At 41.6% G+C, this 60948-nt stretch overlaps 4 protein-coding genes across 5 annotated transcripts in view; 1 reads left to right on the top strand and 3 right to left on the bottom strand.

Annotated features, from left to right (window-relative positions):
• lats2 (large tumor suppressor kinase 2) overlaps positions 1-3868 on the bottom strand; it is a 63906-nt gene extending 60038 nt beyond the window's left edge. The window contains 1 exon segment of the mRNA XM_034185951.1: positions 3639-3868. The gene's annotated coding sequence lies outside the window, so the exon portion shown is untranslated.
• Positions 3869-17852: 13984 nt separating this feature from the next.
• On the bottom strand, positions 17853-23313 carry LOC117525241. Its single transcript, XM_034187074.1, has 2 exons — positions 23087-23313; positions 17853-19934 (listed from the first exon to the last, which is right to left on the bottom strand). Exons 1-2 carry the CDS (start codon positions 23262-23264, stop codon positions 18589-18591), a joined length of 1524 nt encoding a protein of 507 aa, XP_034042965.1. The 5' UTR covers positions 23265-23313; the 3' UTR covers positions 17853-18588.
• A 1443-nt stretch (positions 23314-24756) lies between these two features.
• LOC117524986 lies at positions 24757-59709 on the top strand. 2 transcript variants are annotated; one of them, XM_034186794.1, is made up of 6 exons: positions 24757-24768; positions 43205-43261; positions 43375-43456; positions 43624-43813; positions 50327-50530; positions 58812-59709. In XM_034186794.1, exons 3-6 carry the CDS (start codon positions 43404-43406, stop codon positions 59553-59555), a joined length of 1191 nt encoding a protein of 396 aa, XP_034042685.1. In that variant the 5' UTR covers positions 24757-24768; positions 43205-43261; positions 43375-43403; the 3' UTR covers positions 59556-59709. The 2 variants fall into 2 exon arrangements, with proteins under 2 accessions (XP_034042685.1, XP_034042684.1); XM_034186793.1 differs by lacking the exon at positions 24757-24768 and adding an exon at positions 30695-30749 and having other exon boundaries at positions 43122-43261.
• Positions 26039-37470, bottom strand: ska3 (spindle and kinetochore associated complex subunit 3). The gene is made up of 11 exons (XM_034186792.1): positions 37304-37470; positions 37155-37216; positions 36639-36810; positions 34766-35210; positions 34590-34642; positions 33079-33266; positions 32241-32426; positions 30881-31072; positions 29327-29403; positions 28910-29034; positions 26039-26531 (listed from the first exon to the last, which is right to left on the bottom strand). The coding sequence occupies exons 1-11, from the start codon at positions 37410-37412 to the stop codon at positions 26374-26376; spliced, it is 1767 nt and encodes a 588-aa protein (XP_034042683.1). The 5' UTR covers positions 37413-37470; the 3' UTR covers positions 26039-26373.
• Positions 59710-60948: the final 1239 nt, after the last annotated feature.

Consider the following 60948-nt stretch of genomic DNA (forward strand, 5'->3'; position numbering starts at 1 on the left):
AAGTTACTATTTGAACCAATGGTGGACTGCCATACATATATATACACACATATATATATATATATATATATATATATATATATATAATCATGATCATCTAAAATTCCTGTTATGACATTGGACCCTGATGAAATGATCCCTTGTTTTCCAGTAACAGGCCAACATAATCAATCCATTGAAGACGAAAACTTGAATACATAACTTTCCATTTATGATTATATAATAGAGCCTGGAAATGGTTATATTGAGAAATAATTCCATACCAAACCTGGAGACTTAAAACTGTACAGCCTTTCAAATTTCACAAAACTAACAAAATGTAGTTTTGACTGAAATCCAAGCATTATAATGTCAGTTTATTTTTCTACTTACAACTCATTTTAAAGAACAGAATATATTTATCAGGGGGGAATTCAATAATGAACATTTTATTTTAATTTTAACACCGTCTGCAGGAGAAAGTGCGGGTGCACATGCATGAGGTTTGGAAATGACCCCTGACTTTATGTGATGCGCGTATACAGGGTGTGCACACGAAGGTATTAGCTGGTTTCAGTAACACTGCTTAGAAGTGTTTATTTCTTGCCAGCTTTTACAAAATATAGGAGCAACAGATTTATGCAGAAATAAGCTGTTTCTGAGCATTTTTCCACCATCTTGGTTTATTATGTTCGGACGAGCAGTCAGCTGATGTCACCGTGCATGTCCACTCTGATTGGTTGTCAATGTGTGCCTCCCAGCATCCCTTGCACAACATCACTATGGTTTACATTCAACTCTACCTAGCAGCACACCAACTTGTAGCACCTGCTTGGTCAATTCTTGGTGTGCAGTGCTAATGCGTTAGCTGGCAGCTCTGGTAAATGACCCCAGCTGTGGGCAGTTCTTGTTTACAGATATGTGGAATACGTTACGCTGTGCTGAAAAAGAGTCTGTGATTTACTGCTCGTTACTCAGTCAGCAAGGGCAACCAAAACACTTTTTTCTGTGCTGGATAACGCCACGCTAATCAAGCATTGGCCAGCTATTATGCTAACTGACATAAAATAAGTTACCAGCAGATATCAACGTCAATCAGACAAATAAATCTAGTAGCTGTAACACAAAGAGTCCGCTTGCCGATTTGAAAAGCGCTACGACTTGACAAAGGTGCTATGAGTTGGTAGGTGATATTATATAACACTTGAATAGATCCTTGTCATTTGATTGGAGGTTTGTATGTCATGTGACATGACATGGATTATTCGTGCCATTTGCCATTGTGTTCCATTTACCGTGCAATATGTTTTGTGCTATTGCACGCTGAGATCACCAGGCACACTCACGCTAGCAGCGACGGCGCTTAGCTTAAAAACAAACATGGCAGGGTTTGTTTTGGTGACAGACGACAATTTGACCGAGCCTATTAATATTATTATCAGTACGCCGTAAACCCTCTAGAGGCATTTGTGGTATTTGCTGGAACATCTGTCGCTGAAGTACAAATGCTGTCGGATGAGAAGCTCGACAAATTTCTGTCTTGATTTTTCTTTGGAATAAGGAAAGCAGACGGCTGTCTATACATGAAGAAGTCAGTGCACAGCATCAGATATGGACTACATCATCAGGACTGTTTTTGGACTGACAGTTTTTGCAAGTTGACTGAGAACAAGTCCCTTTTCATTTGTTTATAAATTAATAAAATAGCAAATGACAAGGATCTATTTTAGGTGTTATATAAAACAAATCTTTCACCAAATAAAATATCATTGTACTCGTAAACATTGATTATATATATACAAGTTGACCCGATACGTCACTATGATCACTACCATAAGCTACTGAATGTACTTCAAGGCCGTCTGCTTGTTTGAATTTTTTCCCTTCAGGGGAACTATTTATATTTTTTTCCAAACAATGCAAATTTTTATCATGTTGGAAATGTCATATTAAGAAACCCCTATTTAAAGGTTAATAATATACAAATAGACAGACTGGTGTCCTGTCTTGGGTGTACCCCACCTCACGCTCTATGACTGCTGGGATAGGCTTCAGCCCCCTGTGACCCTTAATTGGACCAAGCGGTTGAAGATGGGTGTGTGTATGTAATATATGAATAATAAATGTTTATGAGTTCAATGGTAAGAATAATTCACCGAAATAAATATTTGTTCCATTGAAAGAATGCAAAGACATTCATTATTTGTTTTATATAATGGCTAAAAGATTCTTGTCATTTGATATTTTATTAATTTATAAACAACAGAAAAGGGACTTACATTTTGGTCCACTAGTGTTCAACTGTCCAAAATCGCAACAATGTAGTGTGTGATACTGTGCACTGACTGTGTACTTCCGAAAAAAATGACTTCATGCAGTTCCTCAGTCCAGCAAAAAAAAAAAAAAAAACATCACATCAGAAATTTGTCCAGCGTTTCATCTTAACAGCTCTTCATGCCTCTAGATGGCTTACAGCGTAGCGGATTTGGGGGTTTTTTTTGTGTGTGTGTTCGTTCAAAGAATTAGCAGTGTCAGTTAGCTACTTCAAATTGTTTTCCACCAGCAAAACAAACTCCGCTACTTTCAGCTAAACGCTGCCCCCGGTGGTCCAAGTGTGCAATCGCACATTTCATATAGCACCAAAACTGCACACTAAAAAAAACTATTGCACAGTCAATGAAACACATGGGCAAATGGTATGAATAATCCATGTTACATGACATACAAGCCATCAATCAAATGACAAGGATCAACTCAGGTGTTATATAAATAAAATTATATTGGTGTCAACGAACATTCTTTTTATGGCTTAACTCTGGAAAAACCCCAAAAGGCTGTACAACTTTAAGAGTTTAAAATTAATCTAATCAGAGCCTGCTTTCAGTCTGGACTATACCTGGATTATAATTTAAAAGAGGTGAAAGCAGATTGACATAACCTGGTTTTCCAACATGAGGGTTGGGGCCCCACATAGGGCCTGCTGGTACCCAACAAAACACACAACTTCAACACAACTGCCAAGTACAAGATGAAATCAACACCAGGCAGAAAGTTAATGGGAATAAGTAGTCCAAAGTGTTGAGAACCGTTAGATAAACGGTGTGTGTGTGTGTGTGTGTGTGTGTGTGTGTGTGTGTGTGTGTGTGTGTGTGTGTGTGTGTGTGTGTGTGTGTGTGTGTGTGTGTGTGTGTGTGTGTGTGTGTGTGTGTGTGTGTGTGTGTGTGTGTGTGTGTGTGTGTGTGTGTGTGTGTGTGTGTGTGTGTGTGTGTGTGTGTGTGTGTGTGTGTGTGTGTGTGTGTGTGTGTGTGTGTGTGTGTGTGTGTGTGTGTGTGTGTGTGTGTGTGTGTGTGTGTGTGTGTGTGTGTGTGTGTGTGTGTGTGTGTGTGTGTGTGTGTGTGTGTGTGTGTGTGTTGGACCTGAGTGTTTTGTGGCCTTCACAGCTGTGGGTCGGTTCTGGCTTTTGGAGTTAATAAAGTCCAACAAACGAGGAGTGCGGCCTGAAAAAGTTCAGCCTGGGCCCACAAACATTCCGTTTGTCTTCATTTCATCCGCTACTGTAGTTCAGAAACACGTCTGTGGAAAGTAGCTGCAGCAGCACCACCACTCCCCTCCCCAAAAAAGACGGGGAGAAAGCAAAGAAAAACACCAAGTTAACTCACCATGTGAGAGAAGAGGAGTCGGGAGAGTAAAGTCCGTCGGTGGCGGAGCTCAGCACAGACGGAGGGACGGAGAAATCCTGATGAAACCAGCCTCCATTTTCTCCCTCAGACTGCAGCGGGATCAGAAACACAGCACAAAGTTGGACACTCGCTGCATTGTTAACATTCCACAGGTCACGTGGGGGACCGACGCACGTCAGCACTCCTCCAAAGATCGTCTGCTGGAGAGATGGTTCACGCGAAGTGAAGTCACCCCCCAGCAAACTCGCCCCGGGTTAAGTCACCCCACTCTAGTAACACAATATTTCAATTCTGATATGCTTTATACGCACTAGTGGCATAATACAATGTTCTTGCTCAAGTGGTGTAAGTGAAAAGATACTCTAAGGTAGAGGAATGTAATTGTCAGGTTAAAAGCCCATTGATGGGAGAAGCAGGGAGCACTGCCCAGTTCGCTACATCACACTGGCAGGTCTCTAACTGTTAACTAGGCGTTAAGCATGGATAGCTGGAGTGGGGTGACTTCACTCGCTGCCATGCCGCAAATGTTCCAGCTAAACAATATCCAATGGTCAAACTGAGGGGGGTGGGTTGCTGCGGACTTTACCCCAGCGCCCTCTGGTGGCCATTTTTGGCAGACGAAAACATCGCCGAACTCAGTACAGACTCATCAACAAAGTCAATGTAATGTACAATGATTCGTTTCAGGTCAGCTTGATGTATAAATCTCATTGTTCCAGGCAATGACAGATATCAGCTGGCTGTTAGAAGAAAGTTAGAGACAAAACTAAACCAGATGATTTCTACACACAATCAATACAGACCAAAAGCATGTTTTCATTTGGCGACGGTCAGTCATGGAAGTACGAATTCTCGCCTTCGGATTCACCACTTTGCCGGAAGTGACGTGTACTCGCACCATCCCATAGCTAAAGTGACAGGCGTGTCAGTGAAATAGACTGCATAGATAAGTCAGTATATGGGTTTCCATTCAAGATATGTGTAAAAATTAAACAACACTTTCATAATGTCAACAAAAAACAATTATCAAGTGACAGCTTATCCATTCGTGACTGAATGCTACTGCTTTTGTCATCACGCGAAAACATTTTGGAGAGGCTCTCACAAGAACTGAAGTTCCAAACATCATGGCCACAGATCAGAAAGTCCCACTAAAGAGTGACATGTTGATTTTTAAATTCAATATTGCCGTTACATCATCTGTCCATCTCTTCTCATCTTACTCCGTCCACATGTACTGCACCATGTATTCTAGAATGTCATGTGACCTGTCATAGCAGAAAAAGTGTTTTGATTATACTTTATGATATAAAGCTTTTTCAAATTGCCTGGCAAACCGTCTTATGCAAGCACTAAAATGTTTTGTTTTTTTTTTTGCAACATTTGAGGGTTTTTTTTTTTTTTTTTTTTCGAAATACAGGTGTTTCCTCAGTGTATTTTCAATTCTCTACTTGAAAGTGCACAATTTGGGGTGATGAAAACACACCGAGTGATTGTATTGAGGCCGATATATCAAAGGATTAAAATGTAAATAAAAAAGTTATTTTCTCTTTTACTTTTCCTTTATCCCTATTGCTTTTCATTCAGTCACTCATTTCCTGCCACTTATCTGGTACGGGCCGCGGTGGCACTAGATCAAGCAGCTCCTCCTACACTTCCCTATCCTCAAGCCAAGTCCTCTAACTCTTTCTGGGGGATTCCGAGGCGTTCTATCTGAGGAAATGGATGGTGTCTGGAAGACCTCCCTTGGGGATCAACCGGGGAGCATCCTCCCCAGATGTCCAAAGAAGCAGCGGCTCTACTCAGAGTCCCTCCCAGATAGCCAAGCTTCTCACCCTGTCCCGGAGTGTAAGCCCAGATACCCAACAAAGGAATTTCATGTTCACTACTTGTATTCCCGACTGTTCTTTTGGTCATTGCCCAAAGCTCATGACCAGCATAGGTGAGGATAGGAGTCTCACCTTCTGACTCAGCTCTTTCATTACCACAATGGTCTGGTACACCATCTGTAAAATGTCAAATGCGCCGCAATCCATCTATTGATCTCACACTCCAACTTTCCCCCCACTCGTGAACAAGACCCTGAGACTCTTAAACTCTCCGCTTGGGCCAATAACTCTCCCCTGACCCGGCAGGGACAATCCACCTTTTCCCAACGCAGGAAGACGGTCTCAGATTTGGAGCCTATTGCTTTTGCTTTTACTTTTTGGTGTTTCCCTTAGATTCCATCACTTTCATTTTCCTATTGCTTTGCTATTTCTTGAAGGGCCAAGCTGTCAAACCTGTGGCTTTGGGTGGGGCTGCTAACGGCTGATATTACACTCTGTGAATCCAGCATAGCCATTCCACATACAGTTGTAAAATTTTATAAAATTCTGTAGCACCAAAGCATGAACTGTTATGTGTTAAGCATCACTGATTTTTTTTTAAACATATCAAAGCATGTGGGCGCATGTGTGATTATTATTTATATTTTACAACACAATGACCAGTAAATTAGAGCGAATAAATGCATAAATAAATAAATAAAATCTTGTCTCACTTTCAGCTTTAAAAACAGAGCCATAACCACTCAGAAAAAGACTAAACCCACTCCAAACAGGTGACTATATTACTGTCAAAAAACATTTGGTGCGGTCTTTCTGAGTGACTGCACAGGTATTATTATACATATGTGACATGAGCTGGTAAATGCCACAGCAAAAAGTTCCAAATTGTTAAATGTTAACCTGAACTGTGTTAAAATTTGTGAACATGCTCAGTGATTGTAGGACAGTAACTGTGCTGAAGGTGAATAAGAAGCAAAGAAAGTGTCAGAATTGACATAGAGTATACAGCAAAAGTTAACCACCAATGAAAACTTTTAATATGTGACATGAGTGTAACTAATGTAATTAGCTGATGCTAACAAGGGGCGACTATATCTCAGTTTCTTAGAGTTGGTTGTCCATTAACCAAAGCTCGTTTCATGCCAGATTGTTACTCGGTGTCAAAATGTCCTTGGACAAGACATTGAATTCCAAAACTACTCAAGATGGGGCACACTGACATAGTCAAGATGGAATCCATGACAAAATCTCAGCAGACAAAATCCCAACAGACAGTATCCCAATGGACAGAATCCCAACCCCTTATTGTTCGCTGGGATTCTGTCCTGTCACCAAGTCAAGGTGAGCTCAGGCTTCCTCCATTGACCCCACCCAGGAACGGGAACTAAAATAACCATGAACTAATGCGAATGTTCATCTTGATACTGCTAGTATGTCACCAAAGGTACTTCTGGAATGGAAAATATTTGTGTGGACCAGTAAAGAAGGTAAGAGCTGGTGGTGTCTGTTTCCCTCAAGCTTGGGTCCTCTACCAGAGGTGTGAGAGTTTTTCAGGGTCATGTGCAGAATCTTAACTGTTCCAAGGATTGCACTCATCTCAGATGATGCTCCTGGAATCTGATGGAGTCATGCTCTCAGTTTGGGGGTTACGGCTACAAGAGCTCCCATTACTACACAGTAAATTTTCCTGAGTAAAATATACTCTGCCAGGATAACATTTGGTCCCAGTCTAAATAGAGCAAAATACACTCCATTATAGAGTGAAATCAGAGGTACAATCTTGTCAAATCAGGTGTTTCTACTCCAGTGAGAGTTGATTTAGCACTGTGATAGAGTATATTTAACTCTGTTTCGACTGGGACCAAATGTTATCCCAGCAGAGTAAATTTTACTCTGCAAAATTTACTGTGTACTGTGGTCTTTACCTTCCACATCTTTTCTAGCACTTGCTTCAGACCCTGGTCTAGATCTTCTCCAGTGCTTCCTTCAGATGCTGGTACTTCTAGATCTTCTCATGCTCTTTGTTTCTGGTGTTTCTATCATTTGGAATTGCCACATCTACCACAAGTCTCCTTAATGCAGGAACAATGGCAGAAAAAACAACAACATTGGGTTATGGCCCAACACCCAAGCACAATCACTTCCAAAGATGTTAAAAGTGGAATTTGTGCAATATGTGTTTTAACACATTTCAAAACAACCTTGTCAACCACCACTATGTCTGGTCAACTGGCAGTATCAATACCTGTTTGTCTGTGTGGAACTTGAAGTCCCACAACACTTTCGTTCTACTGTTTTCAACCACCTGGTGGTGTTCACCACTTGGACTTTGGTACTTCCAGTCCATATTGGACACAGATGTCCCCGTACACTACCCCAACTACAGTTATGCCTATGCTGTCCTAGCTTGCATCCTGCCACTATGTGCTGGACTGTCTCAGGGGCAGCCATACCCTTCAGGTACTGTCGTCTATGGTTGAAACCTGCATCTGTGGACCAACCAGGTGTTCCCCCTCAAGCCCTGTCCTTGTGCTCCCATGATCAGAGAGAGAGAGAGAGAGAGAGAGAGAGAGAGAGAGAGAGAGAGAGAGAGAGAGAGAGAGAGAGAGAAGCGCATGATATTAATTTTTACAGTATTTCAGAGCCTGAAATTGAAAAATTTCCAACATGGACATTGCTGTTGACATTCATTCTGGACATGCACGGCATGTTTAAATAAGGGAGTGAGACACTTTACTTTTTAAAATCTCTGTATGCACTTAGTCTAGGAGGGGCTTCCTCCACTGCATTTTTCACTTTGATAAATAAATAAAAAAAATAACAGTACATTACTCAGTCACTCCTCTGTTCTTGGAAGGAACGTTTTCCAATGAGCCAAAAACCATGAATCAGTGTGAAAACAAATGAAGGTCTGTACTCTGTCATGAATTTAGTGTGACAAAAAAAAAAAAAAAGAAGAAAAAGAAGCAATGAACAGTTTGTGAATTGTCAAAATATATTATTTTTCTGTCTTGTGCTTAATGTTTAATATGCCTCAGAGGTGAAAACTTCCATTTTATATTGTTAAAGTTACAGACAGAAAATCTATTCATAGATTCACAGCTTAATTTTCATAAAATGACACCTTGAAACAAAACATCATAGTAGTTTCACAGATTTTGTTTGTTTTATTGACATATTGTTCACAACATGGTACAAATGCGTACATAAACCACTACTTGTTTCAAAATTACATTGAACAAAAGTATTTCCACATTTCACTGTCAAACTGTCAAATTTGCTCACAAACAACAAGCCAACTTGTTCTTTCAGTTGCTCCCGTTAGGGGTCACTACAGTAGGTCAACTGTTTCCATCTCACCCTGTCCTCTGTATCTGTATGTCCTCCTTCAGCACATCCATAAATCTCCTCTTTAGCCTCCCTTTTCTCCTCCTGCCTGATGGCTCCATCCTCAGCATCCTTCTCCCTATATACCCTGGGTCCCTCCACTGCACGTTCAAACCATCTCAATCTCGCCTCTCTGACTTTGTCTCCAAACTGTCCTAATTGTGCTGTCCCTAATCCGGTCCATCCTTATCACTTCCAAAGAAAATCATAGTATCTCCAGCTCAGCCTCCTGTCTTTTTCTTAGTGAAACCATCTCTAAGCTGTACAACATAGCTGGTCTCACTGCTGGCTTGCAAATGTTCCTTTTCCCTCTTGTAATTATTCTTCAGTCACAAATCACTCCTGCTACCTTTCTCCGCTGATTCCACCCTGCCTAAAATCTCTTCCTGTCCTATCTACCACACTCTCTATTATTTTGGACAGTTGACCCCAAGTTTTTAAACGCATCTACTTTCACCACTTCTCCTTTTAACTGCACTATTCCACTGGGCTCCCTCTCATTCACACACAGGTACTCAGGTTTAATGCATCTGTCAGCCCTACTCCCATTTCACTGCTCATACACCTCTTACACTGTCCTTGTACATGTCCTGCACCACCCTTACATACTTCTCTGCCACTCCAGCCTTCCTCATACAATACCACAGCTTTTCTCTTGAGACCTTGTCATAAGATTTCTCTAAATCCACAAACACACAAAGCAACTCCTTCTGGCCTTTTCTATACATGTCCACCAGAACTGTCAGAGCACATCTGTACTGTTCTTTCTTGGCATGAAACCATATTGCTATTCACAGATCTTCACCTCTTTTCTAAGCCTAGCTTCAACTACTCTTTCCTATAACCATGCTGTGGTTGATCAACTTCATGCTTCTGTAGTTACTGTAAATCTGCACATCACTCTTGTTCTTAAAAATTAGAAATAGCACACTTCTTCTCCACCCCTCAGACATCTTCTCACTTCCCAAGATTTTATTAAACAATATGGTTCAAAACTCAGCTCCCATTTCATTTCCATGTCTCCACTGGAATGGCACCTGGACTAACTGTCTATCCACTCTCCATCCTCTTTATACCTGTCCTCACTTGATCCTTACTAATTCCTTGCACTTTCTGATGTACTCTCTCCACATTATCTAGCCTTCTCTATCATTTTCTTCATTCATCAGATCCTCAAAATACTCCCTCCACCTTCTCAAAATGCTGTCTGCGTTTGTCAGCAAATGTCTCCATCCTTTATCACTCTTACTGCAAATCCTTTCTGACTCAGCCAATTTGTCTGGCCAGTAAGTGTAAGTCCTTTTCTCTTTCCTTAGTGTTTACCTTCATGTAAATCTCACTATAGGACTTTTTCTTAGCTTTTGCCACTCCTCTTTGTTTGCCATAAGCATATCCTTGTATGCCTGTATACTTTTTTCATCTCTTTATCTCAAATTCTTTTTTGCCATCCTCTTTCTTCTTATACTTTCTTGAACATCTTCATGCCACAGTCTCGTCTTCCTTCCACTGTCCAAATGTCACATCCAGCACCTTTCTGTCTCCCTCACCACATCCGCAGTACTTTTCAAGTTGTCCAAAATCACTTCACCTCCATCCAATGCCTCTCACTTGCTCCCTAAATTTCACACACACAAGTCTTCCTCTTTCAGCTTCCACCATCAGATCCTTTGTTGAGTTCTCACTCTCTCTGTTCATTTCTCTAAAGTCATCCTATGCTGTCTAGCTACACATTTCCCTGCCATCAGCTAAATTTCCCTTAACATCTCCTCCAAAGATAGTCCACCTGTGAGCACCAAGTCACAACATAAGTCACCTCAATGCTACACATTAATTTTGAATTTGAGTATGATCGAGGTTTCATCAAGACCCTTTAAGTACTGCCCACTTTACTGAACAGTGTAATGATTGCTGTAATTTATTATCCACGGGCAAGCAAAGTTTTTTTTTTTGTTCCTTTTCTCAGTATCAGCTGGATCTTTTTCATATCCCTACTGTAACCAACAATAACCAACCACAATAAATCAATAGATGAATGAATAAGAAACAGAACTGCCAATGTTCTACTTACCCAAATCCAAATGTGGTAGTATGGTTACCTTGGCAACACAGCTGGTTGTTTTTATTTCCAAATGCAGTATCAGATGACAAAATATATGTTTCAGTGAATCATAGTGTAATTTGACAAACATTTGTTTGTTCCGCTACTCTGAAGTGCTTGGGCCAGTTTCTGCCAAACTTGCTGTGTACATGTAGGTTGACCCCAGACTTGCCAAAAAGTAATTTCTTTTAGCAAAGGTTGATGTTACTGGGTTCAAAGATGGACTTTTGGTGAATCTTTTTGTGCTCCTCCCATGGTCTTTGGCTGATTTACGCAAAATGTAATGTGTGAATGACCTTAAATGGTTTGTTTTGGAAAAGGTCAAGGTCATATATATATATCATCTTAGACCCCTACGTCATTGGTTTTGTGTGGTCATCTTAATTTCAATTGGTAATATTAATCTATTCCTACAAGACCAAGATATATTCAGTAAGTATCCATCTTCAGGATTGTCTAAAGAAAACTGGCTGTGAAAGTGATGAAATAATCCTTAGAATTAGAATAATAATAAATATTTTGTAGTACTTAAATGCAGGAATGGATGAATATTAACAAATGAAGCTGTCTACACAAAACATGAAATATCTTGGGTTCACACTGTCTGCAATGAAATATGTCACTGGTCCAGGTAGCTGTAGTTGTTTTTGAAAAACACACACACACACACACACAAAACTTTACAATGTTACTTATGTATGTTGAAGACATTTTGTCACATTTTGTCATGTTTTTAGTAGACTATTCAAAAAAAAAAAAAAAAAAAAAAAGAAATAAGCAGTGATAATCCTGTATAAATGTATATTTTTGTGGTTTCTTACTATGCATTTGAATTTGTGTATTAGTCTGTTTAAAAAACACAGCTGGTGAAAGTTAATATTTAAAATGAAAAAAAAAGATTAAAGTTATGTTTATATATAAACACACACGCCAAAATTAAATTTGTCTCGGCCAGCTTGCACTCGGCCGAGACGGACGCATTTTTCTCTTCTCCCTCCCTCCTTATCTTTCCTGCTTCTGTGGCGTGTTGTCTGTGAGGCTGCAGCTTTGCTCTTCTGGAAAATGACAAAAATGGATCTGTTAAAGTGGTCTCTGAACGCAATTGACACTATTTTTTCCACAAGACAGTCGGGGGCGGAGGACCCGACCTGTCCTGCCGGGACGCATGTGATGGGTTACATGATGGACTCGTGGAGGAGATGGCAGGTCATGTGCCTTTGCACGCTTTCTGTGGAGGACGTCGAAGATGTGTATATATTTGGCTTGGTGGTGACCGGCTTTCTGCTGTGTGGAGCGGGCATGGCGCTGATTTACCGTAAAATTAAGAAAGTGGAAGCAGCAATAATTGGGCCGTCCAGGCTGCCCCACGATTGATTCGATTGGGAAGGCAGTGGCTGCGCAGTCGGCGGGTGTTAACCGCACGCTGGAAAACATCTCGGGCAGGATTGCAGCTCTGGAAACCCGCTTTGACCGTCAGTAAAGACCACATCCTACATTCAGATGTATTGAGAGCCACTCTGTTCTCAGAACTGTGGAATCTTTCAGGCGTCTGCTAATCTGGATATTCATTTGGCTTCCCCAAACACAGCTGCACTTCAAGGCCGCTGTGATAAAAAAACCTCCTCAAGAAGATCAACACTTAAGCCTCGCTCCCTGGTCATCCCCCTCCCCTCAGCTTCTCCAGCTCTGACGTTGACTGTGGACTGCTCAGGGCTGAGCCCCTCCCCCTTCCAGGATTGTCGGACAAGGCCGTTGATGGCGCTATATAGGCTGCCTCCGGAGTGTTCTGATAAACTGGACTTTCAAATCTCGGTTGTCGTCCTGCGTCTTTGTTTGTCTGTGTTATTGTTTTTCTGTGCTGATTTTTTTTCCTCATTGCTGCTGTATAACGCAGCGGCTATGAGGGTTTTTTTTTCTCTTCCTTACCTCGTGTGTGCTTTTTATATGTGTTTATGTACCGGGCCGGCCTTATGTGTGTTGGGTGTTATGTGTATGTCGTTTATTATGGGTCGGTCTTGGTTTGCTCAGCCCTGCTGTTGACCAAGGCAGGGATGTAGATCTGGAGCTGGTCCCCGGGCGCCTAATGGCGACTTCTGCTCCTAACTGGCAATTAAGATGGGTTAAATGCAGTAGACACATTTCATTGTGCAGGGAACATGTTCCTTTGTGCATATGACAATAAAATCCTTTTGAATCCTTTGAATTGTACCTGCATTAATGGTAAATGGCCACCAGAGGGAGCTTTTGCTCAATTTCAGGAACCTTGGCCTCAGGCTGCTGTGGGACACAAAGATGAACCTCTTGCTTGTAGTCATAGTATATAAACTCTCAGGTATTCTCAGAAATGAAATTGGTAATTTTGAGACAAACAAATATAAATTTATGACCCCCCCACACACATTTTGTCAGATGATAAAATCAAATTTGTGACAACAGAAAAACTTAATAGGTGCACAGTCTCGTGTAGTTGGTCTGCGGTCACATCTTGCCTCCTGGTAGCATGTGATACTGGTAATCACTTACATTTACTATTACCGCTATCACTATGACTTTACAGCCACATTTGGTTTCATGTCAACTCCATTGTGTTGATTCACAAAGGCAAAATGACAAAAAACTATGTGATTGTACAAATACTGTTACTAAGAATTAAGTTTACATATTACCCCTTTAAAGAGTCCTACTATGTTTTACAGACTCAAAAATGTTTCTCCTAAATGTTAGGACAAATACACAACAACTTGACATTTGTAATTTATATACATTTAAAGGCAGAGAGGCAGAAGATGAGAAACAAACATCTTTTAATGAATACCGAGAGAAAATCAACCTAAAACCAAGAAAGGAAGTTGTCTAGAAGCATAAATAAATTTAGCATGTAAGGACTGATTAGTAACAGCTTTAGGAGCTAAGGCACGGGCGACGGAGGGAGACACTGTTAGTGAGAAGCAGAGGGTGACTGAAATAATCACAAGGTGTTTTCTCATCAAAAATATCAAAATACAGCAACTCATATGTAAAATTCATTAAAAAAAAAGAAAAGAAAAGGCCAGTAAACAATTCTCTGACATACTTCATTAGCTAGATAAGTTCCTCAAAGCAGCCTCCAGGCGTGGACCTAACCACTTAACACAACCTCTATAATACAGATCAAAACATTACGGTGAGAAACAAGCCAACGTAGACGACCTCCGAGGCTGAAAATGAACGCTGTTAAACCGACACTTTTGAACAACAGGAATATTTATAACTGAGACAAGTCATCTTTGGCAGGCAATGGGAAACTAAGGACTCCAGTTACACAATTCATTTCTGTGCCTGTTGCTTTAAATAGAAAGAAGATGCTGCTTGCCACGCCCACTCAGCCTTCAGAGAGACAGGGGTTGTGTCATGTAGTAAGTACGAATACACATACAAGTTTCCATTTCAGATTGCACGCAATTTAAAAAAAAAAAAAAAAGTCTGATTATGACATCACATTTGTCATGCAACTAAGTGGAAAAAGGAAAAAAAAAAAAAAAAAAAACTTTAATCAAGCATTTATGAGCAAGACATCAGAAGTATCTGTGCAAATGCTACATTGTAGTCCACACAAGCTAGCTTTTTAGTCCATGGGCCAAGCAGGTTTTCGGTACCACTTAAAGTGACAAAACAACACTTGGAATCCAGCCTTTGTGTACCATGGCCTAGACAAAAATGTATAACCATCCCAGGGTGGTAGCTGTAGCCAGCTAGGGGTCAATGAAAAATTACACACAGATCACAATGTAAAAATGCTCCAATCATGTTGAAAACTATACTACATTATTTGTCTGATCATAGTGATTCCAAAAAGGTATAGTTTGGACTATCTGTGACTGAATGTTCTGGAGTTATGGGGTTAAAAACAGCAAAAATGATGACAAGTTTCAGTTTGTACAGGGGTCAAAAGTTAAAGTTGCTCCAATTTCAGTAAAAAATGATGAAAATTATTGTTTGGGTTAATAGGGTTCTAAAAAGGAATAGTTTGCACCATCTGCCATGCTTAGTTATGTTACAGCATAACATTTGTTACATGGCATAGAATTCAATGGACATCAAGCTTGTCTGACTGAAATTGGAGCAACTTTAACTTTTGACCCTTGTACAAACTGAAACTGACCTTTGTCACTATTTTTGCTGTTTTTACCCTATAACTCCATGGAATATCATGTTACAGGGTAACATATGTCACAAGTCATAGAATCCAATGGACGTCAACCTTGTTTGACGGAAATTGGAGCAACTGTAACTTTTGACCCCTGTACAAACTGAAACTGACCTTTGTCATCATTTTTGCTGTTTTTAACCCCATAACTCCAGAACATTCAGTCACAGATAGTCCAAACTATACCTTTTTGGAATTGTTATGATCAGACAAATAATGTAGTATTTTTTAACATGACTGAAGCATTTTTACATTTTGACCTCTGTGTAATTTTCATTGACCCCTAGCTGGCTACAGCTACCACCCTTGGATGGCTATCATACATTTTTGTGTAGGCCATGGTACACTGAGGCTGGATTCTAAGTGTCGTTTCGTCACCTTACATGGTACCGATTAAGTCAAAATTAATGACTGGCTCATAGACTATTTACTCCAGTTCTGTTCTATTACTTTAACACCTGCTGGGAGAATTGCAAAAAAAGAAGAAGAAGAAGAAGAAGAAGAAAAAAAAAAGCAATCATTCCAGCAGTCCTGTTTAAAGTGTAACTCTGTTAAATTACAAAGTTGGACCTCCAAATTATAATTTTTTGCCTCGTGGTGAAAACAAACCAAACCACACCAAATGAGGCTGAAAACAAGTTTTTCTGAGATGGGGGGCTCTTGTCCACTTACATACTAAACATCCACTCAAAAGTGCTCTCTAAAGGCAACAGCTACAACAGTCGTACCAGCGTCTACATCTGACATGCTGCTAAAGTGGTGTACAGACGCTGCGCCATCTGTCGACTGCTACAGCAAAAATATCAGAACCTTAAAAACAAAAGGCTGATGAGCACAAATCCATCAAACCCTTCACTAAAACGTGACAACATCCCACATGAGCAATGATGAGGTTGTACTAAAGCTTATCTACGAGTGCTGACTGCACGTGCACTACTTCGACTACTGCACTCCAAACAGCTGATTTTCCAGGCAGAAAACAATGCCAGTTTAAAAGTAAAATGAACTCATGGCCCACGAGGGGATGATCGTACCACACAAGCAGTTGTTCACACACCTCAGCGCTGACAAACCGAAGATAAATTCACATTTTGCTCATGGAAAAATTCTTCAAAATGGAATTTATTATTCTTCATCACTAAAGCCTGTGGATGCCAGTTTATGGAGTCACTCCATTTAACTTCAGGTTTTGCTCCATGTTTATCTGCATATTATTTGGTACCAAAAACTATGTTATACAAAATATTGTGGTTAAATTTTGATATTTTTTCTGTTTAAGTATTTTTATTCAGGAAAAACAGATTTTAGCCCTGAAACGTTTTTTAGTTGAGTCCGAAAGATAACAGTTGGGACAATAATAGCCAATATGATGACCCTTTAACAAACATATCAGTATTGCCTTTATTTTTTGCTGAAATGCTAACTTTTATTTTACCAAATAAACAATGCAGAAAAACACTTTGGCTGTTAAAAATTGTCATTATGTATTTTGTCTAGCAGAGGGTGGTCCAGTGGCATTATTTATAATGCTGTCAAGCATGGCTGGGACCCCATCACCCCTTGGTCACATTAGCTAGTGACTCAGACAAAGCAACCAGCTGCCAGTCGTTTTCAATGAGAGTAGGTTTTTCATGATGTTTATGGGTGATTCTTAGACTACGGGCACTTATTATGTCCTTTGATCATATTGTATGAAAGACAGAAAAAAGGGGAAATTTCACACTTTTATAGTTATCTCTACAATGAAACTGTGTTAAGAAATTGGTTCTAGTAGTCTATGATTACTTTTTCACTTTTTTCAGCATCATTATATGCAAATATTGCCGTTTTGTGCTCGTCCCACACCCAGACTTTTGATCTTCAATGATAAAAATGAATGGTAAAGAAATGTTTTTTCTAATGTTTTAAAATATCTCTGAATATAATATCAGTAAAATAATCAAAACATAATTGGGGTATTCAATGTCATACAACTGTTGTGTAAACAAAATGTAGTTGTCCCACACTATTGCCGTAATTTCCACCACAACAATGTAATGTCCCTTTAAACAGTTTGTATGAAAGATTGTTTGGGTAGTTTCTATGGAGATAAACAGTGACATCAGAGCACATGTATATAGCGCCAAATCACAACAAACAGTTGCCCCAAGGCGCTTTATATTGTAAGGCAATGGTGTGGTGGAAATTACATTTACAAGGCCAATAGTGCCCGTAGTTAAACCCATATGTGTCTTTTTTCCAGAGCCGATCTTTTAGCTTTTATTAAATGCAAAATCCCTCAACTTTTCGGAATGGCGCTGTGATGTCACTGCAGTGAATTTTCAGGCAAATGAAAGGATGATTTCTGCAGATTTGTCATTCAAAATCTATCACAGAAGACATTAAGAAAAAAAAAAAACTAATCTGTGATAGCAGATTGGGCAGAAGCTTGGTTGTTTGCTCTGGGCGAACACATTCTATTGGTGTACATTATAAGCTAGTCACTAGCGGTTTGTTTTTGTCATATATATCATGAGGATATATTCACCATCCAATCCAATCCAAATCCATATTGGTTGGGCTCTAATTTTTAGACTTTAATATCTTCAGAAAACTTTCACAGCCATAAAATTTGGTGGAGACAGTCACAGATATTTTCAGCTCATCCAAATGAGTGAAAGGCTCCAGTTTAGGAGCAGAACATGTTGACTTTGAAAGGGACAAATTCAGTCAGTTTTTTTTTTTTTTTTTTGAGTATAACAAAGAGAAAATTCCATACAAATAACCTTTTAATTTCGGAGAGATAATGTGGTGACTGTGTTGTCAAACGTATTAATTTCTGTCGCATTTTTGCAGATTTTTAAGGTTGTTATTTTTGGTCTTTCATTTAATTGGAACCTCTTCACATTCTCAACAAATCAGAGTAGGCTTTCCCACAAAATCAAAAAATTCTGATATAACAGCATTATAATATTGTGAATGTTATTAACTTTAGAATTACATAAAATCTGTCACTTCCTGTAAAATTTTCCTTTGTTTTAGCCCATCATCTCAAAATAACCATGATTTCTTTTCGGAGATACTAAAGTCTAAAGTTATCTGCTAAAACAAATTTTTAACAAATAAAAATACAAAAATGCCCATCAGTGACTAAAACATAAAATTCTCAAAAACTGTAATCAAAGTGTTTTATGTATGGTGGTTTTTGTTCTAAAATCACATATAAAGTTTGACTAAAAGCTTAGATTGTGTGGTAACACCTCGGAGTTAACACAGAATGTCGGGAAAGATGATCCCGTTTCTAAAGTGATCTGATCTATGACACGGATGGCCGTATACACTGGGATATAAACTAAACTCTCCATACTAAAGCGGAAGTGTTGATTCGGGGACTTAAAGGACCACAGCAGTAAAGGGGACACGCGCGCCTGAGGAGCTCTCCTGTGCCAGTCACTCCAGCGGAGCCGCGGAGATGCACAGGTTGTTTAAGGCACAGGCCACTTGGACAATCTTATCAAAGGTGGAGAGGTTCGACGTGCGCTCCGAGGCCGTGGTGAAGGGGCTCTCCACAGGGCCCGTGAGCATGGTGTACCTCTGCTTCACCATGGAGATCACCTTCTCCACGTGATCGTGCACGGTCGCTGTATCGGCCGATGCCTCAGGCGGTGCCGAGCTCTCTGACATCCCATGTGCTTCCCCTTTGTCACTGTAGTTGCTGGAAATTTGAAACACAGCTCCGCGGGCGGCCACAGACTCGCAAATGTCAAGATCGCGACTCGCTAACACAACGTCACCTGGCAGGAGCTTGCACAGAAGCCCGCAGCCCTCAGCCAGGCACTTGTCACTGACGTTTCCCAGTGCACCCCTTGACACGAAGGTGACAACGCCCTGCGGAGCCACGCCAATCAGGTACTTCAACACGTTGTGACTTGTCCCTATGCCCTGAGAGCTCGACGCCACCCTGTGCTGCTGGCTGCCTTGGAATACCGGCTCTTCAAAGGGCACAGTGAAGCAATCGACAATGACGACGCAGTCAGGGTGAGAAGAATGCAGGGCTGCTGGGAGGTTTTTCCGGAGCTCCGCCCTGGAGGGCCAAAACACTGCTGTTGGTACCAGAGTGGAGGACATGATGTTGACCATGCGGTGCACTGTTCTGGTTACTGTGCCCACCTTCACGCCAAAGCGGTAGGCAAGGTCTTGGTTTCGGAGATCCAGACGGAGTCGCATCAAAGTCAGTAGCAGCTGCTGGAATTTGGAGAGCTTCATGTTCTTGATGCCATCCATGTGGGGAGCGAGAAGCCACATGACTGTCTCCAACACATAATAATTGGGTAAACCCGTGTAAAACTTCACCTTCTCTGCATCATTCCTCAGAGAATTCTCAGAAAGGGACATTTTCTCCACAGACTCCCTGAGAGCCTGGTTCTCCTTCTTCAGGGCTTTGAGGATGTCATCAAAGTTGACCTGTACATCACATCTGTGGGTAAACCTTCCTTTCTTGCTGTTGCTTGCAGACTGATTGTCGTCATCGTCATCATCGTCCTCCTCTGTGCTGAGGGAGGAGGAAGAACTGTCCTCCACAGCTGCCTCCTCAAGACGCCGGGACTCGTGCCGCTCGCCCACCTGACACCTGCCCTGGCTCTGCAGGAACAGCAGGGCATTGGCAGCCTCCACTTGTGCTTCCTGCTTATCCTGAAGCTCTAAGGCACACGGCTCCTTCATGTCTGAGTTTAAGGCAGCTGTCGAGAACACAGAGGGAACATAATCTGGTGAACGCGGGTTCTTCACCTGTTTACCTGCACGTGGAACGAGACAAAATGAGAGAAGTGACTCAAGTAAATAAAACTCAAGAAAAAAACCGCTTCATTTTTAACCACATTAATGTTTTTCCAAGTCAAAAATGATTATAAATGATAAATTCATGGATATCTGTCGAGTACCGCATGGTTGTAGTACCTGAGATGGAGTGTGTACTGCCCGGTTGTAGTACCTGAGATGAAGTGTGTACTGCCCGGTTGTAGTACCTGAGATGAAGTGTGTACTGCCCGGTTGTAATACCTGAGATGAAGTGAGTACTGCGGGGTTGTAGTACCTGAGATGAAATGAGTACTGCGGGGTTGTAGTACCTGAGATGAAGTGTGTACTGCGGGGTTGTAATACCTGAGATGAAATGAGTACTGCCCGGTTGTAGTACCTGAGATGAAGTGAGTACTGCGGGGTTGTAATACCTGAGATGAAATGAGTACTGCCCGGTTGTAATACCTGAGATGAAGTGTGTACTGCGGGGTTGTAGTACCTGAGATGAAGTGAGTACTGCGGGGTTGTAGTACCTGAGATGAAGTGAGTACTGCGGGGTTGTAGTACCTGAGATGAAGTGAGTACTGCGGGGTTGTAGTACCTGAGATGAAGTGAGTACTGCGGGGTTGTAGTACCTGAGATGAAGTGAGTACTGCGGGGTTGTAGTACCTGAGATGAAGTGAGTACTGCGGGGTTGTAGTACCTGAGATGAAGTGAGTACTGCGGGGTTGTAGTACCTGAGATGAAATGAGTACTGCGGGGTTGTAGTACCTGAGATGAAGTGAGTACTGCCCGGTTGTAGTACCTGAGATGAAGTGAGTACTGCCCGGTTGTAGTACCTGAGATGAAATGAGTACTGCGGGGTTGTAGTACCTGAGATGAAGTGAGTACTGCGGGGTTGTAGTACCTGAGATGAAGTGAGCACTGCCCGGTTGTAGTACCTGAGATGAAATGAGTACTGCGGGGTTGTAGTACCTGAGATGAAGTGAGTACTGCCCGGTTGTAGTACCTGAGATGAAATGAGTACTGCGGGGTTGTAGTACCTGAGATGAAGTGAGTACTGCGGGGTTGTAGTACCTGAGATGAAATGAGTACTGCGGGGTTGTAGTACCTGAGATGAAATGAGTACTGCGGGGTTGTAGTACCTGAGATGAAGTGAGTACTGCGGGGTTGTAGTACCTGAGATGAAGTGAGTACTGCGGGGTTGTAGTACCTGAGATGAAGTGAGTACTGCGGGGTTGTAGTACCTGAGATGAAGTGAGTACTGCCCGGTTGTAGTACCTGAGATGAAATGAGTACTGCGGGGTTGTACTACCTGAGATGAAGTGAGTACTGCGGGGTTGTAGTACCTGAGATGAAGTGAGTACTGCGGGGTTGTAGTACCTGAGATGAAGTGAGTACTGCGGGGTTGTAGTACCTGAGATGAAGTGAGTACTGCGGGGTTGTAGTACCTGAGATGAAGTGAGTACTGCGGGGTTGTAGTACCTGAGATGAAGTGAGTACTGCGGGGTTGTAGTACCTGAGATGAAGTGAGTACTGCGGGGTTGTAGTACCTGAGATGAAGTGAGTACTGCCCGGTTGTAGTACCTGAGATGAAGTGAGTACTGCGGGGTTGTAGTACCTGAGATGAAGTGAGTACTGCGGGGTTGTAGTACCTGAGATGAAGTGAGTACTGCGGGGTTGTAGTACCTGAGATGAAGTGAGTACTGCGGGGTTGTAGTACCTGAGATGAAGTGAGTACGGCCCGGTTGTAGTACCTGAGATGAAGTGAGTACGGCCCGGTTGTAGTACCTGAGATGAAGTGAGTACTGCGGGGTTGTAGTACCTGAGATGAAGTGAGTACTGCGGGGTTATAGTACCTGAGATGAAGTGAGTACGGCCCGGTTGTAGTACCTGAGATGAAGTGAGTACGGCCCGGTTGTAGTACCTGAGATGAAGTGAGTACTGCGGGGTTGTAGTACCTGAGATGAAGTGAGTACTGCGGGGTTGTAGTACCTGAGATGAAGTGAGTACGGCCCGGTTGTAGTACCTGAGATGAAGTGAGTACTGCGGGGTTGTAGTACCTGAGATGAAGTGAGTACTGCGGGGTTGTAGTACCTGAGATGAAGTGAGTACGGCCCGGTTGTAGTACCTGAGATGAAGTGAGTACGGCCCGGTTGTAGTACCTGAGATGAAGTGAGTACTGCGGGGTTGTAGTACCTGAGATGAAGTGAGTACGGCCCGGTTGTAGTACCTGAGATGAAGTGAGTACGGCCCGGTTGTAGTACCTGAGATGAAGTGAGTACTGCGGGGTTGTAGTACCTGAGATGAAGTGAGTACTGCGGGGTTGTAGTACCTGAGATGAAGTGAGTACGGCCCGGTTGTAGTACCTGAGATGAAGTGAGTACTGCCCGGTTGTAGTACCTGAGATGAAGTGAGTACGGCCCGGTTGTAGTACCTGAGATGAAGTGAGTACTGCGGGGTTGTAGTACCTGAGATGAAGTGAGTACGGCCCGGTTGTAGTACCTGAGATGAAGTGAGTACTGCGGGGTTGTAGTACCTGAGATGAAGTGAGTACGGCCCGGTTGTAGTACCTGAGATGAAGTGAGTACTGCGGGGTTGTAGTACCTGAGATGAAGTGAGTACGGCCCGGTTGTAGTACCTGAGATGAAGTGAGTACTGCGGGGTTGTAGTACCTGAGATGAAGTGAGTACGGCCCGGTTGTAGTACCTGAGATGAAGTGAGTACTGCGGGGTTGTAGTACCTGAGATGAAGTGAGTACTGCGGGGTTGTAGTACCTGAGATGAAGTGAGTACGGCCCGGTTGTAGTACCTGAGATGAAGTGAGTACTGCGGGGTTGTAGTACCTGAGATGAAGTGAGTACTGCCCGGTTGTAGTACCTGAGATGAAGTGAGTACGGCCCGGTTGTAGTACCTGAGATGAAGTGAGTACTGCGGGGTTGTAGTACCTGAGATGAAGTGAGTACGGCCCGGTTGTAGTACCTGAGATGAAGTGAGTACGGCCCGGTTGTAGTACCTGAGATGAAGTGAGTACTGCGGGGTTGTAGTACCTGAGATGAAGTGAGTACGGCCCGGTTGTAGTACCTGAGATGAAGTGAGTACTGCGGGGTTGTAGTACCTGAGATGAAGTGAGTACTGCCCGGTTGTAGTACCTGAGATGAAGTGAGTACTGCACAGGCGGCTGCCGTCGTTGGGCTTCCAGCCCTGCCGGTTGACGGCGGTGATCCAGCGCCGCTTCCTGTCGGGGTCCCGCGGGAAGCGGTAGAAGGACAGCGAGCTTCCAGGCGTCCTTCTGTTCCTGCAGCCGGACACCACGCAGGTGTGAACCATAGTCAGGCCCCGGAGCAGCGCGGACACGATCAGCCGCTTGACTCCCAAAATGGAGGCCGATAAAACAGGACAGAGAGAGAGAGAGAGAGAGAGAGAGAGAGAGAGAGAGAGAGAGAGAGAGAGAGAGAGAGAGAGGGAGGGGGGGGGGGGCGGGGCGTGTCCGCTTTCCAGAGACGTCATCAACATGCGCTCTGAGGGACAACTATTTTTTTTTTAACTTTTATTTAACAATGTACAAATGTACTAATAAAGTCCAGCATAAAAAAGTTTAACAAATGCACAATATTAATAACAGAATGGCGGCACATAGTCAAGATACTGGCATCTTGTAATAATGTGACTATTCACGTTTTTCAAAGAAACAGTTAAAATAACCACTTATCATTAATTCGAATAATGAAAAGCCGTTAATCTACGCGAGAATAACGATGCTCCATATTTTTCATTTACATTATGTTTAAATAAATCCAAGTAAACCTTTAAAGAATTGCACGAGTAAACCCCGTTTTTTATTCCAAAATGAATTCAGTGATTGTAAAACTGCTGGTGTATTCTGTGAACATATTTCTTCTTCTATAATGGGAAAGATAGTCATTGCACTTTATAATCTAAAAAACTCAATCCAAGTCCTGCTGATCTGTATATTATTTTCTTGACATTTAACCCTAAACTTTTATGGAGCTAAATCCAGGCCAAACGTTTTGTAATCTGAAAATAAAAAAAGATTGAAAAAATAAAATTCAAGAACAAACATTGAATTTTCAGTTTCAAAATGTATTTTTTCATTTAAAAAAAAATATTTTCAGATTACAAACTTGCTCCATAAACTTCTGTGTACTTTATGTCACACAATCAGTAAGTGTTCATGAACAGCTAATATTTCACTTTATTTAATAGTACCTGAAAGATTTCATTTAAATTCTGTGTTCGTTCTTCAGGTAGTGTCATCTGACTGAATCACCAACAATGTCAAGTCAAGTCAGGGTGCGTACACGCTGATGCTGCATCCACACCACAGAACCACCTTGTGTCCTGGATGGCAACCATGCAGGCAGACAATCCATTCCTGTATCTGTAAAATAACCATCTATCTGCCACAGCCAGGTGAAGCATGGGCATCCCCTTGAGGTTCTCTAACTACTGGGGATCTCAACAAGGCAGACACTTGACACTGGCAAACAACGGTTAGATGTGGGGGGAATCCGAAATGTTAAATATGGGTTTAGGAGTAGAAAATAATAGGCAGGAGGTGTGTAGATTTCAAAAGCAAAATGTAACTTTTTTTTTTACATCAATCATGTTAAATTTAATAATACTGCAGAATTTTGACTGGCTTCTGCCAAAAACATGGAATGTGAAACTGGGTCATATTTTAGTTTTTACTTTGTCAAGTATGATGGGCTGGAGGAAGAGAAAATGGAAAACATGAAGTCATTGCTAGCATTTAAATATTTTTTGTCACAAATTTTGATGTACAAATTCCATTTGGCAGCACCCAGATGGGGTCAGAATACAGGAGTTTGACTTTCAGAATGACATACATCATCTCAATCTGCTGTTCTTGGATTTTCATATGCAATGTTTATGTACAACTAGCGCATTGGCCATGGGATCCACAGGCTTTAGATTGACCCAAAATACATTACCAAATGACAAATGTCAGCTCTCCGCAGTTTCTGCATAATAAAAGCCATGCACACACGTAGAGGCCACTTGGGTTTTAATATATAGATGATTTACCGCCCTCTGCTGGAATGACATGTGAGATGAGAATGTAATGATCAACGTCCATTGTTCACTGTTAGAGAGTATCCCTAATTTCTCTGAAAATATTAGTCCTATTAACTTTCTGTTTTCACAGTCTTCATCCTTGGACCAAAATACATACGGATTTCAAACGACACGTCAGCTCTCCCCAGTTTCTCCTTGATCGAAGCCATACACACGTACACGGAGCTTTTAATATATAGATGATGCAGAAAAACATTGAATGGAAGAGCATAATTGTTTCTATAATGAGGGGTCATTTATGATAAAGCTCTCAGTGTGCCGAACAAAGACCACACTTCAGTTTGTGAGGAGACATCTGTGCATAATGAGACATGTACCAGCAAATAATGCCATGTTCTCAGTGACAAATACACTGTAAATAAACACGACCAACACACCCACATTCATTCAGCCACGGTGTGTTAACATGAAACTGAAGCAGTCCAAATAAAACTTCTAAACCAGCTGAAATTTGTCATTTTAAATCATTATCAAACAGACATGACTGGCTCTTCTGGAAGCCGTAGCTCAATTCGTAGCTGCATCACGGAAAAGAGAAACAAATCTAATTAGTAAAGATCAAGGTCAGATATATTTCCTCATACCAGGACCCGAAATTAGCATATGCATTTATTTTCAGGTATCATGCTGGATAGCCGTTTTCCTCAGAACACATCCATACAAAGGGCTGATGGATGTGTGGTACATGCACAGTTCAAATTTTAAAAGGTAAATATTTGTGCCGGGGATTGAAGATTCATTTTTTTCTGGTCTTATGTTATTGTCCTTTTGGATACATTTGATAAACAAACAAAAAAAAAAAATAACGGATCGATGATGATGATATCCATGTACATCTGATGGTAACTGACATTAAATTGACAAATACAATAAGCTATCTTACTGACCATCTTTATTTACAGTCTACTTTATATATGATTAAGTATTAGGTGAGTGTGAATACTATGTCCAACTTTAGTTGACAAAGAAATCACCCATCCATCCATCCATCCATTTTCTATACCCACTTACTCCAATTAGGGGTCACCGGGGGGCTAAAGTCTATCTCAGCCATTATAGAGCGTGAGGCAAGGTACACCATAGACAGGACACCAGCCTGTCGCAGGGCCAAAGAAATCACCACTACTCAATATCATTTTTTTTTTCTGTAACTCATATTCATGCTCTTGCCAGCCAGTGAGAAAATTACAGAATACTGCAGCCTTAAGTTTTAAGACCTCTATATGTACAACACTGCAATGTGATCAAGTACATTTCACACGTCAGAGGAGACATCCAGTCTTTGCTGTGATCAGACTCCCCTCATGTCCACGTGAAGTCAGTTGTGTGACATCAGTTTGTACACAGATGTGTTGTTGATGCCTCCCTCATGCTGGAGCCTCTTGAGTTCCGTCAGGCAGAGGAGATATATGGGAGTCTTAGTTCCAACATTAGTGATCCTCTTTAGTTCCTCTGTCTGAAACTCTGTCCTTTCTCCTGCAGGGGGAACCACAAAACACAGATGGAATCAATGCATCAGGCAAATGCCAAACTGCCTTATTGCCTTTAGGCAGATTTTTACTCATTTGTTTGGCTGGAGTTTGGCACCATTATAGAGCAAGTTCCCCAAGGAAGTTTAATGGCTTTACAGCAATTCACGCCAATTTACTGTCGTACTGAATAAGCATATGATTGTCAGAAAATGTTTTTTACGACATCTAACATGAGCCTTCAAAACAGACTGATTTATACCTCCTGCAAAACACTTTGGCAGAAATTTTAAAATGCATAAATATGCAAAAATGCACAATTTGCATATGCCTGTGAACATTTTTTGGCGTTATCCTTAAATAAGGGCCACCTGTAAGGGTGCAATAAGGGTCATGGAAAGGAAAATTCTTTCTGTGAAGTCATAAATTTAATACATTTGTTTTCTTTTGGAATAGCATGTGCAGTCTTCCCAGTACATTTGCCTGTACAGAATAAAAGCTACACTCAACAAAAATATAAACGCAACACTTTTGGTTTTGCTCCCATTTTGTATGAGATGAACTCAAAGATCTAAAACTTTTTCCACATACACAATATCAGCATTTCCCTCAAATATTGTTCACAAACCAGTCTAAATCTGTGATAGTGAGCACTTCTCCTTTGCTGAGATAATCCATCCCACCTCACAGGTGTGCCATACCAAGATGCTGATTAGACACCATGATTAGTGCACAGGTGTGCCTTAGACTGCCCACAATAAAAGGCCACTCTGAAAGGTGCAGTTTTATCACACAGCACAATGCCACAGATGTCGCAAGATTTGAGGGAGCGTGCAATTGGCATGCTGACAGCAGGAATGTCAACCAGAGCTGTTGCTCGTGTATTGAATGTTCATTTCTCTACCATAAGCCGTCTCCAAAGGCGTTTCAGAGAATTTGGCAGTACATCCAACCAGCCTCACAACCGCAGACCACATGTAACCACACCAGCCCAGGACCTCCACATCCAGCATGTTCACCTCCAAGATCGTCTGAGACCAGCCACTCAGACAGCTGCTGAAACAATCGGTTTGCATAACCAAAGAATTTCTGCACAAACTGTCAGAAACCGTCTCAGGGAGGCTCATCTGCACGCTCGTCGTCCTCATCGGGGTCTCGACCTGACTCCAGTTCGTCATCGCAACTTCGCACAGCCATTGAAGAGGAGTGGACCAACATTCCACAGGCCACAATTGACAACCTGATCAACTCTATGCGAAGGAGATGTGTTGCACTGCATGAGGCAAATGGTGGTCACACCAGATACTGACTGGTATCCCCCCCCAATAAAACAAAACTGCACCTTTCAGAGTGGCCTTTTATTGTGGACAGTCTAAGGCACACCTGTGCACTAATCATGGTGTCTAATCAGCATCTTGATATGGCACACCTGTGAGGTGGGATGGATTATCTCAGCAAAGGAGAAGTGCTCACTATCACAGATTTCGACTGGTTTGTGAACAATATTTGAGGGAAATGGTGATATTGTGTATGTGGAAAAAGTTTTAGATCTTTGAGTTCATCTCATACAAAATGGGAGCAAAACCAAAAGTGTTGCGTTTATATTTTTGTTGAGTAAACACACTGCTATTATTTTGAACACAACTGTACATCCATTTAAGGCCTGCAGCACATTCTAAAAAGTTGACACTAAAACAATTATCAATTTGTAATACTGCCACTGTCTCACAACACTTAAGACATTTTGGCATTGAATAAGTGTCAGGAATTATTTTGTACCATTCGTCCTGCAAACACGTCTCAATGTGTGAAACAGAACAGTGCAGTGTTGTCATTGTTGCATTTTTTTTGTTTCAGCACTCTCCATACTTCTCTATTGGGAACAGATCAAGACTGCAGGAAGGCCACTCCAGCATCTGGACCCTCTTCGTCTGCGTAATTTGTGCAGAATGTCGTTTCTGCATCATTTTTAAGGAAAATGTATGGACATTCCTGGACAAGATGTCATTTTGAAGGCAGAAATCACAACATATTTTTCTGCATTAATGCCATCATCGCAGAAGTGTTAGAGCACTGGTACATCCCCATACCATGACAGACCCTAGGTTTTGGAGTCATTACTGATAACAGTCTGGAGTGGAAATGTGACTGTAATCCCTTGCCATTTTGTTATATCAGCTATTGATGAATGATTGTTCCTGACAGAGTACTAACTGAGGGATTGGAAATTGAAATTCCTGTTGTAGTGCATCTTTGATAATGCTAATCAGGAATGAATTTGTTTCAGGCACTACCTGACCTCAAACTTCCTGTGCACACAGTACCATTAATGTCAAATGATCCTCAAACCAGTAAAGTCTGGGTTCAACAAGATGTCCAACTGACCGTGACAGTCTATGAATGCGTTGATGCTGTGGACTGCCTGGTTCAGGCTGTACAGGCTCATCTGCCTCAGGTAGCTAGGTAGAGTCTGGAACTCACTTTCTGACACCACAGTCAAACTTCCAAGCCTAGATAAGGATGGAAGAAAAAACAAAAACAAACGTTAACCCCCACCCCAAAAAAATTCAAATCCTGATTTAAACATGAATAGCATCAGTGAGTTCAGGATGGTAGAAGTTACGCATAATCTGTGCCTGAAGCTACTCTCATTCCACACAAAAGAAACACCATACAGTCTATAAATTAAAATTCCTTGTTATTCTGCCATCATTATTTGAGAGGGACCCAATGTAAACCCTGACAAAGATGACAAAGGTATTAAGCTGCTGCAGAGGGAAGTTGTTTTCAGAGATCCTTCACCTGTTTCCTTCTTTTCTCTTCTTAAAATCTGGGATCTTAACTGCCACAGCAGTCTTCTGCTGTGCCTGGGACAACAGCTACAAAACAAAACCAAGAACAAACACAAGAACCAGATTAGAAACACAGGAGCACTCACACAGCACACAACTCTGAGCAGAACCAACAACGCTCAACTGTGCTAAAGAGCTGGAACACCGCTTCATCAAACTACAAATTACAGGAGATATTATATATGGGTGGAAAAACAAAAACAAAACCCAATGATCTTCGAGCTATCCAAATCTGATTCCTCCTAAAACTACACAGCAAGGCCAATCTGGACACCAAATTCCACTAAAATCTGACCAAACACTTCAAATGATTGTCCAGACAGATAAAGTGGAATGAAATATTATCTCACTGGTCAAGGTAATATTATTAATTAACCCTCAATATGTTAATTGTTTTCTTCAGGGCAGAATTAGTTTCACATTGGGAGATGGGGTAATGGATTTTGGTTCCATCTACAGTAAATGCACTTTTTCCTCCATTTTTACAGACTGTGTGCTCTTGTGTCAGCAAAGGTTCAGGTGACTTTTGCCTTCTGTAAAATAGTAAGTAAGTCCCTTCGGCTGGTCCCTTGTTTTACACTTGGGGCGCCACAGCAGATTTAAGGTGGACCTGCATGTTGAATGAGCACAAGTTTTACACCAGTGGTGGTAATAACTGTAAAAAAATAATGACAGTCTGAATAAAGCAGACTGTGTTATGGTACGGTATTACCAGCTGGTTTGGCAACTAAATCTGACAAAAATAGCTGGCAAAATCAATGGTGTGGTGGTATCTGTAACTCCCCAAGATTTGTTCGAATAAGCAATCCTCAGACTTGTAAACAATATTTTATCAGATGTGTCTCATGTACTGCACTCTGAATATATTTTACTTAACTCAGGAGGGACAGAGTTCCTCTTTGTAAATATGACCGATACAAATACTGTCAGTGAAGCTCATAAATGAGCAGATGGCTCATCAAGGTGGACAGAAAATATAGTATAAGGTCATGTGTTGCTGAATTTGCCCTGAGATGCTGGTATGATTTTGTTGATTATGTATTTGTATTTTAATTTTGATCCATTATGTAATTGTTTTTGATGCATCGGCATGGGATGTGTTGTTTGTGCAGAAGACCCCTCTGGCCAAGACAAATTTCTCCCAAGGGAGACTAATAAAGACACTTTGACTTTGACCAGGTACATTCTAGTCTCTTCATTTCTGGCAAATATTCTTTGACCAGCATGCAGTGGTGTCTTATTAAGGAGTTGTAGTAGGAAGACTAATAAATCAGATACTTCTAGCCTAGCTTTACAGGCTGCAGATGTCTAGGAAAAGAGATTTTCTGACTGTATTTTTGACAACCTTGACCTTGAACTGATGTGCTTCAAAAGTTAGTCAACTGGAGACATGAAACATGAAAATTTGCTAACCACTTTTAGTTATTTTGTACACACACAAGCAACTGCAATATGTTGTAGCACCTCTGGCACGTAGTGTACCAAACAAAAAAGTACGACTGACTTTACAGATGTCCTGTGTGACAGCACTCAGGTCTGGCATCTCTGGCGTGCTGGGCTCTTGGAAATCTCGTCTAACGTGAGGCGTCCCCAGACTGAACTCCTGGGTGGGTCCGTCCAGCTCCAGATGGCTGACAATAGGCTTGATAGCCATCTTTTCAGATTCCAGAGAGGACTTCTGCAATTTTGCATTTCTCTAGAAGCAAACAGGTAAAAAAGGTTCAGCTGTACACAATAAATACTTGTAGCATAAAATGTGAGGAGTGAACCCTGATGCTGCACTGCCAAAAAGTCATTGTCAACATTCTCTCATTATGCTAGCGGTAGACCTCAACTGAGTCTCTCTAAGTGTTCATTCATTTGACAGTCTTTTCAGTGGTACCAAAGGATTGTCTAAAGAGGCCTATGAATACAGATCACCAGTCTTTGCTTGTCAGTGGATAGATCGAAATCTCACAACCACACAGTAAAACAGGAAGCACCAAGACCCAAAAGACTTGGGCCTTTGTTCTCTGACAAAGGTATTGGTATTGCCAAAGACCTCCATCCAGTGACCTTGTGACTCCATAAGTTGTCCTGAGGTGTCTCTCAAAGATGAATGTCACTGCCAAGATAAGTGAGTGATGGGAGTTTTTTTTCTTACCACTGTCACCTATGTGAATTGGATTGACACTGTCACCGCACATAGATACAGTTCTGATGGCTGGGACCAGGAAGTCATTGAAAGGATGGATCTTCATCTTGAACCAGGATAACTGCAAACCCTGAAAGAGCTTCTTGAGTGCTGCAATCAGGGCAACAATTGATTTCACAAAGATCACACCATCATCTGCAAACTCAAGGTCGATAAACCTTTTCCCACCAACAAAGGTGCCTAAGCCACTGTTCTTCACAATCCTACCCTACACCCAGTCCACGCAAGCACTGAACAGTGTTGGTGCCACACCACATCCCTGACAAAAGCCATAATTCACTGGAGAAAAAGTCAGAGACTCGGCCTTCACTCCATACAGTGCTCACAGTATGTGTGTGTACAGGCCAGCAATGATGTCCAGAAACTTCTTGGGGATCCTGCAGATTTTTAGGATGTCTCAGAGAGCTTTTCTGTCTTCCTCTATTTTGTTTTGCCTGTCCAGTGCTCTGCAGACACCTTCCTGGTGTAATATGGGAAACACAGCATCAGTTCTAAACATGCTTGAACTGCTGTGTTGTGGTCTCGTCTCACAAGATGCAGTTTCGTAACACAAGTCCTCCGTGCATGCTGCAGTAAAACATGCATTTCCATATGATCCTGCCATAATGTGCATTCATATCTCATTAATGTGTACTGTACACCAACTTTGGGTTTCTGCATTTATACTCACAATTTGTAAAGAGCTTCCCAGGTTTGACTCCAGGTTCGGCATCTCTGGCATCAGCTTGTCCTCCATATCATCAAAGTGATCCGGCACATTGTACTCCCAGTTGGGTTTAGAGCCGGTCGCTCGGTCACAAGATGATGGAAACTCAAAGGTGTGGTTTTCATCATCAGCTTGATGTTGTCTTGGACTCTAAAAACGAGGCAAAAAAAGTAAACTTGAATTTCAAAGGAATGTACCCATTTAAGCCCAAATGGAGAATACAGTAAATGCAGTAGTATTTTGTGATTACTCTCAGATAAGACAATAATAAATTGCAATGGTCAATTCTCTAAGCACCTCCAAGGTTTTGCATTATTGTTATATTTCAAATCAGACTCAGGGGCAGGTTGCCGCATCCTGCTGGGGAGGACTTTTTTTTTTTTCTTTTTTTTTTGCAATGACTGCACCAATTCTGCCACCAGCCCCGATTTTAGAACTGTTTATTTTTAGATCCTTGTCATTTGACTGGTGGATTGTATGTCAAAAGACATTCATTATTTGTCCAATTGTGTGATTCAAGTCATGTACTGTACCTTGTATTTCTGTCCCATACATTTTGCTCTACTGAATGACTTCATCAGCTTTGTGTAAAAATATAGAAAAAGAAATTATGAAAGTTTTCCATTTGTGCAAAGGAAATAATATTTTCTTTCACTGAAAGACGGAATGTACCATTCAACTCAGCCTCACTGAATGGAATGCTCCACTTTTCAACTCGCTACAAAATATTTTTACAATTGCACTCATAAATATTCATTATTTGTATACTATTTATAAAATTCTGAAGCAGCAGTTGTTATACCTTCTTGGTGCTGACCAGTCGGCTCACATAAGGAGTTTGGAATGCTGGGACCTCGGGGGTGACTGGCAGTTTTTCAGGGGGACCACAGGATTCAGAGTAACTGTCCCCTTGTTGCGAATGACAGTTTGTCTTGTTGATCTTGAAACCCGGAGTACAAAATGCAGGTGGCTCTGGGGTCTCCAACCTCACTGCATAAATAGTGCAAACATTAGGTGTAAAACCAAAGCAGAATTTGCTATCAATATTTTTGTTACTTTTATGCAGCAAACATGGTTTTTGGTAATAAAGATTTACTGCAAATTAGATATAATTCTCCTTTAGTATTGCAAAGGAGAAAGTAAATCATTTCGGCTTCTCCCTTGTTTCACTAGGGGTCGTCACAGTGGATCACTGGTGATGGGAAGGTGATGGTCTCGTGATCAAGCGTTGGGCTTGAGAGACCAGAGGATCCTCGGTTCAAACCCCAACTTGACCGGAAAATCACTAAGGGCCCTTGGGCAAGGTCCTTAATCCTCTAGCTGCTCCCGGTGTGTAGTAAGCGCCTTGCAGGGCAGCACCCTGACATTGGTGTGTGAGTGTGTTTGTGTGAATGTGAGGCATATTTGTAAAGCACTTTGAGCATCTCATGCACATGGAAAAGCACTACAAAAATGCAGTCCATTTACCAGTGGATTTGCAAGTTGATTTGGCACGTTTTATGCCGGATGCCCTTCCTGACGCACAGTCAGGGGTGGCCTTGAACTGGGAACCTTCTGCAATGGAAACAGGCGCACTAACCATTTGGCCAGCACCCCTTACTTTTTAGTATTGTGAAGGAGTAATTGTGATTGATTTTCCCTCATTTCTCAGCTCATTCATTCACTTTCTATACCTCCTTATTATATTAAGTGTCATGGGAGGGGTTGGAGCCTATCTCAGCAGTCAATGGGTGAGAGGCAGCCTATTGCAGGGCCACAGACAGATGGACAAACACCCAGTCTGTAAACATCTCCAATGGACTTTTCTGGCTCAGGAACACTCGCTCCCGTTGCAAGTGTCTCCTTCCTTCCTCCTCCATCAAGTGGTGGTACACGATAGCTTCCGTTTTTGAGGGAAGACACTGAGGTTTTGTTGACTAAAATAAGATTAGCCTCCTATGTACCAGGCTAAAAACTTTAGTCAGCTAACACGAAACTTTAGCTGACAAAGCGCTTTATGCAATGACTAACGTCAAAAGATGAGTCGACTAAGTGAGTTTAGTCCACTAAGTGAGTTTAGTCGACTAAACACGATTAGACTGCTTTATGAAACCGGGTCCAGGTCAGGGAAACAAAAATAAAGGAGCACAGGAAACCTAAATTTCATATCAACACACAAACAAATAACTTGGATTTCATCTTCTGACCACTTAAATGGAAGAACCCAGTCTAACCACTGAGCAGTAACTACAAACTGCATGGACGCCTGTACGCTGCATGGACGCTTGAACACTGGACCCTTTTCAGTTTGAAACCTATAGAAAATTTTCATACCTTTTCCCGGCAAACTCTCGATGACAGGTGGTGTTGCAACATCCTGTGATGATCTGGGGGGGAGAGAGGATGCTGATAACAGTAATAAACAAAGATTAAGAGCATGGGAGGGGCTTCCTACAATGCACTGACCAAACAAACATCATAATGACATTTGCCATGCAGATTATCTCTACCTTGTGGATTTTTCGATGTTCTTCCTGTGCAAGTCCATAGTGAAGTCATTGTTGAGGCACATTGTGTGTTCTGAAATTCCAAAATCATGCATCTGGGGTGTGTGCAGCTCATCTTCTTCCAGCCGTAGGGCGCATTTTGGAGTTATGGGCATTGGTGGTGCAGGTGTGCCTAATGATGGAATGGGCAGGCACATCTCAGGCATAGGGGTCATTTCAGCACACCAACCAGCCACTGCTCTCTTCAGCTGAATCTCTGAGAGGCCAAAGTCAGAGAGCTGGGGAGTTCGCAGTAAATTGGTGCAGGGCTGTGGTACTACGTCTGGAGGATATCCTGTAATATGGTTCACTTCAACTTCCTCCTGGATGCTATTTGTTCCTCCCACCAGCTCTTCTTCTTTCTTATGAGCCGTTTCGACTTCCACCTGTGATTCCTGATCTTTGTTATCTGTGTGACAAGCAAACGAGTCAGCTCAGATAGGGTTGCCATTTATCTACAGTAGAGTGCCAGTTGTTCCAAAGACAGTATACATACAAACATACATACAGACACACATACAATACACAATAGCTGAGTTACCCGTTCTATGCACGGGTAATAGAGAACAATTTTAGCCATGTCACTGTATATTTCATGTCACTTTAACTAAGGTGTAGTAAGTTGCGTTGCATTGTGTGTATGTTGTCATCATTAATTTTCATAGAGCAATTTGTGACATTGATGACACTCAAGTGAATGATAAAAAGGTGATAGCATGTCATATCACTCCAATGCTCTGACATGCCGTACTCAGCAGGTACATTTTAATTGGAAAAAACGTGCTTTAACTGGCACACGGCGTGTGCTGGCCGGTCGGAATGTAATTAAAGTGCACCCTAGCCAGCCGCTACTACATAGCAAGTAAAGTGTGATGCTGGTAATGAGGGCTCCAGTGAGCGGGTCGTGATCTAATATATAAGACTGACTGTGTGTGTGTGTGTGTTCAAGCATGTACGTTTTCAGCCTAAGGGCCCCAGTGAGCTCCCCCTTGGTGCCCAAAGTCACCATAGCAAGTTTGGTGTGGATTGCTTAATTACAGTGGCTGTGCGTAGCAAACACACACGGTCAGCTTTATAGTGTGTATATATATATATGTGTGTGTGTGTGCATAGAGATAGACAGATAGGCTTCCTGAAGTCATTGGAATATACACTCTGTTCTAACGTTATTTTACAAGCTATGAACACTGCAAAGTTAAAGCACATCATTGCACAACAGCGGTTTGTGCTGCGAGTACACAAAAGGTCAGTTCTTTTGGGCTAATAATTTTGACCCTGGTAGTTTTTGTGGGAAAAATTTTGTTTCTGTAGGCAAAGTAAAATAATGAAAGCATCCAAAATAAAACCAGGATGTTGAGAAAAGTGGGTTAAAAAAAAAAAAAAAATCACTTCATGGGGGGCTGACAATTTTGTCCTCATCTGTATTTTCTAAAAAAATATGGTATTAATATTGAATAAACTACACATTTTAAACTGACACATGACCTGTGCTTGGATGATTAAATCACAAATTGTTTGAAATAAATTCATCACTCCTGTGACCTGGTCCCAGATAAGTGGTTTAAGAGGAGTGAATGAAGTTTGCCGCTCGTTGAAAGCCAGTTTCTTTCTTCAGTGATGAATGTCTAATGTCTGCCATCAAACTAACTTCAGCGCAGTGGCACCTGCAGCAAACTGAGCATTTATGGTAATAAACAGGTCACCCCATCTCCCCATATAAAGCCTGTCTCACCCGCATAATTTATTCAATAAGGGGTTCCATCAATTAATCATATTACACACATAGAAGAGGTTTATGGATGCAGCAGGAAATACATGCTCTAACAAAAGTACTTACTGGGTGGTATATGGATTTCTTGAGGTGTTTTATAGCCATATTTTTCCCAGTGTGCCTTCAGTTTCTGGATGTCGTCAGTGACTCTCTGCTGCATCACCCCACAGGCCTTAATGAAGGTGATGACTTCATCCTCCCGTGACCTCTGCTGGGACAGCTGATCCTGCACCTGTGCCTGTGTGAAAATGGACAGGACTTTAATTTTTTATGACACGTCACAGCTATTCTGTCACAAATACTGGAATGAAGTAGCAGAATGATGGCAATATTTTATCAAATGGAATATTAATTTAGTACTGAAGCAGCAGCTCATATTCAAGGGCATCCTGAACAGGATTTAGAGAGGACGAGCAGTCACCTCCTAAAGTGGCTGGGTTACCAAGAAGCTTTAACAACTAAATTAATTATACATATGTATGTGTGTGTGTGTGTAGACACACACACACACACACACACACACACACACACACACACACACACACACACACACACACACACACACACACACACACATCGTACCCTCAGCTGCATGACGTCACGGCGCAGTTCGTGATATGCTCGCGTAGCATTTTCCGTTGTTTCTGAAAGAAAAACCAAACAGGTTTATTTATTCATTATTATTTTTTTTTAAGTTAGTTGTCTATACACTTTTTGTCAGCGTCACTCACCTCCGTCATTCTTACGATTTTCAAACGCCGACTGAAGCTTAGCACTTTCCGTCTCCAGAGTCCCCGCCAAGTTCCTCAGCTTCGAAAAAAACTGTGACGTAAGATCCATTTTCAGAAAAAAGTGCAAATTATCTAAAGAGTGTCCAATATAATGTGTACACAAACACTCGTTTAATTTTTGGCGCCTCTTCCGTAAGCATCACTGTTTCTTCTTCTTTGAATTATTGATAGAATGAACCCGAGCTTTGGTGGCTCATTACTGCCTCCTTACGAGTGCCGATAACCACAAAAACCTTGATGTACAATATATATATATAGTGCTATGACAAAGTTTTTGCCCCCTTGAGCTTTTACATATTTACATTTTTTTTCCTTTGCCCTTTGCAACTGCGCAGTGTGTAACTTTAGTCTGGTGTAGTACCATCAGTCACAGCTTGGTGGCGGAGTAGAACAGAGAGGAATTTCCATTCAAGAAACCGAAACCAGGTCAGACAACTGAAGCTGAAACGTCACATCTTCTTGTTAAGAAAATCCTTCTCTGTTCCACTCTACCATGAAGTTGCGTAACTGGTGATGCAACAGACAAAAGTTGCACTGCTACACACAGTCAGTACTGTATCTTAATTTTTTAAAAACTGGTGTCTTAATTTGAGAGTTCTAAAAGTCCTAAAGTAACAGTGAAGACGAAGGTTAAATTATGAGACTGCTACCAGAAGATGGCGTCACTTCCCACCAAACAGCACAGAACCTGTCCTTCAGCAGATAACTGAAACAATCCTTCACATGGTGATACAAGCACCAAATTCAGCACAAATACTCCTTGACATTACTCTTGAAAAAACCGACTGGCCACTTCAAAATCCAATATGGCGGCCAGGTAGGGGTCAATTGAAGAATTACACAGGGGTCAAAATTTAGAAATGCTCCAATCATATTGAAAGCTATACCACATTATGTGTCTGATCACAGAGATTCCAAAAAAGTATAGTTTGGTCTATCTATGACTGAATGTTATGGAGTTATGGGGTTAAAAAAAAAAGCAAGAATGGTGACAAAGATCAATTTCAGTTTGTGCAGGAGTCAAAAGTTAAAGTTGCTCCAATTTAGGTTACAAAAAGTTGTGCAAATTATTGGTTGAACTAACAGGATTAATAAATGGAATAGTTTTGACAGTGTTGAATGCTTGGTTTGCAAAGTAAATGTCAAACAGTGTCGATGTACATTGGATTCTATGGCATGTAACAAACGTTACCTTGTAAGATTTTTTCTTTAAGTTAAAAAATTACTAAAAAGTTGGATGTGTTAGTTTAGCAATATGAATCTGTAATATTTAAACCTATATAGACAGTTTTTTTTCATTGGCACTGTAAGAAGAACCCATTTATAGTGTGAACATCAATTGCAGATCAAGATCATGACTTTCTAGATTACAAGCTTTCTGCTATTATGCATAAATATTGATAGAATGGTGACAGAATAGCAGCTTGAATTGGCTGCTTTATCACTGACTATGCAGTCTTCTCATAGCTATTTTTTTTTTATCTTATTGAAACAACCACACCAAAAGGAACATTTTGACACCAGGTTGACCAGCATATCTGTAACTAAGTTCTGTTGTGGAATTTCTGTGATGATGTCAGCATAAACTGAGACAGGCGGCAAAGAAGCATTCAGGAGTTAGACATACCGATGCAGAAAGATTTAATTTTGGTCGAAGCAGAAACAGATGCACCTGGAGTTGACTCTGAAAAGACACAACATGCGATGCACCCTCAGAGCCTTCTGTCTTTCCAGCCGTGTTAAGGACCACTGCCATAATGAAAACAACATCATAGTACAAACATGGCCTTTAGCTAGTGCGGGCCATGATTAGGTGTTTAGTCATGAAATTGGAGAAACACAACATGTTGTATCAAGAAGGGCAAAATCAAGCAGGGGATGACCCTGGCCTGGTACTTTCTACCTTGCAGACATGAAGAAAACATCCATTTTTCCTTCACAAGTTCAAACTCTTCCTTTAACAATTTCTTTCTGATATGGCAGCCATCTTGAAAAAGCATTTTTAGGGAATATTAAAGTCTAAATTTGATTATTTCGCCCCTTTTATTTCAAAATGCATTCATAGAAATCTATTTATGCACACAATATATGATTTGTGCAGAAGTTTTTAAAAATGAAGAAATAGAGGTGGCAATTTTGAAAAATGGTAAGTATGGTGTTAAAGGAAATGTTTTTTTTTTGACCACTTCTTTGTCTGCAGAGGATAGTGACGCTTTTCATACAAGCAGCTCTCTTCTGTTTGCAGCAGTGTTGCCACAGTTACTTTGATAAAGTAATCCAATTACTGATTACTGATTACTTCTTGAAAAAGTAACTTAGTTACTTTACTGATTACTCAATTGGAAAAGTAACTAAGTTAGATTACTAGTTACTTTTTAGTTACTTTCTCCAGCTGCCGACAACAACCCTCTGCCACCTCAACATGACAATGATACTTGTTTTGCCAAAACTCACTTTATAGTCACCCTTTCTTGACTTCAGTGAAAATAAATACTTGTTTTATAAAAAGTAAAATAAAGACCTCTTTCTTGACCTCATATTTAACTGTTGACAGCACTGTAACAGTAAAACTTGCAATTTCTAACCTACATTGTTTATAAATGTAACTATTAAATTATTTCTAACATTTAGATTCTCTCTAAACATTTTACTTGTCGAAATTATTATTATTATAAGTAGTATTAGTAGCTGTAGTAAAAAACAGCTTCATCTAGGGGTGATGTGGTGGTGGGAGCACATCCTTGCCCCATGCCCCCATTCCATCGGGATTCGCCCCTGCTTTGGCGTTTGAGCACAAAGAATGGATAACATTTATTTATGCAGAAAACATGACCAGATTTACAGGTAAGAAAGTTTTATTGCGTTTTCACATCATGTGGTCCTCAGAAAGAGAGTTTAGGTGCATTTGAGTGGAAAATAGTGTTAGTTGTTGACGCGTCGCGGAGGATCAGCTGTTTTTAGCGAGCAGATACGGAGCGGCTCAGCTCAGAATTCTAAATAAAGGAGAAAAAAGCATAAAAATGTCTTTGTAAAGCTCAGTGCACGTGTGCTGTTGTTGCCTTTAAGGTGAGGACGAGTTGTAGCTGCTGCAAAAAACCGTGGATGAAAAGCTCACAACTCGCTTAAAGTGGGCAGTTCAGTTGAACCCTGACCTCCTGCCCACGGACCAAGTTTAATGCTGCTATCGACCCACAATGAAAAATAATAGTAACACACAGTGACTTGGAGAAGTAACTTTAATCTGATTACTGATTTGGAAAGATTAACGCGTTAGATTACTCGTTACTAAAAAAACTGGTCAGATTAGAGTAACGCGTTACCGGCATCACTGGCAAAGTTTTCAGAGGGTATAACTGTACATCTGTTACAAAACGTTTAACAGGTAGATGCTGAACCGATTTAAAATTTTAGAAATGCTTGTCACTGTTAAGCTTTGTTTATCGGTCTAAAAGTTATCGGACAAAAGTTAATCGGAAGATAATTGGTCCGATAATAGTTTTTAAAGTTATCTAAAAAGATAATCTGATAATGAAAACATTATCTTCGATAATTATCTGTTATCGGATTATCGGAACTGTGCCCACCACTGCCTTTGAAATCGAGAGATTAAAATCGAGAGATTGAAAGAGTATGGAGTCATGAGGTCGCTGGACAGCGGTGTTTGGTGATGTTGATGTCTTTGCAGGAGTGTGAAGGTCTGAGTATTTTGGGTCCTGGTGGTACCACCTATCTTACTGTATAGTTGTGAGACTTAGATGCTAACCAGTGACCTAAGGTGACGAGCCGATGTATTTGGTATTTCGTCCTTTTAGAAGGTCCTTGGGTACTACTGGAATGGCTTTGTGTCAAATGAGCAATTACTGAGAGAATAAGATGAGGCATATCACTTGCATTGCGAGGGAGTATTAGCTTTGACATCTTGGCCGTGTGGCGCATTTCTCTGTGCACGATTCAACTTGCAGGTACCTGAAGGTTGAAGACCCAGTGGCTGGAGAAGGCCAAGGGGACATCCACATTTCACCTGGCTGTTACAGAGAGGTGGTTATTGTAGAGATGTAGGAATGGGCCAGTTGTCTACCTGGGTGGTTGCCATCCAGGGTCCAAGGCAGTTTAATTTGTGTTGTGGATGTGGTGAAGCATGGTACTAGTGCATGCTCCCAGATTTGGTATGTCACTGAATTTCCAGGGGTGTTTACTTTTACATAATAAGCTACTATTGCTGGTGCTACTACTTACTACTACTACTACTACTACTAAAACTAAAAACATTAGGACATTTAGTAAATTACATACTACTACCTTTTATCCCGATTAGTTATTTTTAATTTTGATAGCTGATCTTTGCTCTTGATTGCTGAACTTTGATCCTGAATATCAGCCAGAGAAGTCATAGTACAGAGATTGATGGAAATTCTGGGCTGTAAAAGGAACACAGAAAGCGGGCTGTGTTGGCACTGAGGGTAGGGAAGGAGGCATTTTGCAGCACAGTGGCTTAGTGGTCAGCAAGCAGGTCATGGGATCGATTCCCACCTGTGGCCTTTCTGTGTGGAACTTGCATGTTTTCCCTGTGTTTGAATGGGTTTCCTCCGGGTGCTTCAGTTTCCTCCCACATTTAAACGCACGCAGGTTTGGTGAATTGGAAACTTTATAATTGTCCAGGTCTCCCTTGCAAAATAGCTCTTGATCTCAATGGGACTAACCTGGTTAAATAAATGTTAAATCTGAGAAATTTGTGAGCAGGTAGCACAACATCTGTGGTCTAATGACCCTCGGCCTGTTTAAAGAGGAATCAAAGCACTGTAAGAGAAGGCAGGGTTCTGACAGCTGATTGTTCTGCTGGACCAGCTCCTGATCCACCTGCCAGGATGTTGGACATCTCCAGTGCCAGAATTCTTGTGTTTGTTCTGCCAGTCAGCTGTGAACCATTGATTCTCAGTGAGATTACAAAGGTGACGAAACAGCTGAGGGCAGACAAAGCTGAAGGGATCTCGCTGGACAGAAGTACTTCAAGTGGGTAGAGATGCTGTTCTGCCACTGCAAGCAATTTTTGCTTCCATTTGTGAAAGAGGTATCATCCCAGCATTCTGGAGGAAATGACTTTGTCCCTCAGTTGAGTGTAATCACCTCGATTGCAACAAGTACACTGTAAACTTGAGTGTTCAAATAAATTAAATAGATTAGTAGTGTAAACTCAAAGTCTATTGCAGGGTCACATATACAGTACCTATCATATGAACATTTTCAACCCCATGGGTTACCTCATCTATTTTAATTCTGCATACTTTAAAGACCTTATATACCAGTTTTATGCTTCCTGCCAGGTGAGCTGGCTAAAATGTAATCAGACCTGTACACATTAGCTATGTAGGAAGTAGCACTAAATAATGTATGTATTGGTGCAATGTATGTAGGGAATGTGCATTATGCTGAAATGACTAACTTTGTTATTTTTTGATGTAATTTTGTTAAATGTGTTGTAGTTCTTTGTTTTACGGAACATCTACTGGTGGACAAAAGATGGAAATTTGCTAAAATCTGCCTTGTTCACTTTCACTCTATGGTGATGTACATTATTATTATTATTATTATTATTATTATTATTATTATTATTATTATTATTATTATTATTATATCACATATCTGCTCTTATAGTTAAAACCGGTATGGATGGGTGGCTTTCCTTTTAGGGCTTCTATGAGTTCTCTGATAGTACATTGCATGAACATTTTGAACTCCCTTCATTCTTTTGTTTTTACAGGTAAGTGGAGGTGGAGAATTCCTTATCAGATACGATACCTGTCCAGGAGAGTGTATAAATATTGGGCAGAAGGTGAAGGTCAGTGCAGACCTGCACACAGAACGACTGAGCTGCAACAAGACGAAGAGGCTTCACATTTGGTTAACTCACGTTCATCACAACTGATGATGAATTTGCATTGACTTAAATCATTTTAAAATAATTGTAAATTTCAGAAATTTGGTTGTATGCAATGCTTTTTCCCCCTCCACAGGTAAGTTTCCAGGACTGATCGGTGGAGTCATGGCAATGTTTGGGAAGGTTTTGGAGCCAGTGGGGTACATGCAGACTGTGAGGTGAGACTTTTTTCTTATTAACACTCACAAATGCACTTTAGTAAAACAAAACAATACATGGAGTGTCCAAACAAATTTCGACACATTAAATGTGCACAACTGTCACATTGTGTCAGAACTTTGTAAGACTATGATGTGATTCAGGTTTCAATGTCTGTGCTGTTCAGGGTCCTGGTTCAGGGAATCTGCTCCTATCTGGGTGGAAATGCCACAGCAGATGAGAGTGAGCTGGCCAAGAAGAACCTGGATCACATTGACCAGGAGCTGGGAGCATCAGGCCACGGACTGCTGGATGATGGAACGGTCAAAAGCCTGGAGGATGACTTGAATGTGGTTTACTACCAGCTGGGCACAGCGGTGAGGAATCAGCCAGGGTACAAAGCATGTATGGCCATTCAAAATGGAAATCCAAACAAACAAACAAACAACTGTTTTGTATTGTCAATGCATCCGGAAAGTATTCACAACGCTTCGCTTTGTCCACATTTTGTTAGGTTACAGCCTCATTCCAAATGAAATTAATTTTTCCCTCAAAATTCTACACACAATACCCCATAATGACAATGTGAATTTTTTTTTGAGAATTTTGCAAATTTATTAAAAATAAAAACTAGGAAATCACATATACGTAAGTATTCACAGCCTTTGCCTTGAAGCTTAAAATTGTGCTCAGGTGCATCCTGTTTATCATCCTTGAGATGTTTCTTCAGCTTAACTGGAGTCCACCTGGGGTAAATTCAGTTGATTAGTCATGATTTGGAAAGACACACACCTGTCTACATATAAGGTCCCACAGTTGACAGTGTATGTCAGAGCACAAACCAAGCATGAAGTAAAAGGAATTGTCTGTAGACCTCTGGGACAGGATTGTTTCAAGGCTCCAATATGCGAAAGCGTACAAAAACATTTCTGCTGCTTTGAAGGTCCCAATGAGCACAGTGGCCTCCATCATCTGTAAATAAAAGAAGTTTGAATCCACCAGGACTCTTCCTAGAGCTGGCCGCCCATCTAAAGTGAGCAATATGGGGAGAAGGGCCTTAGTCAGGGAGGTGACCAAGAACCTGATGGTCACTCTGTCAGAGCTCCAGCATTCCTCTGTGGAGAGAGGAGAACCTTCCAGAAGGACAACCATCTCTGCAGCAATCCACCAATCAGGCCTGTATGGTAGAGTGGCCAGACAGAAGCCACTCCTTAGCCAAAGGCACATGACAGCCCACCTGCAGTTTGGCAAAAGGCACCTGAAGGACTCTCAGACCATGAGAAACTAAATTCTCTGGTCTGACGAGACAAAGATTGAACACTTTGGTGTGAATGCCAGATGAATGACAGAATGCCAAAAATTTCAATATTTTTTCATGGCATTATGGGGTGTTGTGATTAGAATTTTGAGGAGAAAAATTAATTTGCTCCATTTTGGAATAACACTGTAACATAAGGGGGTGAAACTAATGCATGGGTTGAGTGTGCAGTGTCGGCACAAACCATCCAGAGGATGGGGGTGTCAGTGAAAAACATTTTTAACCAGCACATCAGACGTGCCAAACTGAGCAGGGCCCAGAACTTCGGAACTTGTCGCTTGTACGAGTATGTGCAGCTTGTTTTGCTGCTCCAACAAAATATCTAGAAAGATATGTGGAGATATACGAGGTCTGTCAATAAAGTAACGGTCCTTTTTATTTTTTTTTAAACTATATGGATTTGATTCATATGTTTTATTTACGTCAGACAAGCTTGAACCCTCGTGCGCATGCGTGAGTTTTTCCACGCCTGTCGGTGACGTCATTCGCCTGTGAGCACGCCTTGTGGAAGGAGTGGTCCCGCCCCCTCGTCAGATTTTGATTGTCTGGAAATGGCAGAATGATTTGGACTTTTTTCCATCAGAATTTTTTCAGAAGCTGTTAGAGACTGGCACCTGGAAACCATTTGAAAAATTTATCTGGCTTTCGGTGAAAATTTTACGGGCTTCACAGAGAATAAGGACTGTTACTACAGCTTTAAGAACGGCTTTAAGGACGCTCGGCGCGCCGCACTCCGAGCTGCAACGATGAGGCAGAAAACGCCAGATCATTTCTAAGCTGATGGCTCTGTGGATACGAGACCGTCGTGTGCACTTTCTCTGGTTATAACAAGAGCTGCGTGGACATCAGCCATTTCCCAGCAGATTTCACTTTTAACAAGAGATTTTGTCATGGAAAGCCACGCGGAGGCTTTGTGCGTAACGACCGATTCGCTGTTTGAGCGAGACAAAGGAACACCTCCGTTTCGGCGTGTCAGAGGACAAGTTAGGACAAGCCCAGCTCTCCACAATTTCTCTGATACTTACTGGACTGGTAAGCATTGAAAGCTGAGGTAGGCTTGTCCCAACTTGTCCTCTGTCACGCCGAAATGGAGGTGTTCTTTGTCTCGCTCAAACAGCGAATCGGTCGTTACGCACGAAGCCTCCACGCGGCTTTCCATGACAAAATCTCTTGTTAAAAGTGAAATCTGCCGGAAAATGGCTGATGTCCAGCTCTTGTGATACCCAGAGAAAGTGCACACAACGGTCTCGTATCCACAGAGCCATCAGCTTAGAAATGATCTGCCGTTTTCTGCCTCGTCGTCGCAGCTCGTTCTTAAAGCTGTAGTAACAGTCCTTATTCTCTGTGAAGCCCAAATCATTCCGCCATTTCCAGACAGTCAAAATCCGACGAGGGGGCGGGACCACTCCTTCCACAAGGCGTGCTCACAGGTGAATGACGTCACCGACAGGTGTGGAAAAACTCACGCATGCGCACGAGGGTTCAAGCTTGTCTGACGTAAAAACATATGAATGAAATCCATATAGTTTTTGAAAAAATTAAAAGGACCGTTACTTTATTGACAGACCTCGTATCTTGTTTCTTGCTTATTTGAATTATACCCAAGATTTTGCTTCCTTTCTAGGTAGTCTCTGCGTTTTTTCTTCTTTTTGTTTTGCAATTCTTACTTTATATTTTTCTGTGTTTTGACAACACTTTTGTTGCATGAAAGTGTATAGTCCTTACGAGAAGATGTATGTTTTTCTATATTCTGTTTTATTGTGTTCAATTTTAAAACAAAGCTTGTCTTGCTAATGGCCACAAGTTTCAGGAATGAAGAACCAGGGCTGTGAATCCTCGAGAATGACATGAAATATGTGCCATAAACCTATGTTAATTTATATTACAAGGGCAATTTCCCAATCATGGAGGTTTATTATTATTATTATTGGGCTTTTTCAGCCACAGTATGCTACCGCTGACACCCCCCCCCTTGGAGTGGTTTGTTCCAACATGGCACACTCAACCCGTGTGCTAGTCTCACCCAACATAAAACGTGGAAAAAGCAAAACGTAAATACTTTCCTGATCCACTGTAAATATGCTTGCATGTTAAACATCCTCTGAGTCCAACATGTACATACATGTTAGCAGGAGGTGGTAAAATCACAAGCCAGAATTTCAGTACATCCACTTGGAAAATGATTCACAATATTAATACCAGCATTTTGGCATCAAAATTAATCCTATATCTTGAAAATACCCCCCCCCCCACCCCTTGAATGTAACAAAGTATGGTCTATTTTCAATTATCTGGCTATTCCACTATGTGTAAAGTTTGTCCATGCTCTTCAAATACTTTAAAAACATAAACCATTGTCAATGGTTTTATTTCAGTCACACTACGTGAATAACAGAACTTAGGAGGAGGCCATGCTCTTCAAAAACTTTAAAAACATAAACCATTGTCAAAGGTTTTATCAAATTCTTTAGCCTGAGATCTTGTTTTTGGCTTGGCCATGACACTTGATTTACTACAACTTGCCATGCCGTGACTTGAAATGACGTGTAATTGCATGATCGCTGTAATAATATCAGTACTTATGTAGCTTTTGTGACTTCTCTAAAACAAGTCCTACCAAGTCAGGAGCATTATATATCATAAACTTGAATGTTGTGTTTAATGCAGGGTTCATCAAAACTAATCATGAAGTCAAAACAATTACATTCTAATATTTCGAAAGATGTTAAAATTACAGTATATTTGCAGTTTTCTTTTTTGCATGGGGTGGGTTTTTTTTTTGTCATGGTAGACACCTACTTCCTATATGAAATATCTCCCAAATTACACAATGCACAATCTCTGAAGTGGATGTAAGCATATTTGGAAAAAAAAACATTTTTTTTTTCTACCATTAGCACCTCCTGCTATACACGTGCATGTAGAAATAATGTAGTATTGGTCTTAGACTGTATTATAATAGTGGATGTTAGCAAAGACCTGTTGCTCAACATCAGTGGTTGAGTTGAAACACCACTTTGTATTCTGACTAAAAGGTCTTAATCTTGTTAACAAATGTTTCTTGTCCACTGTTCCTCCTTGTTGGATTAACAGCCAAGTCATTACCAAATCAAATTGTCAACACCGATATGACTTTTGGCTCACACTTGAGGTGAAACTGCCCTTAAACAGGGTTGAGGTCTACTTTCTCACCTCTCATAGAGTTGAAAAGAAAACAAATGTTTTTTAAAAAAAGGGCTGAAAGATTGTGACCTTGAACAGTGACAAGACCACAGCTGAGTTTCTTAAACTGATTCCTGGTTAAATTTATCATACTGAGAGTAACACGCTAACATGTTAACACGTTAACTTATATATGTACGTACATATATACGAGGTCTATTAGAAAAGTATCCAACCTTATTATTTTTTTCAAAAACCATATGGATTTGAATCACGTGTGATTACATCAGACATGCTTGAACCCTCGTGGGCATGTGAGAGTTTTTTCACACCTGTCGGTTACGTCATTCACCTGTGGGCAGTCTTTGAGTGAGGAGTGGCCCACCCTCTCGTCGTTTTTTCATTGTTTAGGAATGGCTCAGAGACTGCTGCTTTGTTTGATCAAAATTTTTTCAAAACTGTAAGGCACAACTGAGTGGACACCATTCGATAAATTCAGCTGGTTTTCGGTAAAAATTTTAAGGGCTGATGAGAGATTTTGGTCTGGTAGTGTCGCCGTAAAGCCATCAAAAGCCGCCTGAATTTTACAAATGGTTTTCAACACGGAGGTGTTTTTCCTGTCGCGGCGCACACAGATTTGCCGAGTCATCATGGAAACGACTCGGTGAATTTGCGCGCACGTCTTTCATTAAAAAAAGTCCTTAAACAGTGGAATGTCCGCATAAAGTCCTCATGCCGGCCTCTTCTGAATCTTCTCTGTTCTCTCACGACGTCCTGGGTGAATTAAGCCTTAAATTAGGATGTTTTCAGGTCGAAACAGGCCGACGACGGCGCCTGGAAGCGCTGCACGACGTCCCGCTCCGTGGGAAGTCCTTACAGCGACAGAAACACCCCATAATCTCTCATCAGCCGTTAAACGTTTTACCGAAAACCATCTTAATTTCTAGAATAGTGTCCACTCGGATATTCCTCACAGGTCCAGAAAAAATGTTGATAAAGCAACGCGCGCCGTCTCGAGCAGCATGTGAAACAAAGGAATTCAGCCGAGAGGGCGGGACCACATCTCACTCAAGGCCTGCCCACAGGGAAATGACGTCACTGACACGCGTGAAAAAACTCACGCATGCGCACGAGGGTTCAAGCATGATTGGTGTAATCGCACGTCATTCAAATCCATATAGTTAAAAAAAAAAATAAAAGTGTCGGTTTATTATCTAATAGACCTCGTATATGCATATGTATATGTGTATGTGTAAAGGTATGCGTGTGCATATATATATACACAGATTCGCCGAGTCGTTTCCGTGACGACTCGGCGAATCTGTGTATATATATCTGTGTGCGCCGCGACAGGAAAAACACCTCCGTGTTGAAAACCATTTGTAAAATTCAGGCGGCTTTTGATGGCTTTCAACAAGTGAGTAACTGAGAAATTGTTTAACAGCTTGGGCATGTTCCAACTTGCCCGTTAAGGTTTCCAACGGAGGTGTTTTTCCTGTCGCAACCCCCCGCGGTCGGGTCCGGCCCGACATGCGACTCTGCCCGCACGTTCTTTCATTACAAAATGTCCGTTAACAATGGAATGTCCGAATAAACTCCTCATGCCGACTTCTTCTGAAAGTTCTCTGTTCTCTGACGACTTCCTGGGTCAACAGAGCCTGAAATGTGGAAGTTTTCAACTTGAAACGGCGAGACGCTGCCGCCTCGAAGTGCAGATTGCTGTCAGGCGCCGTGGGCCGTCCTTAAAGCGACACTTACAGACCAAAATCTCTCATCAGCCGTTAAAAGTTTTACCGAAAACCAGCTAAATTTATCAAATGGTGTCCACTCAGTTGTGCCTTACAGTTTTGAAAAAATTTTGATCAAACAAAGCAGCAGTCTCTGAGCCATTCCTAAACAATGAAAAAATCGACGAGAGGGTGGGCGACTCCTCACTCAAAGACTGCCCACAGGCGAATGACGTAACCGACAGGCGTGAAAAAACTCTCGCATGCCCACGAGGGTTCAAGCATGTCTGATGTAATCACACGTGATTCAAATCCATATGGTTTTTGAAAAAACTAATAAGGTCGGATACTTTTCTAATAGACCTTGTATATACATATATATACTCATACATACATACATATTCTATTTCTACCTAATTTTCTTATGTCTTGTACTGCCACAAGTATTATTATTATTGCTTATCCTTGCACACGCTGTTTGATGAACATTTTCCTCTACTTGCACCCATCTTGTGTGTTTTTAAGAGCTGACATACATGTGAATTTCTCCTCTGTGAGATCAATAAAGTTTATCTTATCTTATCTTAACATCAGTAATGGTGTGGCATATGTAATGTTATAGGCTCATTTCATTTTTCGTATACAGTCGACCTCAAACCAACATAAAAACTCCTGTACCTCAGGTGAGGGCCCAGTCACAGTTCACCAAGAAGGAGACAGAGGTGTTCCTCCAGTACGTGCAGGAGTACCGGCTGGAACGGCAACTGATGGCGCTCTACAACCGCCTGATGGGCGTGTCGGCTCTGACCAACCACCCCACCCTGTTAGAGGAGCTCATCCTGAGCCAAAAGCCCAAACGCTGGGAGCTGAAGGAGTTCTGTGTCAAGGTGGGTAAAAGGGCGAAGGGAGTGTGTCCTTGTTCGCTCCTGCACCTCACAGGGAGCTTTAAGTGCCATTAGTCATACACCTAATTCACTTCAGGAGAACTGAGCTCAAATAAACATGCTTTTATGCACACAAACTGTATATTTTTTTTTAACTTATAGTCCATGGCACAGTTTCATATACACCAATACTCTTAATCTATTATTAAATATGGTGACAAAATAGATGTAAAAATACTTTGTTTCATTTTATTTGCATGTTCAAGTAACCATTTGATTTTCTAACAACGTTACATTTATCAGATGACAAAAAGGTGATATCTTGTTTATCTTGTTTCCATACCATAGCTTCATTTTGTGCATTATCCCACTCAGTCCAACTTGATCTTGGTTCAGGGCATTGGCACTTGGTTATTGTAGTGCTTTTTTGCACATCTGTATTTTCATCCATCCTCCATGATGAACGCCCATAGGCAAAGTCATCAACTCATTATAATTTAGTACAAGTATTGCCAGATGATTTCAAGTGCTTCTCTTGACATAGTTGGTCAGTGGGTGTATAGTCTTTAATTCAGTACTTGTCAGTCTGTTAGACTTGGTTGTACCCTGTGAAGATTAGAAAAAAAATCACTGCCCTTGAAAACAGATGCACTGGCATTCTGAAGACTCTGAGGTATAAATGTAAGAGTTGCGAGTGTACATGGCACCACTCAAGGCTGGAGGTGGTCTATTGTTTATGGCATGATTGCACAGACTGGGTGTCGGTTTGTACAGTCCATCATCTGAAGTGCGGTTGTTGGTTAGTTCATTGAGCTTGACTTTGCAGTAATGCTGTGATCTTTGAGGAATCAATGGATGCCCTAAAGCTGAGTGAGGAATCATAGCATCTGGACTTGCAGTTTCATTATAAAAGCTGCCAAACAGTAAATCACAGAAGTGCAGAGACACATAAATCCAGAAGCCAGCATACAGGAAGTAAAGCTACACATAGTAAACACAAAGGAGATGTTAGCGTTAAAGTACAAGAAATAATTAACACAGAGGAAAATCATGAGAAATCAGTGGAACAGTACTGGGCTGTAGGATGACCATTGAGGGGTTAAAGTAGAAGAGGGGACACCTGGGACACCAGCCATCGCTGTTGAGCCCTTTGAAGGTGTCGTGGCCTAAATCACTGAAACACTCATACACCTGTCACAACAGAGCATGAATTTGTGCAATTTGTGCTGCACTGGAACGGCACTTGAACGCCTCATACAGCGTTCCTAAGGAACTCCTGTCTCAATGACAAAAACTGATGTAAAAATTCGCATTGATTTGTTAAAGTGATTTCAACTTAGTTATTTCAACTTTCAACTGATTTAATGCCACAAGACTTCTCTAGTTAAGTTGAAATAACTTTAAAAAAATCTATGCGAATTGTTCCATTACTTTTTCTCATTGAGACAGCGGTTCATTTCTTGGAGTGTACAGCAGTCGGCACATTCTTGTTGTGCTGGAAAATACACGAACAGCAGTGGAGTCAGTCGTATTGCATTCTTGAATGCCATATGAATTGACAGTCAATTGACATGCATTTGAATTCCTCAGACAGCATTCATGTGGCACTTAGGGAAATATGCCAAATTGACAGGCCAGCATGAATGTAGAGAACAGGCACACTACTGTTATGCTACATTTGTATGGGGTTGTATTCATACAGCGGTCGTACTGCTCGAATGGCATACGAACTGGAATGTGATCTGGCAACCCACCAGCATCTGGAGCAGACTGATTGCATGGGCACTTCCCAATTGTGCTCCCCATCCTGTTTGGTGTGCAAAGGAAATATTGCAATGTGCAAAGTCTGTGGCATGCAATCATCATGTCCACTAGATGTGAACGCAATCACACAGAATACACCGTGTGTCACAGCGAGTCAGCTCATCTTCATGAGGTGTTGACGCACACTGTGGCCATATGGACGGGGTCTAACAGCCATGATGACACGACAATACAGATGAATCTGCTGACACATGAGGTGGACTGACAATGGATGCATGATTACATGCTCATCCTGGACGCTATACCGCGCTCTAAAGCGCTGTGCATCAGTGCATCTCTGTGATGTGTTGACGCACACTGCAGCTGTGTGAACAGTGTCTAACAGCCAATGATGACACAATAATACGGATGAATCCACTGACACATGTGGTGGACTGACAATGTATGCATGACTACCTGCTCATCCTGGATGTTATACCACAATCACAAGCGTTGTGCATCAGTGCATCTCCATGGTGCGTTGACGCACACTGCAGCCGTGTAGACGGCATCTAACAGCCATGATAACACGATAATACAGATGAATCCGCTGACACATGAAGGGAACTGACAATGGATGTGTGATTACATGCTCATGCTGGACATTATACCGTGATCATAAACGCTGTGCATCAGTGCGTCTCCATGATATGTTGATGCGCACTGTGGTCGTGTAGACGGGGTCTAACAGCCATGATAACATGATAATACAAATGAATCCTCTGACCCATGAGGTGGACTGACAATGGATGTGTGATTACATGCTCATTCTAGACGTTATACCACGATCACAGGTGCTGTGTCAGCGAGTCAGTGCATCTCAGAGCTGGCTGAACGGGCTGTAAGTGTGATGCTGAGCATTACGTGCTGTGTTTGACTGTGATATAAAACAAGTTTAAAAGACAGTAAAATAAAAGATGACAGGTTGAATCTGCACCCAGAAGAGGGGACTGTTGAGAGTGAAAATTGGGGGCCATCTGCACTCTGGACTCCAAACACTGACGCACAAACACATACACAGATCAGCTCCAGCTAGAGTATTGCGCACAATCAGCATAACACACACTTAAGGGGAAACATCCAGTACTGAAAAAAAACTGGCTGGTGTGGCTGTTTTGTTTATTTTATTTGAAATTTTTGCAGTGAGGCACTGTGTAAAAGCAGTGCCGTGTTTTGTTTGGTTGCCTTGCAGTGGTTGGTGAGGCTGATGGTTGCAGAAATGTTCATTTTTTCCCCCTTATATGTGACACAACTGTGTAGCTACTTGTATAAATGAGTGTTCTCCACCATTCCCTGTTGGCCAGTTGGATATCTGCGCCAAATTACACCAGCAGTTTAACCAGCTTCAGGTTCCCATCAATGATGGACTGGTGGAGCGCCGTCTGTCTATCTGGGCCAAAGAAGTTGTGGTTTGTCATGTTTTGCAGCAACGACCTCCTTGGTGTTGCCTTTCTTCACTGCTTCTTGGAAAACCCTCTGTAGCGCGGAACATGTCGACACGTCCGCCGTAATCCTGCCTGCACCCTAAAGCTGATAATAATCATCTTCCCCTGTCAAGCGTCTCTGCTCAATACCATAGGTGGGTTAAGAGCAATCTGTGTTATCTGTAATATGATGCGAGCGCGACACCCGGCAGTGTGACAGCACTCGCCCTGCCATCCCCCCCCGCTTTCCACCCAGACCTCTTATTGTGGGGTTTCGTGCAGTGTTGTTTTCATTCCTTGTCTTTTTAATTTTATTCTGTCTTTATTTTTCCATGGGGAAAGGTTTATGTCCGCATTAGACCTGCACTCTGTGTAGTCGACTTGGACTCGGGTGCTGTGTGAATCATTTCAGCTGGCTTCACACCACATTCTGGGTATTCATACATGGCTGTATGAATGTCTGTCCCCTATGAATGCAGCTCAAATTCTGTTTGTTTTTCCAATTTGTGTGACTCGTACAGCATTCGTCGGGGTTGCCCAAGTTCGGTCCTCGAGATCTACCTTCCTGACACTCTTAGTTGTCTCCCTGTTCCAACACACCTGAATCCAATGAAAGGCTCATTAAAAGCCTGCTAATGAGTCTTTCATTGGATTCCGGTGTGTTGGAACAGGGAGACAACAAAGAGTGTCAGGAAGGTAGATCTCGAGGACCGAACTTGGGCACCCCTGGCATTCGTGCTCTAGTGTGACCCTACGGAAGGAGAGTGTCCACCTGATGATCCCCATGAAGCATTTACCCCTTTCACACTCAAGACACCAGGCAAGAATCAGAGCTAAATATTCAAGGGTTTGTACCATCAAGTCCAATAAACTCTACTGTGTCAGTGAAGACATTGCCAGGTGTTGAATAGCAATTTAACAGTAACCCCTTAAAAGAACTCTACATTCTAAAAAGAAACTAGAGACATGTATTTAAGCTCGGAGTTTGGACCTCTCCTTATAAATGACTGCACAGGTTTGGGAGACCCTGTATTTGTTTCCCCACCAGAGGATCGCATCCACATAAGTGATTGTGGAAATAGATCTCCTTCCCCAGAGCACTGACAGAGAGGTGACAGTCAAAGAGAAATATTTCATGTGTAACTGAAGAGAAACTGAGAAATTGAGGCGGCATTACGTAACGTGATGTAAATACATCTGGTCTTTCTGGGTCAAGTTTATATTCAAAAGAAAACTCTGTGCAGCTATGCAGAAAAATCCCTGTGGGGAATCATGCATGTTCTATTTATCTACCTGGTGTGAAAATAAAGTCTGTGTTTAATGCAGCAGAGGCCGTGTTGTCTTTCTGGTGTGCTGAGTTGGTGACTTTTGTTTTGCTGACACTGCTGAAAATGGGAACATCAGTCTTTTGTCCACCAGTGACGTCACAAGCCCGTTTCGGCTGGATGGGGGTGAGGTGCTGTTTTTCAAAGCCCCTTTCACACATGCACTGTGGGCTTTATTCAGAATGTAATGCTGCTAAATGTGATTCCAGCACGGGTCATAACAATTTATCAAATTTAAGAAAACTTAACATCTGGCCGCCTCAGTTTTTCTTGAAAAAAAACAAAAAAACAAACACAAACAATAACAAAAACTAAATAAAACAAGAGCAAACGGAGATTTCTGAGGTCCACCAATCCACATCCGGAGTCGCCGACCGAACGGTCCCCCCTAAAAATCGGTCTGCCTTTTGCATCTGCGCATGCGTTAGGTTAAGCAAGTGTCTGATAGAGTAATGAATGTGAAGTCGGAAATTGAAGGGGTGATGTTGAATATCATCAGTGCATATGCCCCACAGGTAGGTTTTCGAGATGAAGGAGAAGGAAGATTTCTGGAGTGTGTTAGATGAGGTGGTGGACAGTGTGCCCAAGCATGACAGAGTGGTGATAGGAGCAGACTTCAGTGGGCATGTTGGTGAAGGAAACAGATGTGATGAAATGTGGAAGGACAGATGACAGTAGACTTTGCAAAAAAGGATGGACATGGCTGGGTTGAATGTATTCATATATTCTGGCTGGATTTTGTTTTTACAAAATTATTCTGGCAACCACAACTGCCAGTTTTTTTAAGTGTTAAAAACAACAGATTAAAAAAAAAAAAATCAGTGTAGTTAGTACAATTAACACAAACAGACAAAAAAGATAAATTTGCACATGCATACATACAAGGTCTGTTAGAAAAGTATCGGCCCTTTTTATTTTTTGCAAAAACCATATGGATTTGAATCACGTGGGATTGCATCAACTAAGCTTGAACCTTCGTGCGCATGCGTGAGTTTTTTCACGCCTGTCGGTTGCGTCATTCGCCTGTGAGCAGGCTTTGTGTGAGCAGTGGTCCACCCCTCTCGTCGGATTTTTATTGCGAATAAATGTCTGAACGATTTGGAGCTTTGCTGCATCAATTTTTTCCAGAAACTGTGAGAGACCTCCAGGTGGACACCGTTCGGAAAATTCAGATGGCTTTCAGGGACCATTTTATGGGGATTACACAGACTAAGGAGTGCTCCAGCCGGTTTAAAGACCGCCCACAGCGTCTGAGAGCGCGGCGCACTCTGAGCGCCAATCGACAGGCTGAAACAACCAGATCATTTCCAACGTGAAGGCTTTGTTGATCCGGGACGTCGTCTGACTTCCACAAAAAAGACATAAGGCGTGGACATCAGCACTTTTTCGGCACATTCCACTGTTACAGGAGTTTTTCATGGAAAAAGAAGTGGACGGATGCGCCACCGTGCCGTTCATGGTGCGGGACAAAACCACCTCCGTGTTGGTCTCACAGGATGGCTTTGCGATGGATTTCAGATGGCTGTCGGTGGCTTTTTAGTCATGTGACTATCCGAGAAATGGTGCATGAACTGGACATGCCCCAACATGTCCTGTGAGGCTTCATCACAGTGTTGTTTTGCGCCATGCACAATGCGCCAGCTCATGCACAATTTCTCGGATAGTCATACGTCTAAAAAGCCACCAACAGCCGTCTTAAATCCATCTCAAAGCCATTCTGTGAGACCAACACGGAGGTGGTTTTGTCACGTGCCATGAACGGCACGGTGGCGCATCCGTCCACTTCGTTTTCCATGAAAAAACTCCTGTAACAGTGGAATGTGCTGAAAAAGTGCTGATGTCCACGCCTTATGCCTTTTTTGTGGAAGTCAGACGACGACCCGGATCAACAAAGCCTTCACGTTGGAAATGATCTGGTTGTTTCAGCCTGTCGATCGGCGCTCGGAGTGCGCCGCGCTCTCAGACACTGTGGGCAGTCTTTAAACCGGCTGGAGCACTCCTTAATCTTTGTAATCCCCATAAATTGGTCCCTGAAAGCCATCTGAATTTTCCGAACGGTGTCCACCTGGAGGTCTCTCACAGTTTCTGGAAAAAATTGATGCAGCAAAGCTCCAAATCGTTCAGACATTTATTCGCAATAAAAATCCGACGAGAGGGGTGGACCACTGCTCACACAAAGCCTGCTCACAGGCGAATGATGCAACCGACAGGTGTGAAAAAACTCACGCATGCGCACGACGGTTCAAGCTTGGCTGATGCAATCACACGTGATTCAAATCCATATGGTTTTTGCAAAAAATAAAAAGGTCCGATACTTTTCGAACAGACCTCGTACATACATACATTGAGAATCTTGGATAAATACTGTATATATTCAACAGTACAATCAATTTAACTAAAGTCTGAACATTTTATATAGCACAGCAGTATCACAAGGTCTTACTTTGAGAGAAGGTCAGAGTGATTTGGGTAATAATCAACTCTAAAAGTCATGTAGATACTGAAGAACTTCCCCTTGTGGAGTCAACAAACTATGGTTAGTTCTTTAAGTACTTATCATGTATAAACATACCTGTGTTATCTGTCCTGTTTGAAAATTTAACAAAATCTTATGTCCACAGAAACTATGACGAAAACCACAAAATTAAAACAACTTTGCATTCATTTATTTTCATTTTGAAGCATTAGCCAACTAACTTTGGATTATTTTGCATGAAAATTCAGTAAGGTATGTCTTCAATAATACATTCCAGTTCTGAGGTAGAACTCTGCTAGTGTATACTAAGGTATATCTAAATATCTAAAAAAAGAAGAGTAGAATAGAGTAGAGTAGAGCTACTTAGGTGGCTGGTCTTGATAACCAGGGATGATAGGGTTTTTTTTCTCAAAAGAATTAATAACATAAATGATATATTGAGAAAAGGGATGCATTTGGACAGTATCATGGAACCCAGTGTGCATTTTAACACAAGCATAAATAAACACAAGGTAGTGCTGCTGTAACAATGACTGCTGGGATAGGCTCCAGCCCCCCGTGACCCTTAATTGGAGTAAGCGGTTGAAGATGAGTGAGTGAGTTTAGTGCTGGTCTTACTGTGATAGGGACTCCCATTTATGTTTGTTTGTACCCTTTTTTTCTTACTTATGTTACAACACATGAGAATATATATATATATATATATATATATATATATATATATATATATATATATATATATATGACAAAGTACTCCTATAACTATAGAATGCAACAATTAAGATAAATTAAGATAATTACGAGTTTCTTCCCATGAACTCTGTGGCAGCCTGCCAGAATCTAGTTTGTCCTGCCACAGTTTCATAATGAGCCAAAAATACTTTTACCTTCCCGAAAAGCATCTCTGTCAGCAATTGACCCACTGGGGTGCATTGAGTGTCTTCTACAGTTGGCAAGAGCCAATTATATTTGTCCAGTTACTTTTGGACTCTGAACATACAGACTGTGCATAAAAAGGCTATAATTCCTAAATATTTGATCCCATATTTTTGCTCAACTCCTTGAATTAAAGATGAAAGTCTACACTTCAGTAATGTCTTTTCATTTCAACTCCAGTATGTTGGTGTAGAGGCAAAATTAAAAAAATGTGTAATTATGCAAATATGCAAGTACCTGAGTGTACATTTTACACAACTCACATCTACCCAGGAAACGATGAGCAAAACTATGTCATCTTCTCCTGTTTCTGTCTGCAGATAAACTTTGTTCTGGGCACCGGTCTGCTGTGCCTCTTTACACAGGCCTTTCTGACAGGTCGAGACCAGACTCTTCTGATGAAAACCTGGTCTGATCGCATGGGTGCCCTCTACAGGAAGATGAAAAACACAGGGGGGCGTTGCTTAGGCTATTTCTTGGAGCAAGCAGAAGGGGATGTCCGGCAACAGCTCTCTGAGGCTGTGCATAACCGTTTAGCGCCTGATGAGGCAGCTGTGTCCATCCTGAAGTCCCTGGAGAAGAACTATGATTGGCTGCGCTGGGCAGTAATGCTCCACCCTGCTGTGGGACCATTGGAGGACATGAAAGATGAGGATGTGCAAGAAGAAAACGAGAGTGACCAAGCTGTCCAAGGAGAACAGCCCCCCAACAATTTCCTGAACATAGCGTCCGAACCGCCGATCCCCCATGTGGTGGCATGCTACCGTGATGTACCCACCTCACTGGACAAGAGCCGCATCCACCAGCTCATCGTGGACCTGGAGTGGAAGATCCCCAACCCTCCACCTGAGGTGTATGCTGCCATTGAAGAAGATCCTGGCAGGGCACGCCGCTACCTGGCCTCTCGCATGCTGAAGAAGCTGCAGGAGGGCTTGGGAGAGGGCGTTGCTGTCTATGTAGTGCCGGGCAGGATGGAGATGAAGTGCAACTTTCCTCCAGCTTCCTACTTCCTGTATGAGTACAAACACCGGCTGGCTTCAGGCACGGTGTGTGTCTTTGGATAAGAAGGATGGAAGAAAGAGGAGGAGAAAAAAAAAAAAATTGCAAACCCTGGTGGTTCTACACGCGTTATACAGCTCGTCCACTCAAAGTGTGCAAGTTTTCATATTCTTATCACCACTTTGTTACTTGTGCTTTCACAGTAGTAATCACTTGCCTTGAATTTTCTTGCAAAATAAATGGAACTTTAAAGAAAAAGACAGATTTGACTGTTTTATGTTGTATTGTTTAAAGTTTGAGCAGTATTTTATCCAGGTCCCCCCTCCAATACATAACTTGTTGGATTGACTTAAAAATGTGATTTGAAGGTGCTGCCTTCAAGTTTATATATATATATATATATATATATATATATATATATATATATATATATATATTAGCAGATCCTGTGAGTCCATGTGAGTTCAGGTGAGGAGCATTTGCAAAAGTAATTTGAGTTTTTTAATCAGTTATTTATTGTTGCCGGTATGATTGGAAAAATGCCTTTCTGCAAATACATTTTCTGTCAATTTAGCTGATTGCTGCCTGTAGCATATGTGGAAAAAAAATAGATGGCAGGTCTACTGTCTACAGGGGAATAACACGAGACACAATACATGCACCTGGGATGCATCCCTCATGCTGCCCCTCTGCAAGGTTTAATAGACGCTTGAATGAAAATTAATAGGCAACGCATCCATAACACAAGCATGACATTTGCTGTGTGATTCTGGCCTAGTTTTTTTGAGCTGGTTTTGCTCAGGGGTTTCACAGAAGATCTGCTATGGATCTCTGTGTTGATTTTGCACAGGTTTTACACCAGATTTCCTTCATGACACAATTCTGTGCCACAAATGTGACATGAAGGTGTCCAGGAGATTGGTGGGATTTGAACCCTAGACCTTCTTGCTGCAAGACAGGAGCACAATCACTACACCATGGTGCAGTGACGTCTCACAAAACATTTGTACTATAAATATGAAGAATATGAAGAAGTAATGCACAAAAAATTCATATGCATTTTTTGAGCCAAAGTTTTGCATATATCATGTGTGTTCCTCCAATGGGAGATGGAGATGATATCACCAGCAAGATGAGAGATCATCTGACCAAAAGACGGTGAGTCACCTTTTGTTTACTATTTTTATGATTCTAACCATAACCTTAACTAAAATACATGCCTGTGGAAATTCAGGAAATGCACAAATTAACATTTTCTATTATATTCTGTTATACACAAAGCGCACATTGACAATGTGTTAACTGAGTGGTATCGTGAATGAGTAGTGTCACCACAAAGTCGACAGTCAGAGCAAAAGTCTGATGGGTGAGAAAGAAGCACGGGTACGTAACTAAACAAGGGGACATATTATGTCAAATACCAGTAATTTACACAAATCTTTTGCTTGCAAGTTAGAA

This window comes from Thalassophryne amazonica, chromosome 14 (genome assembly GCF_902500255.1).
Source record: "Thalassophryne amazonica chromosome 14, fThaAma1.1, whole genome shotgun sequence".
In the NCBI taxonomy this organism is placed as follows: Eukaryota; Metazoa; Chordata; class Actinopteri; order Batrachoidiformes; family Batrachoididae; genus Thalassophryne; species Thalassophryne amazonica.

What these genes read in the sequence shown, in the direction of transcription:
- ska3 (XM_034186792.1), bottom strand. Translation starts at nt 37,412, where the DNA reads ATGGATCTTACGTCACAGTTTTTTTCGAAGCTGAGGAACTTGGCGGGG. An exon ending in AACATCGAAAAATCCACAAG is followed by an intron (nt 34,643 to 34,765) that starts GTAGAGATAATC and finishes TCTCCCCCCCAG; the next exon opens with ATCATCACAGGATGTTGCAA. An exon ending in TGGGAAGCTCTTTACAAATT is followed by an intron (nt 31,073 to 32,240) that starts GTGAGTATAAAT and finishes GTTTGCTTCTAG; the next exon opens with AGAAATGCAAAATTGCAGAA.
- LOC117524986 (XM_034186794.1), top strand. Translation starts at nt 43,404, where the DNA reads ATGGCAATGTTTGGGAAGGTTTTGGAGCCAGTGGGGTACATGCAGACT. An exon ending in ACTACCAGCTGGGCACAGCG is followed by an intron (nt 43,814 to 50,326) that starts GTGAGGAATCAG and finishes CCTGTACCTCAG; the next exon opens with GTGAGGGCCCAGTCACAGTT. An exon ending in TGAAGGAGTTCTGTGTCAAG is followed by an intron (nt 50,531 to 58,811) that starts GTGGGTAAAAGG and finishes TTCTGTCTGCAG; the next exon opens with ATAAACTTTGTTCTGGGCAC.
- LOC117525241 (XM_034187074.1), bottom strand. Translation starts at nt 23,264, where the DNA reads ATGGTTCACACCTGCGTGGTGTCCGGCTGCAGGAACAGAAGGACGCCT. An exon ending in CAGTACTCACTTCATCTCAG is followed by an intron (nt 19,935 to 23,086) that starts GTACTACAACCG and finishes TTCCACGTGCAG; the next exon opens with GTAAACAGGTGAAGAACCCG.